The sequence below is a fragment of the Fulmarus glacialis genome, unplaced genomic scaffold (genome assembly GCF_000690835.1).
Source record: "Fulmarus glacialis isolate BGI_N327 unplaced genomic scaffold, ASM69083v1 scaffold7647, whole genome shotgun sequence".
Lineage (NCBI taxonomy): Eukaryota > Metazoa > Chordata > Aves > Procellariiformes > Procellariidae > Fulmarus > Fulmarus glacialis.
In genome coordinates, this window is record NW_009225024.1 from 1 (window position 1) to 52,957 (window position 52,957).

Below are 52,957 nucleotides of genomic sequence, written 5' to 3' on the forward strand. Positions count from 1 at the left end.
TCAGCTGTCCTGGCTATACTCCCTCCCAGTTTCTTGTGCACCTCCTTGTTGGCAGAGTATGGGAAGCTGAAAAGTCCTTGACTTAGTATAAACACTGCTTTGAAACAGCTAAAACATCAGAGTGTTATCACATTATTCTCATGCTAAATCAAAAACACAGCACTATACCAGCTACTAGGAAGAAAATTAACTCTATCCCAGCTGAAACCAGGACAATAATTTAAGTCAGAGAACAGATTAAAATGGAGAGCGACAATGCCATAAGTTTAACTGAATCTCTCTTTCCAAATTCTCCTTCAATTTTCCCAGTCCGGGGCTGAAGTGGGATATATATGTACTTTATCAGAATATTCTGGGTACTTACAGCAGATCAGACCTCTCATTGACTGTATCCTGGTTTTGTTGAAGAAAATGGGTCCATTACCTTTGGAATGTTAACTGCAGCAGATTTGGGTCTGCAAAAGACGAAAACCAGTATTTCCGATCTCTTCTTTTGGAGTTTCTCATTTTAGTTTTGCATTGTGGAAGCCAGTCTTGTCAAGCCTGTTGTTTAAGCCAGAGTTGAGGCAGATTTAATTGCTTCACGTGATTCTTTCTTGTATCTGTTTTACCTCAGGTATTTTCAAGGTAGCTACTTCTGTGGTATAAAGCACTGAATAAATTCTCACAGTGATTCATTTACCAGAAGAGTTCCATATAAAGCTCTTTTACAACAACGAGAAGAAACAAGTTCATGGAGATTTAAAAAAAAAAAAAATTAGTATTCATATGCACAAAAATATTACAAGTTGTAACAGGTTGCAGCAGTTCCTCTTTGAGGGGAATTTTAGTGAGTGAGCATGAATTGTTTAAACAGTGATTTACTATCATATTTTTGGATGGCCCATTTATGTAGCTTACGGTGGACAGTTCTGGAAGTTACTACAGGCAAAGCAAATGTTTAAATGTTGATAAATTGGAAAAGAAGCTATTTACCCAAAAGTGCATTAAATTAAATGCCATTTAACTTACATTCTTACACTTTATTGTTTGATATGTTAAAGTATGGATGGACTCTCTATGCATTAGGAAAAAATGGTCATACTTTGTAAAGCCATGGACAGTGGGAGACTCCATCAGCAATGCACTGAGAAATGTATAAGAAAGGTGGACTTTGCAGATATACCTTCTCAGGCCCTTTCCACGGGGCCAAAATAGCATCTTCCTTTCTGAAAGATGTCGAATAACCAGGCAGAAAAAGATGAATGCAGGTGACCAACAGAGGGTGGAGGAAGGGTAAACTGTACTTTGACTTCCTTCTGTTGGAGGAACTGTTTATAGGAAGATGAGATGCAGGCTCTTGGATGAGAGTTGTCAAATAGTATCACAGTTGGCAGTGCTTCAGAGCTTCCCTTTTCCCTTTAGCTTCAAGCTGTAGAAAGTTTGAGTTTAACCTTATTCTTAGAAGATTGAAATATTCACTTTGTGTATCTTTCCCTTGGGATAAGAGCAGAGTACAGAAGAGTTCTGCTCTTTGCTTCACATCCTTCCAGGATATCCACTCTGCTGTTTTGGGGGGACTTTGGGGTAAAGTCTGACCATGCCACTTTCACTTGGTTCTAGGGAAGCCATTGGGAAAGACAACCTACTCCTGTTTCCTTTCTTCTCCCAGTGAGATAAAAAAATTTCTAATGAAATGTTTCTTTCATAGGGTAATATAGAAAGAAATTTATTTTTCCCTGGCTCTGACCCTCTTTTTGATTACTATACAGACTTCATTCAGGGTTTAACTATAAAATACGAAGTTACTGAAAATCTTTCTCCGGGATAGTGTGCCAATTAGTTTGTGGTGTCAGAGTTGGTATTTGAGTACGTCTGATATGGATGATGCGCTGCACAGCCTAGGGTCGGACAGGAACATGAATGAACAGGTACACAGCCCAGTTCTAGTTTGTGTCTGTACGAAGTATCTTCTCAGTGATGTGAATATTAAAGATGTTCCCAGGAAAGGGAAGGAACATGCAAGTCATGCTTAAATAGCATCATGGTGAGAAGCGGGTACCAATTCAGCAATAAGCTGTACCCTGCTTGGGATTACTTCCAGTTAGTTGCAGTAGAGGGAATGGTATGAAACCTCCGTGAAGCTGTAAGGAAGAAATCTGGTGATGAAACCTGATGTCTCAGTGCACAGAGCCTGGAGAAGCAAGGGCTTGTTTTGCCTCTGCTGAATCTGGGGAGCGAGATGCTGAGGCAGGGCCCAAGTGCCTGGACGTACCCGGGGCTGGGGCTGTGGATCAGGCTGCTGGGAGAACGGGGCTGGTGGGCGGCTCGTGCCTGCTTTGCTGGACGAGGTCTGTGACAAGCCAAAGCCAAGTCTGACCGAGAGGCCTGTTAGAGCTGGGAGTTGCTTCTGACCTTGCTCTCTCCTTTCCTCCCCCATGTGCTATCACCTCCGACTCTCCGGGCATTCACAGGAAAACAATGTGAAACAATGCCCTTCTGTGCTCAGGCTGATAAAATAGCCATTTCTTTCCCAACTGCTGTAGAAGGGACCCTCCCTGCTCTTCCTGGGTGGTGGAGAGATGCAGATTTATCTGGGAAATTAATCTGGGAACAGAGACGGGGTTCAGCCTTCTTGTGCTACCACCGCCGGCAAAGAGGCACCACTGCGTTTTGTTCTGCCTGACCCTCTCTCCTAGTGCCCCGCATCCCTCCCGGCCCTGTCCACGGGGGCCACGGCCTGCCCCATCCATGGGACCCCGGCCTGCCCGGCGCAGGAAGGGATGGTGGGGCAGGCTGTTCCCCCCACCTCCCGTCCCCACAGCAGGGAGCACAGCGAGAGGTAGAGAATATAACGTTGAGAACCGGCACGACAGTGCCGGCATCCCTGATAGACTCCAGCCTGGCAGAGGCTGAAGAAAGCATTTGTTTTCTCCCTCTGGAGCCGAGGTTGCTCCAGCCCTTCACAGGGAAGCTGGTGGGGAAGGGGGTGGCTGCGGAGCCTGTCCCTGCTCCTCTGGGGCTCTGCGGGGGATAGCAGGATTGGGCCATCGGCCCTCCAGCCACGTCAGCCCAGGCACGGCCCTGCCGCTGGGCCGCCGTGTCCCTCCCTGCCCATGCTGGAGCATGCTGCCTCCCACCACCTTCAGTCAGACCGCCAGGTCTCCGAAAATCAGGTCGTTTTATTTAATGCCTAAAAGGCGCCTGCTTTCAGACACCTGTTTTTGAAATGTTTAGTGCTGATGGCCCTAATGAGTCTGGGTATTACAGCGAAACAATTACAGGAGAAATCCTGCCTTGTTTTTAACGGAGTAACTCCAGAGCACATGTAGATTCTTCACATTCTTAATGCTTTTACCATATGAAAAATAATGTGCTCTGTGCAATTGATTCCAGTATCTCATTCGTTTTTCATCATCTCCTATCTCTGGAACATCCTTCTCCCTCTTAACAACATATTTTCCTAGATTTCATGGCAAAGGACAAGATCAGCTTTGTGTTGCCATAATCTCTTTTGAAGCAGTAAATTGTTTCCAGATTATCATATGTGGGATGGAAGAAACATCATATTTATGAATTGGTAAAACAGATAGACTTCCAATTGAGTTTAGTTCCAGGAAGGGTTTGTGATGATTATCTGGGAAAAAAAAATGTTTTCATTATTAAGTGTCAAAAATGCTGCATTAAAGTTTGTTAGAATATATTTATCCCAGGCTTTTAGTACTTGTTTTTGTTCCAAAGGTTACTGTAGCCTGAACCAGTTTCTTATTTTAAAACTTATAATAGTGGAAATTCTGTAACATATTTCTTGGTTTGAAATGGATTAGGTCAGATTCTCTAGTCTTCTCATCCGTTCTCACCGTTCAAACTATCTTTCAACATGAAGACAGAAAAGTAAGACGCGCACGCTGTATTAAATCGCAGTAAGAACACGTCTGCCAGCTGGGGACTGACTGAGCATTCTCTTCTTCCCTCCTTGTGTCTGTTAGCATCTCGTTACTTGTTTTGCTGCCCTGTTTTCTTAATGTCTGGGTGTCTCAGAGTCTCTCCTGGCTGTGGTATCTGCATGCTATCCCAGCAAACCTCTATTTCATTCCCTGAGTGTGAATGAAATAATTAGCCTGGATAATCTGGCTGGCTACAAGCTGGGCTCGTTACTCGCTTTGTATCATGTCAGCTTGCTTTTGCCTGTTATTGGTACCTACATTTGGGTTGATATGGCCCTTATTGATTGGCATTATTGCTTTGGCCACCAAACGGCAACTGGAGCTGGGGGTGCCGGAGCTTGGCTGCTCCCACGTGCCCAGGACGCCGCAGCGGTGATGGATGGCCCCTGCAGCAGGCTGAGTCTGGGGCTGCGTGGGTCTGTCCCATCTTCTTTCATCAGTAATCGCTGCTGGTCTTAGTCACTTGCTTTTTGAGAAGTTTTGTTCCCGGTCATCTTCCAAATCACAGCCCGCTGTTAGCATTTGCTTTTGTGTGTCTCCCCAGTTACTTAACTGCTGGTATATAGGGACGCATTTTCAGAAGGTCCTGTCTGAGGTCCCATACTGATGTGTATCTATATTGTGGTGTGTCATTGACATACTGGCATGTGAAAGTAGGCACCTGTGTGAGCAAAAGGCTGTTTTGGACCCCACCAAGGAAGTCACCTGGTACCTGAATAATATATGCATTATGTAAACAGCTAAACACAGAAATATTAGCCTTCCTATCCAAAAAAGTCATTGTTGTTGTTCAGTGGCCTTTGATACCCATGGAAAACATTGACCATACTATTACAGTTCTTCTTCATCTCTTTTCTTCTGCTTTTTAGGAATTTCTCAGGATATGCACATGAAAGCAAATCTGTTTTATGATAATGTTGCTGTACACTCTGCATTTGGTGTCCTGTGCCTGGTCTGTCACATTGCTGTCGTTTCCAGAGCAGACAGTTGCGATGTCAGGTGCAAAGGATTTGGGCTGGGAAGTAGTCAGCTTGGGCAGATTAAATGCTTCACAGACAAAATTGCTGGGTTTGGGGAAAGTAAAAATAGTAACAAGAAGTAGTGTAAAGTCTTTAATTCTGAAACCTTATATACAGGCAAAACTACTGGCCCACTGTAGTTAAAAGAGAAAATATATGTAATGCTGAAAAAAATTATTTTCACTGGTTCCAAGAGGCATTAACTGGTTGTTTTAGGTGCCTGTCTCGTGAGATCATTAGAATTTTATTATCTGGGTGGTTGTTTGTTTTGTTCTTTTTTAACCAAGCAGATGTCTTTTTTATTGCCTGTTACCATGCAAAAGCTGTCCAAACCAAGATGCAGTGAGCTGCTGCAACAAGGTATATGCAAACTGGTACCCATGGGCCTTTGCACAAACTCTGTAGTATCTTTCCAATCCTGTGGTAATCATTCAGCTAGAAAAACAAGTCTGAAACCAAATATATCTGGCTTTAACAAACGGTTCTCTTGTCTTACAGAGAGAGGATACAAGCCATGGAGAAACAGATTGCCAGTTTAACTGGTCTTGTTCAGTCTGCGCTTTTTAAAGGGCCAAATACAAGTAATAGCAAAGATGCTTCTAGGTAAAAAAAGAATTCATTAAATCTGTTTCTCTGTAATGATTTTAGTAATCAATCAACAAAAATAATACTTGAATGTAATAGTAAAAAAACCCTGAATGCTCAATCATTTTAAAATATCTTTATCATCCCCATGAGAATGCTAGGCAGAGAGGAAGAATATGCCAAATGATAGATGGAGATTAACTGCATTACGCTTCTTTGTGTGAAAAAGAATTAATGTAGCTACATCTCTGTGGTTTCTACTGCTAATACTCCATTCCTTGCTTAATTTGTATTAAAAGCTGATTTAAAAAAAAACAACTGACAAGCTACTGGTGATTTAAATCAAAAATATATATGCTAGACAAGGCCGTTTAATTTGCTGATTATAAACTTCACTACAGTTTTATTGTTAGTAAGTTAAAATTATGATTTTTTTTTTATTATTTAGTGAGAAGATGATGTTGAAAGTTGTGTCCAGCAAGAGCAGCATTGACACTGCAGGTAAGATAATTCACTATTAATTTACAAACTATTCAGGTATATGAATAGCTCTATCATTACTACCATCCCAGCTTATGGAAATGTCGAATTTACCTAAATTCCCATAGCTGTACTGTCAGAACTGAAGTTTAAGTTCAGGATATGGGAGTCGATCACATCTTTGTTAAGAGAGGAATTTCAGACAGGTTGAGGTGATCTTTGGCATGAATTTCACACCTGCGCTGAATGGTTTAAATGAGATATAGAGTCTTTGCATATGGTGAATTTTCCAGTGATTCATCCTGTCTATAGTATATATCTGTCATTAACCCCAGATGTATCCAGATTGCTGTAGAAAGCTAAATATTTCATTCTTACCCTGGTCACCTGAACTTTTCTCTAAGGTTCTTCTGTCAGTAGGATGCTGTGGATGTAATGACACTAAGAAATTTAGCAGTCAGCAAGATAGCACTTTCCCTAATTAAGCTGTATTGATCTGTTACTAATTATTAGCGTGCGCCTAAACTGTTCTGAGCAAGCATCAATTATGAAGCCAATAAGAGCTGGTCTTATTTTAGCTTCCCACTTGGAGAGCTGTTAAGTGTTTAAAAGATGGAGTTAAGACTGTTGTGAAAGAAGATCTCCATGTGATTGGAGCTCTTTGTGTATGGGCTGCCGCTGGAGATGTCTGCAGGGTGTGCGTGTGTTTATATGCCTCCTCTTCACCCTTTGTGATGCACTGAATGCAAATAAAGGCAGTTCCCTCCTTCCTGGTAATGCTGTTCCCACAGGGAGGTCTGTGCTCTGGCAGGTAGTAAACCACACACATTTATTAGCAAATCTGTTATGCTCTTAACTAGCCTTTCTGTTGGAGCTGTTAGTTCACGTTCAGGATTCCTGTTTATCTGGAATTGCAGTATGTCCTCCTAACCGACAGAAATCAAACCACACCTGGAAACTATCAAGCATATGCAAGAGCGAGCAAGCTAAAGTCCTGGTGCTGGAGCTTTGCTCCCAAGCCACTCTCTGGTCCCCTTCCAACTCTTCTCTTCCCCCTGGCCCCTGGATGGGGAGAGCGATACTTCAGGCTGTGAAGAAATAAGTTGTAATTTATCAGTTTCAGACAACTTACTGAAAAGTCCATCATTTTTCAAAACAGCTGCAAAATGCTCGTAGACTTTTCCTTATTTCAGTGTCATTACACACTGAGAATTTATGGTATTTCCCACTTGCACAGGCCTCATCTCATACAAAGCACCTATGAAACCATCAAAATCTGCACACACATTGCCTTGTTTCCTCTTTGTATTCTGTTGCTGTTCGGCCTTTATGCTTTCCCTGTGTTTGTACTAATTCAGATAAGTACTTTGCGGGGGGCACTGAGTTGGAGATCTTGATCTAAGTGGGCCCTGCTTTGAGTGGGACTTTGGACCAGATGACCTCCAGAGGTCCCTTTCAACCTAAATTAATCAGTGATTCGTGTGTGCCTGTGTGAATGTGCTCTCAATGAAATGAGAAATGAAATAATATTCATTGGGAAAACGGCCCTACACAGAGCGAAGGTGGGGATTCCTCAGTGTGGAAGTCATGCCCAGCCCACCAGAACAGCATGGTTCATCTGACCAGCAGCCGTTTCCTGCCACTGTTGTTCCCAAAGACTCCTCACTACCTTGTCGTATGACTGAATGCATGTCCTTGAAATGGCGAAATTATGTATAACAGCTGCGTGTCCAAGCATGGGGGTGGGGGGAAGGGGACCATGTAATTTACTGTCAAAAGACCAGATAAGCATCTGTCACGTACTGACAGAGACATTGACTTTGTCACACAGCCATGCCCGTATCCAGCATGTAAGTAAGGATACCAGCATTCAGGTTGTGTAATAGATGCTTTTCTGATCACTTGAGAGACAGGGTTAGGACAGTGGGACCAGCCATGCAGCCAGCCATCTGCAGGGATCCCTATCAGTGCTATAAAGTACAGTTGTAACTCCAGCATCTGCATCCCTAAATCCTGTCCTCCCAGCATGACTCAGCCACAAAATTAAACTGTAGCAGGTAAGGGAAGCAAGGTGTGATGCTGACCGCAATATACTACAGTATTGTAACCCACATCAGCTATTACTAAAGACTGCTGTATAATAGAGTAGTCCTGTATAATAGAATATTTTGCTTTTGCACCTGCTTTTGAAATTGCATGTGACAGGGTCTAATAAGTCAATGCAGTCCCTGCTTACTTGAAAATTAGGCAATCTGCCAGAATATGCTACAGAATGTTTCTCCTTTTTGTAATTATGCTTGGGTTTAAATGTGCCAGCAGCATCTAGAAACACTTTTGCTGACCGCTGTTTTGTTCTTCAATTCACCCCAATCCTTATTAAGTATAGCCATTTAGACACTCGACTCTCTTAGGATACAATTCCACTTGACAACTGTGCACTGAGATACCAGTTGTAGCAATTTCAAAGTCTATTTGAAAGAAGTAGTAGTATAAAATGTTGATTGAGCAGTCCTTTCTAGAGCACTGGTAAGCAGAAACGTGAATTGCTTCCCATCCTGAACAATAAAACATCTGTGCAGGGTAAAACTGGCTCATCAATGTTGAACAAACATTGTATTTTATAGTATGTGTTCCTATGATAGGAGACTTTCATGCAAAAAAAATAGAGAACTAGTTCACTTGGGAAGAGAAAGAAACCAAATTTTCTAAATCGTAGGTAACTCTATATAGCTAGATTGTGAATATTCTGTTTGGTATTTCATATAAACGAAATTGTTGTATTTAACATGTTTTTGCTTTGCCAGTCTGTAGCAGATTCTTTAGCCTCAAATATTAAAGAGCCTAAATAAAAATGCTTTTTCACTGGGGAAAATGAGTCTGTAATGATCATGCTTGTCTGCATTTCTTACGTTTTATTGCTTTAGGCTCAGTTCTTTCATGGGGGGTGGGTTCAAAGAGCAGTAACCTTCCAGAGACTGGCTATGTCTCTCTACTAATGTTAGGAGAAATCCCATGACTGAATCCTTATAACCTTCTTCAGTTCATCAAAAGTGAATGGCATCAAGGGACTCTTCACTTAGGAACAGCATGTGACTCTCAAAACAAACCATACTAGGAGGAGTCTCCTTGGGATTACTAACAAATATGCTGAGAAATGCTCACCTACTCTCTTTTCTGTCATATTTTTGTTCATCAGTTGGTGAGATTGATAGATTAAATCCTGGATTCATTGATTAAATTGAGATCAGTTGTATCATGGATTACCAAAAAAAGTTCCAAATAGTTCTTTGCTAGTTGCGGCCTTGTTGGAAGAGGAAGAAGGACATTTCAGTATTTCGTGAAAAGAGATCAAGGAGTATGTCTTACTGCACTAACACCACCAGTGCAAACCAAGAGAGGGAGATGGCAGCAGGGAGAAGTATTACACATGTAGGGCTCGGATTTGATTCCTCACTCTTTGTGAACTGTCTTGTCATCTGTGCATATCTGTGTGCCTTTTTCATATGCATGACTCTTGCTGTGATGATCTGTGAATTAAAAACATTGTCCGTATCTGCTTGCTTATCTCAGATTCAAAGATAGATCATGCCAGTCTTTGAATTCTGTCAGCGTTTGCAGGTAAAACATGATCCTGAATTCATTCTGGATCAATGAGGTGAAGTTGCAGGCTAATATATATAGAATATTTTCTTCTTTTAAGGGTGCTTTAGTGACTGGCCATAACAGCTTGTTAATGATGGAATTGCAACCTTAACATTGCATTTGCCTATTTGTTTAGTGGATTCTAACTGGATGGAAAGAGAACTAAGTAACTGTCATGTATCTCCCCAAATGATGCTTGAAAATGTTGTGGCTCTTTAATAAAGAGATGAGTAATTTGTGAAGAAACATTGCTGGGTGTCATCTGATGTCCTTCTTTTCTAGCCTGCTTCAAAACAAAATCTTAGCATTTTAGAAAGAAAAATAAAATCTGGAAAACTGAAGGAGAGCAGTGTCTTTGCAACCAATAGCAAAGATCAAGTGTGGGGGAGTGGAAGTTGCGTTTCTTACCTTCCTGAGCCTGGGCAAACAGCAAACCTTTTCCCTTTCTGCACATCAGTTCTCTTTGTACTTTAAAAAAGGCAGCTTAGTTCATTGGCCTTTGTGAAAAAAGTAAACATTTGTTTTTTGTCCAGAGTATTAGGGAATTATGGAGGGGTTTTGCATTCAGGTCCCCTTACCTAGCTCCAGCAAGGGTTTATTTAAAAACCTGAGAGCCAGTGCTGTTTCTTCCTCTTCAATCCATCTGGCCGCGCATCTAATCACAAAGCTACAGCCTGGGACTATTTCCAAAAGTGAGCTATACTCCCTAGATGAAGCAGCCCCTCATTCAGCTGCCCTTTTATTCCTTTTTGATGAAAATATGTATCTCTGAGAAATCAGCTGCTGATCCTTACTGCGCTCCCATGCTCACTCGGTGTCTGTGGTTGTGTTTCACGCCCTCGGGAGTCCCATGTCCTGCTTCACAGGCTCTGAGAACACGCTGCAGCAGGGACACTGTGGCAGCTGAGAGTACCTAATGGTGAGAAGAGGTGGCAGAGGCAGCAGAGGAGGAGGAGAGCTGCTTTGTAGGGAGTTGGAGACATTTATTGTTTACAGAAGCGGATCACAGCCCATCTACATTAAAAGGAAAGCAGGCACCCCTTCCTGAGAAAATATGTGAATTGACTGGGGTCCAGCATGGGAGGAGAGACTGGCGGGGACTGATTCATGCCTTGGCTGCATCATTACAGGGTCGGGGGCTGAGGTTTTGGAACTTTTGCTTGAGGCAAAGAATAGCAGAAAGGTAGATGTGCTTTCAAAAATAGTCCAGATTTGTGGCTAGGGATCAGAACTCTTGGAGGCTTATCCACATTTTTCAGACTCTCTGGTGGTTTCTGTCTGTACGGTTTATGAACTAAATACCCTTTTCTTAAAAAAAATGCAGAAAATAGTGCATGTGGGAGGGAAATAGATGCTTGACTGTAGGAAAAACTGCAGTGTACATGTAGACAGATAAGTATTAGCCTGTATTAGACTGAAGCATGGAGTGGGCACAGAATGGCAGTGGACAAGGACCGTTTATTTCTTGAGTGTTGCTTTCTGTTAAGCAGCTCTTTGAAAGTCAAGAGAGCATTGAATCATACTGGAGTATAGCAAAAATGTGCAGCAGCTTGCTCAGCAGTGAAATGAAAAGTGCCGTTGTTGAAGCACCAAGCAGATCTAACTGGAGCACATTTGGGTAAGGTATAGCATTACAACGGCCAGCACTGGGCTAGAACAGTTTTTTTTTTTGAGCATGTCTCCGGAAGCCTATGGCATGGCACACTGTATATAGCACGGGTGCAGCCAGAGGAGCCTGTGCTTATTACTGACAGGAATTGCAAATGTAGGTAAAGCAAGAAACATGATTCTTCAGAAACCTTTTAGCCTAAAAATAGTCTGGCGTAATTTCCATCCTTCAAAAATGCTTCCCGCAGATGAATTTTGCAAAGGCTACGTTTGAGGTATCCACACCTGTTGGTAAAGGAATGTGGTGTTATGCTGATCTGTGCTCACTCAGGCTCATTTGGAGACATTACTGGTTGAAAAGACTACTACAGATGAGAGGGCGGGGATAAAACTTGCCACTCTTGGGTTCATACTCATTCCAGCCAGAAAAATGTGTCATGCCCTTTGGTGCCCTGAAAATTTGTCTTCAACAGGCAAAGAAAAGCTCGCAACACTAGTTTCTGTTTGATTTCATTGAACTGGATAGAATGTGTGCTTGTGGGAACAAATGATGACCGAAATCCCTGTGCAGATCCATTAATGGGTTATTTTCTGTTTCCTCCCATTTTTTGTTTTATTCATAGAGAAGGAAGAAAATTAAGTGGGGAATGACATAATCATAGAATATAATCATAGAATCATTTAGGTTGGAAAAGACCTTTAAGATCATCGAGTGCAATCGTAAACCTAACACTGCCAAGTCTGCCACTAAACCATGTCCCTAAGCACCATGTCTACACGTCTTTTAAATACCTCCAGGGATGGTGACTCAATCACTTCCCCGGGCAGCCTGTTCCAATGCTGGATAACCCTTTCAGTGAAGAAATTTTTCCTAATATCCAATCTAAACCTCCCCTGGCGCAACTTGAGGCTGATTCCTCTTGTCCTATCAGTTGTTACTTGGGAAAAGAGACCAACACCCACCTCACTACAACCTCCTTTCAGGTTGTTGTAGAGAGCGATAAGGTCTCCCCTCAGCCTCCTTTTCTCCAGACTGAACAACCCCAGTTCCCTCAGCCGCTCCTCATAAGACTTGTTCTCTAGACCCTTCACCAGCTTCGTTGCTCTTCTTGGGACATGCTCCAGCACTTCAATGTCTTTCTTGTAGTGAGGGACTGATAATACAATAGTTCAGGGAGCGGCAGCCATCTGAGCCATCTGAGCCCGAGGGACAAGGTAGATCTGGCACTGTGATCAGAAGAGTACGCAGGGCTACATAGTGCTGGACTTAGAAAATGAAGTGTCCCCTACTGACAGTTTGTCATTTTGCCTGTTGGTGGTGGGAAGGAGGAGGGACGCATTAGAAAGAAAATTTGAAGAATGTGGATGGTAGAAGAAGCTGTAACATGACTATTAGCTGATGAACTGGAATTTGCTTATACCCTGTAAATAAAGCTTCTTCCCAGTTACTTGAGACTGAAAAGAACAAGCTTGACATTGATGCTGTGTAGAGGAAGAGCACTGTTTAACAAAGAAAGTCTTGTGAGGATACTGACAGTTACTCTCAGAGTGTGGCTCAGCTCACTTCCTTGTATTATGCTGTATTCCCTTGTAAACACAGTCCTGAATAAATGACAGACTAAATGGGAGTGGGTAGATGCAACATGGCTGGAGAGCAGTTCTCTGCCACACTGTTGTTTCATTTCTTTTTTCCTGGTTTTATACAGTAGCTGTTGGAGACACCTGATAGAAATAATGTAATTGTACTTTAAGCAGCAAAGCAAGATTCTCTATAGGAGCCTTTTCCCCACACTTGGCAGTTTGACTGAATCTCTCTCCAGTGATAATTCATCAACACATACGCAGTTGAGGAGTTCTGTGAATTTGCATTGACTTGACCTCAGATGGCTCCTGGGAGGACAATCCCGAAGCTACTTTCAACACCAATTTGATCTGCTGCTGTTTTGTGTAATCTGCATTATTATCCCATCTCCACTACATGTGGTAGGAAGCAGTCTTGTAATGCAGTGCTCTGATATGGTTGAGGTTCCAGCACAGATACACTCTGATATTGTACAGTCTTCCCTCACTTGCCAGTCCCCTGTTAATACTAAGCATTGGCAGTTGTAATTTCTTTTTCTTGTCCATCTCTGTGAAATACGTGTGGATTCAGTGGGCAGAGGAAGGATCATGTTTGCACCTTCTCTGCTGGTGAGCTCAACCTGTGCTGCTGCTTATTGCAGGCGCTGCTAACGTATCTGGGGGGAAGAACACATTGGCAACTGTGGAGTCAGCTGTCATCCATCACCCTGCTGGAGCCCCATCAATGCAAGTCAGCCTGCATGGTATGAAACGCAACGTGTCAGATCTGCGGCTGCAGCTGCATCAGATGAAGCAGCTACAGGTATGCTTATCTGGGTAATGCCAGGAAAGTGGGTTGTCAGCAAATGTCAGCCCTTTTCTTTCTTTCTCTCTTTCTCTCTCTCTTTTACCTTTTGTACATGAGTGATTCTCAGTAGCAGAGTTCTAGCAAAGGGAAGACCCAAGTATTACAGACACAAAAGCATATTCTGTTTTAGCATACGCCACTTGCATAGTCCTAGAGGTATGAGAATTAGCTCAGTTTAACTACTGCTGCTCAGATATTGAGAAAAAACTTCATTTCTAACTTTGTTTTGATGGCTCTAGACATTAAAGCAGTATTTATATTACAATAATATCAAGTCTGTGATTACAGTTTGGACCCTGCTATGCTATGTGCTGTATAAACATGTCGGAAGAATTCCTGCTCCATACTGTTTACAATTGAGACAGTTTTTAAGTTCCTGAATAAACAACTTTGATGTCAGGAAACCCAAATGTAGCTGAGGATCAGTAGATATGCATTAAGCCAGAGTTTGAGTCCTGTATTTACAGAATCCAGAAGAATAGCCAACTTGAGCAGCAAGGAAAAAAGATATTTCAAAAGTTGCTGCAAAGGTTTGTTGTGCCCTACTTACATTCACATTATAGCAGTAACTTCTTAACACACATCAACACCTCAAAACCTGCAAGAAACAGTAAGAACAATGAAGAGTTAACCAAAATGTTCTGTTGACGCATACCATAATGCTGCAAATCTAAATATATGCTCTTCATCTCAGACACTGTGAAAATAGGCTTATGCAGCTGTACAGGTCTTCAGCCCTTCACTTAATTGGAAACTGAAGAGCACTGTATTGTCTCAGAAGCTGCAAAAGGAGGTAAAGCAATTTCTTGTAAGACAAAGTGGACAGCAGGGGAAACTTCAATACTCTGCCAGTCCTCCTTGCCTGGAAAGTGACATCACATGTTTGGTATTGTAGGACTGCAGCTACTGCTATTACAACCAGGGTGGTTTTGAATATGGGAATGGTACTATGTCAATCTCCTTTGATTTGCTGATTAATTTTAGAACAGAATAATGATAATACAATTCAGAATTCAGAGCGCATTTTTCCTTCACTTCCTTAATTAAAGGAAACTGAATTATGAACCAGTCATAGGGCAAGGGAGCAGAAGGGTGAGGTAAACATCAGGGTAAAGAAAATGTGACCAAGACTGAACATGCTGTGACAAGGTCCTGTGCTCAGTTTGCTGGTAATGAAGAGACGGCAGAAGGTATTTGGAACAGTTGTGTCAGCCAGGTGACCTCTGCCTGTGGTACAGCACACACGTATTTACGTTTTCAGTTTAGGATGAGTATGTTCCTATAGCAAATATATCTTTCAAAAGCTGTTCCCAGCAGTGCTGCCTACGTGCTGGTCATCATGGTCCCCATCTAATTTTAAGACTCTGGCTTGGGATCTCTGCCCTGGCACATTATGTATAAGTGTGTATTCTTCCACATTTGTGCCACAAACCACTGCAGCCCCTCTGTCCTTCTGTAACCCCATGTGCCAAATGCAGCTCTTGGCAAACGCCTGCGGTCTGGCCACCAGCTGTGCTTAGCATATGGCCTCGTAAAGTGGGATGGGGTTGCAGTGCTGCGCTGGAGGCAGTGAGCGCATTGTTCTCACAGGGCCTGCTCACTGAGGAGGTGGCATTTCCCCAGCTGTACCTTGTCTCAACGGCCCTGCCTGGGGCGGTAACCTTGCTTTTGATCAGATATGGCATTATTGCACACAGGAGTGAAGAAACTTGTACCATCTGCACAAATCAATGCTGCCAAGGAAGTCTTGAGAAGGAAGAAAGGACATATCCCGAGTGTGCTCATTAACTCTGGCTGGCTTCCCTTATTTCAGAAATGATAGCAAATATGGTGCATTGTGCCAGTAGGAAGTGGGCAAATTTGTGACAGTCGGATGGAAGAACCTGTAGCTCAAGGGAAACTACATATAAATTACATTCTTGAGAGTGAGTTTTTGTCATGGCTTTCCTGAATGGGTGGAATTATTTTGAAAAAGAGCTCACAGTTTGTAGGGCAGCAAGTGAAACAGGTAGTGTTTTAAACTGAAGACTGTTGAAATATCACACTTACAATGAAAAAAATTTGTGCTATGTTTTTTGGAAAATAATTCTAAGTAAAAGGGAAAAGTATTTTTCTGGTTTTCCAGGTTGTTTGCATAATATGTTTGACAGTACTTCATATTTTTCGCTTTCACTGTTTCTCCTAGACTAGCAGTCAGTTTGTTCCTGTTTGCATGAATTTTTCATACAGTGACGGACTAAAAGAAACACTTCCAAAGAACTGAAAAACATGATTGCACCCGCACAAGAGTTGGCAGGATAAGTAAGAAAAAGGATCAGGACATAAAACTATATTTAATACTGTCTGTGGTTCAATTTTCAATTGATGATACCACTGTAAGTTCTTACTCATTTGCTTAATAGAATCAGAGAAACACGTAATGGAAAAGACCCGTTCATTCATGTAGCCTTTGTCAGTGCTGTGATTTTTTTTTAAAAAATCCTCTTTTTAAAACATACCCAGCAGCAATTGATCCAGATGTATTGATTCATACACCAGTTAAATGTATATGTTACCAGATGCAACCAAAAAGTTAAGACTGTTTCAGTCTGTGGCTGGATTTTAACCAGAGATTCTTCAAATAAAGACATTTGCATCATGGCTGTTGCTAGAGGTTAGATACATTTCTTGCTATTCCACTAGCATCTTCCTTAAGCGCTCTGATTTTCAGAGATGCTCGAGAAAGAGCAATTTCATGGTGCCATGGAGTTTTCCTCATTGCCAGAGATAGGCTATAACCCAGCCTGTGTCCTGGATGCATTTGTTGTTGGTAAGACTGGAGCCCATGATGAGTTCAGTGGAGTTGTTCATTCTGCATTCCCAGATCATGAGAACTCTTAGTGGCAGATTTGAGCCAAGCCTTAGAGTTCATGTATATGTATACCTGCTCGTGGTATATATCATTAGTTTATATGTACATTGGATTTTTTTTGTCTATTCCTTCCTTTCTTTAATTGAACACATTTTAAGGGAAAGCAGTTAGATATGATTAAGCTTCAGCGTTAGGAATGTGTATGCATGCATGCTTTTCCTTCACTCAATGTATTATTTGCAGGGAAATGAGTGCTGCAGAAAGGATAGAAAATGTGATAATAATACTGTCATAAATGATATATGATACTTAGTCTCACAAGCGTAACTTTGAATTAGAAATTCAAATATGTTTTGAGCTGCATTATAGAATTGGTGAGACTATGTTTAATCTGTGTGTGGTAACAAACTTCAGGAGTTAGATAATTAGATTCTACAGAGATCCTGAGCTGCAGGCAGTCAGTCCCTGTTTGTGGCTGTGCACTCTAGTGTGTGGGGAGGTGGGTGGCCCAGAAGCCTCTCCCAGCAGGGCCTGGGAGGCTCCCATTGGACAGGTCATGCTTGTCTCCTAATGAGAAGCAGGGCTGTGAACTAATAGTTGGTTTTCCAGTTACCTCAAATGTCTCATAGTTAATAATTGGTTCAAAGTGAACTAAACCGGTTATCGTATTATTCTTGAAGTGGGTGCCAGAGGTGATGCTGGGGTACTTGTGAGAGAGCAGTGATAGATAATGGCTGGAGCAGTAGCCGAAGAAGAGGGACAAGGTAGGTATCTGGAGAGATTGGTGAGGCTGGGAGTGAGATCCAAGGGTAATGAATGTAGGAGAGGATGCTAGAATTCTAAAAAAGCGTGTTAAATTTCTTTCTGATTGATTGCTGCTTGCAGTTATAAGTCAAGTTAACTCTAATTAGCAAGAAATTGCCATTTGGTGGTGACAGGAAAGCCTGCATTGCTTTTCCTTACCTTTGGGCACTTGACTTTGGAACTTGAAAACTTTTCAAGTGTGAATGTCTAAGATTGTTTATTTGGCTTGTTTTCAAACAAACTTAAAGTACAAAAAGTTCTGCTCTGTGGAACCAGAATAACCCTGGCAGATCCCTAAAACTCCTTCTACTTGAGGTGGTGGAGTAACTGGCAGAGGTGGTCTGAGTGACAAATGGGGTGTGCACTTAGCCAGGGAGTCTCAGATCTGATACCTGCTGGCAGAAGAAAGGTAAGAATCAAGTTCATTTCCAGAACTGAGGTAAATGTGCTGTAGCGGCCAGGGACTGCCTCCTCTTCCTTACCCACAGCTCTTCCCCTCTGCTCCTGCTCACCCTGCCTCATGTTGTCCTTTGGCTGGTGACTCTGCCCTGCTTAAACCCACAATTACTCCTCTCTGCTGGTTCCTTCTCTTCTCTCTCTGCACCCATCTGTACCTCTCCCTTCTCATCTTCTGTCCCTGTTCCCCAAGCACGAACAAACTCAGGTTTTCCAGAACTAGCCAAGTGTTGCATGAATTTTCATAGAAATGGCAAAAACATCTCTTTGATACCAAGATGAGTCATTTCCCAGACTTCAAGAGCTCACTCTAAACATTGAGGTTTGGGAGTCCTCAACACACAAGCTTTTTGAAATATTACTGAGTTATATTTTTATTCCCTAATCTTGTTATCAGAAATGGATGAACTTTTATGACTGAAACTTTCTAATACTGTTCAAGCACTGCATAAATGGAAGTGACAAGCACCTTAGCTGTAGGTGTCACTACAATAAATATAGATCCCCTATATACTCCCATAATAGGAAGAAAAGTGTACCTGCCATTGCACAACCTCACACACGTACTCAATTTTGGTATTACCGGGAGTTGCTGTTACCAGCTGAGGAACATAGAGGACTTAAATTCTGGACACCTGAAACTTAAGTCCGACTCTGTTACTGATCTTCTCACTGACCTTGGATCCATTGTTTCACATTTCCCAAGTCACTTCCCTGTGTCAAATTTCCCCACTTTTTAAAGAGCTGTGAATAAACTGTATGACTGAAGTGTTACATGCTCATTCACTCATTTATTCATTCATTTATGTTTTCCTTCTTGAAAATATGACACAATGTAAGAGATGTGTGTCTCAGATAACTGTGCTGGCCTCGCTGTAAGAGGTTTTAATTTATCAAACCCAAACATAAATCCCGTAGTGGGAAAAAATACACATATGCACTGTCTTCAGAAGAATCCAGTCTGGTATAAAGCAGCTGACAATGTTTATAAATCTGTGCTGTTTCAAATGTTTTCCAGGTTCATTTTTTTCCCTAACTGCTAACACTTATCTTCAGATGAGTTTTGAGCTAACAACTCCTGCTTGTCATAGCTCAGACCTCCCTGTACACTTTCAGTGAAGTGTTACCCTCCCTCTCATCACAGTTGTGTCGCTGGAGAAGGCAGAGTCAGGCACAAGGACTGAAGAGTTGGGAGGGGAGAGTTGAGTTTGTTCCTCTAATTCCCGTACTGCTTGGAAAGAATGACCTGGGCAAAGGTGCTTTTTTCTCTGATTCCAATGAATTCTCTTAAATCAACTTAAAAAGAAGTCTTGTTGCATTGTACTGTCTTGTAGGTAACCCATTTTTGTGATTCTTCCTATTAGGCAGTGGTTTTACTTTGTATGTTAAATGTGGCTTGGCTGTTAAGCCTGAATGTTTAGAGGACAGTTGATGGTTCGATTGCTAGTTTTAAAACTGGAATTTCGTCTCCCAATTGACACAGGTGTTTTTTAAAATCTTACAGTATGAGAAGGCTGCTGGGCTAAGAGAGTTGTGTTCATGTTGCCTATATCCTAAAGCTGTGACTAGATGGAGCCCTGCTTATCACTTTAATCTTGTGATTTGCGTAAGAGACTTTAAACAGGTTTGGTTTGTGTGAGTGTGGGGCATAGCTGCTCTAGGACTACCCACAGAAGAGTACAGTCTAGTTTGCTTTCTTAGCTGTGTTTTGCTCTGCAAACTTAGTATCAGTAAGAAAATTAATACTTTAGATACTTAACATAAGGCTGAGACAAGAAGGTGTGACTTTTACAGTTCTCAGAAAATTACCGTATTATAAAGGGCTTTTTTTTGGTGGGTAAGGGAGGTTTTATGTACTGCAGATGAGCTGTATGTCTGTACCAAATTACACCGGATGGCACAATCCTTCCTCTGCCACTTGAGAGACTGAAAAATTCCATTCTGAGAACAGCAGTGCAAGTTCCAGCCTTGTCATTAATGTGTGGGATTATCCAGCAGGCATGTATGCGCAGTGCGATGCATAAGCTTACGAGATACGTGCAAAGTGGAAGTCAAGCTTCCGGCATTCTTGTGAGGCGTGATTAATTCTTGGTTCATGCTGGACTGAGCAGAATAAAGAGGCCACAATCCTTGCAGAAGTTATGCACTGGAGGTGGTGTACTGATCCCAACATCTTTTGTTCGTCAGCTCACAACTGGAAGTTAGATGTACACATTAGAAGTTAATCAGATTTAGGCTTTTCTCACTCCCAATTCTTCCTCACGGAATGTTTATAGGTAAAGTTAAAGAGGGAAAGAAGAAGGTAAAAACTCTCTCTTGCTGTAGGGCTGTGTTTATCCCAACCTATTTCTGAGCTCTGCAATGTATTCTGTTGCCAGGGATGTCAGTCAAGCAGGAAAAATTGAAGTTGATTTCTTTTGTGCAACAGCTGCAGAACCAGGAGATGCTGAGGGCAATGGTGAAGAAAGCGGAGCTGGAAATCAATGGCAAAATGCTTGAAACAGTGAAGAGGCTTGAAGATCCTGTGCAGCGACAGCGCAACCTGGTGGAACAAGAAAGGCAGAAATATCTCAACGAGGAAGAAAAGATTGTAAAGAAGTTATGGTGGGTTGAGAAACTTCTTAGAATTTGTTGCTTTTGCTTGGCTTTTTCTTCCATAAAGTAGTAGCTTTAGTGAAAAATTTAGTTTACTAAAACTTTAAACTTAAAACTAGTAAAACTTTAGTGAAACTGCACCTGTGTATGCTGTTTTAGCTGTGTTTCCTTGCACTCATATTGGCTGTAAAACTGTGTCTGTGTTGTACAAATCACTGGTGCTGACTGGGAGTCCTTCTAAGCACAGCCCACTGGGTAAGTCCCACTGGTACAAAGAGTTTCAACCTCTTCAGAAGTCCCCTGTAAAGGGACAGATGACTGTAAGGACCGTGACCACCTCCATCTTCTGAAAGCCTCCCCCTACCCTAGGTCTACCCTTCAGCTTTATGAATTACGCTTTAGGGAAGGAGGGAGGAATTTCCTCAAGAACAAGTGGATGCAAAGGAAGGTAATAAGTTTGGCTTTAAGTCTGAAAATCAGATTTCAATAGTAAGTGCTTTGGCTATTGTGTGGGAGAGGTAGGGGAACCTCGTAAATAGAGGATTGAAGTTTAATTGCAGTCAGCAATGCCAGTCTCTGTCTAAAATTTACTCACTGGGATTTCCATACACTTAACTGCAGATAAAAGTACTTTTCTTTTTTGTTGTTGTTGTATAAAGGGTCTTTGTAAGTCTCTTTTTTCCCCAAAAACTTTGGCCTACCAAGACTGGTGGGATCCTGTTGTTTGTTTTAGTCCATGTTCAGAGTCAGCAGGAGGCAAGATGAAGCTGAAATCAATAAACAATTTAACTAGTTCTAACACTCACATTTGTAAGATGCTATATAATTAATTATTTCTCATTACTATGTTTAGTTCACACCTGAAGAATTGTTCCATAATAGAGTGAAACTTCATAGTCAGCCTATCATTGGAAATTATGATTGAAGAGCCATACGAGTACAGTTGTTGACAGCTAAGGAGAGTAAATCTTTCCTGTTGATCAATGTGTTGTCAGATGAATAAGATTTGTAATAGGAATGGTGCATCTGTAAAGACAAAGTAGAATGTTACTAAGGGAGTGTATGTTTTCTGTGAAGAAAAGTTTAATGTGTAGTAATAGTCCATGCTGGTGTATATAATCCTCTCAGCTGGTTTGTGGTCTTAAATAACATTGTGTTGTAGCCTTAAGTAATTACCCTCCTGTTCGTCACTTTATTCCTGTGTACTTCATTGTCTAGTTTCTAGATTGTTTGTTCTCTGTGGAGGGAACCATTTGTGTGATGGCTGTTTATTGCATTGCCTCATAAAATGGATACTGAGTGAGGTCAAGTGCAAATGGCATTCGTTGTTACAGCTGTTCATTTAGGATACGACTTTGATTGCAGTATGGTTCTGTTTTATCAGTGTTTGAAATTTCTTCTGTTCACAGAGTTTCTGCTGCTTCTGTGCTACTTCGTTTGTTAATGTTACAGGAAAGTGTCTTTCTTAGATCATTCATAGGCTGTAAATGTTAGTTCAACCCTTTTAGAGACATGCTAGAAACAAACATTAAATCACAAACAATTATTTATCATCAGTTGTGTCCAATGAGATTTCTTTGTCATGTATTTGCACGTTTGCAGGATCAGAGCCCAAAAGAAAAAGCACATCTGACAACAATGCTTTAAGATCAACAGCTGATAGCTGTTAATAATGAAGAGCATACATCACAAAATTACACATCAAGTGTCACTGGCAGTATTCAGAAAAAGGTTAACATTCTATATAGGCACTTTCAATTAAGCTGATCCCAGTGCAGATGTATAAACAAATGCAAAGCAACAGGGCAAAAAAATTACCATTTCTTCGTCTTTCAACTGTTGCCCTCTTGACCTTTCCTAAATCATAGGACTAAATCAGTAGACTGGCTTCATGCAAGACAAGGGAGCTTAAGGATTTCTGCAAGACTTACGAAAGTGTATTGACTACTCTGAAGTGGTAAATCGCAGCTTAAAAAGCTCTCCTTTCTGCAATTCTTAAGATTATCGCTGGGAAATAAAAAAATAAAGATATTGGCGGTTTCATGTTGTAAACAGCAGAAATGTCGGTGTACATTTCAGAGCAAGTTTTCTGTTGAGCAGCTATTCGTGATGGTGCCTACAGAAGTGTGCCCATGTGTGTCACAGCTGTAGCAGGATTACAGTTCAGAGATATCTAATGAAATCTAAGGAACATTGTTAAACGTAGTGTTTATTCACACTTGTAACAGTGAAATACACACTCGGAATTAACTGGGTAGGTTTTTTTTCTATCTAATCTTTTGATTCAACATTAGAGATGTCATATATGACCAAAGACAAATTATGATGATACGACACATTGACTAATGAAGTATTTATGTTGTGAGGAGCATGTTACAAGTATGACTACTATATGTTGTAGATTATTGTAAGCATTTTAATAGAAGGGGGTTTATAAACACAGTATTTAAATTGTAGCCACATTCAAGCTGTCTAATTGGATATGATCCATAGTAAGTTACAATTTATATTTTTGTTAGGAAATACTTTTTTATAAGAATAACCGTGCTCAGCAAAAAGAAGACTCCACTTAGCAGTCTTGGAGAGCCACTGGTAGCAGATAATTGGGAAAGGATATAAGAACATGGCAAAATGCTCAGAGCTCATCTCCTTGCTTTTAATGACTTGTAGCTTAATTTTCCAAGTCAGAGATGGTATCTTCATATGCAAAATCTCTGCATGGATTGTTTACTTTTCATGAACTTAAGCATTTTTAAAGATTTATGTAAACTTGCTTGTGTACAGCATCTAGGCTCAATGAATTCTATAGGGTAATTCTTTTTTGGGTAGAAAGAACCTCTTTTTGTTTGTTTTTGAATCTTTCATCTGTCAATCGATCCCCAAACTCTTAAATTATGCACGGCAGAATATTCACCCTCTCCAGGCTAGTCACGATGTTACAGACGCTCCCCTACGCAGTTTTCTGATCATGCCTTTTCCAGCCTGAAAAGTCTTGGTCTGCTTAGTTATTCCTCCTGTAGAAGCCATTCTTACATTTCGTCATCCTGTTGCCTTTCTGTATGCCCTTTCTAACTCTAGTGTACATTTGTGAGGTGGGAATGGGGGGAGTGGAGAGCCCTGCAATGGCTATATCTGATATAGGCATGCCATGACTTCATGCGGTGGTGTGGTGATGGTCCCCCTGTCCCCATGTTCCACGTGAGCTTTCCATTACAAATCCAACATCTCACTCACAAGGAATGATTATCAGTTCGAAGTTCATTATTGTGTATAGAAACTTAGGTTTTTGGGAGGTTGTTGGGTTTAGGTGGGGTTGTTTTTGTTTTTATTTTTCCTCTTCTCATGAGCATTACTTTACATTCATTAGGAGTTAATTTAATCTTTGGTTTTTTCCTGGTCAATTAGTATCAGATAGTCCATCTGCAGCCCTCTGCAGTCACCTTTCATATTCATTCCCCTGAATAATTTAATATGCTTTTGAGATTTCTTTACTGTACTATTCATCCTCTTTTCTAAATAATTTATAATATGTTGAAAAGCACCAGCCCTAGGACCGATCCCTGTGGAACCCACCAGCAAACTACATTCATTGAGTAATCTGTTCATCGATCCCTTCCCTTTACTTCCAGTACTTTATCCATGAGAGAATTTCCTCTCTTGTCCATGGCCACTTTGCTTTTTTGAAAGCTTTTGCTCAAATACCTTGCTGAAAGCCTCTTGGGCTATAGCTTTTCCAACATGCTTTTGTTGTTTCCTTGTATTGTGAGACTTACCTTCTCTTTACACAAATCACATTAATTACTCCCTAACACAGCTTATTTATTCATTGGTCCACTAATTCTTTATTGTTTATTCTTATTTTGGTATCTATCAATTACACGAGTCTGGGTGTCAAGCTCACCAGAGTAAGAGTATCCAGTTCCCTGGATAGCCCCATCCCCTTTTAAAAAATTTGATTGTATCATCTATGACACTTTCCACTACTCTGGTGCCAAAGCAATTTTAATCAAGAAGTTAGATGCTTAGCATTAATAGTTCGACTGTTTCACCCTCAAGTTGCTATTGAACTCCAGGGCAAATACCATCTGGCCTGGGTGATTTGTTACTATTAATTTTGTCAGTTCATTTTGTAACCTGTTCTACTGATACTGCAATCTGAGACAGATCCTCTGATGCTTTTTTGCCTGAAGAAAGATCTCAGCATAACAGTTTGCCTCGGCTCCCCTGTGTAAAACAGATGCAGAAAAATAATTTATCTTGTATTAGCCTTCTGAAACTGCATTAAGGTGAGTGTCTTGTTAATTGGGTTTGCTCAGTCCAATCCATAAAGCCAGGTTGTTTCCCCAGTTACAGAAAAGAAATGATGGAGACTGCTGGATCTGTTTCAAACTTTGGCTCCTGAGGGCTGAAGTTTCTTTTCCCTTGTAGTTAGCAACATGAGGCAGTGTAATATGGTAAGCCGTGAGTAATTTCAGGATCAATTGTCTTGTTTGATAGTATCACTGTATGGAATCAAAGGGGTTTATGATGACCCTTCCATTTCTGCTCAAAGAACAAAGGGGAAAGAAAGCTATTGTCTGCTACCTGGAATTCTTTCCTTTATCCCTACATTTCCAACAATCATAAATCTACCAAAACATTTTAACATTGTTCTGTGTTTGTTCCTTTCTCTTCTTTCCACCCATGAACAAATTTAAGCTTCTGCCCTTATCTTCTTTGTTGCCTGGTGGATGCCAGCATCTGAGAAGCTGCTTTTCCAGTGCTGATCTACAAAAAGGGGGTGGAGGGGGAGGGTGATTCCCAAAGTAGCACTGCCTAGCCTGAGTGCCAGTATCAGGGCATTAAGAGTAGGGAGGATGCATGGCTGTAGAGCACCGTTCTGGAGGGCAGGAGCCTTTGAATTGTAGTGAGTGACAGAAAGCCGAATTCTTTTTCCAGCTCCTTCCTAGACTGTGCCCTTTATTGCAAAGGCAGACAGACAGAGACAGCTGCATTATCGGAGCCTCTTCCACTGGAAAAATACCCCGAGAAACGTTCCCTTGCTGCCATCGTGTGGTCCCTTGGACTGTTTCCTGCAAGTACGCTTGTGCTAGTGGAAATTGTGACTCCCCCAGTCTTTCTCAAGGCAGAGTCTTTGGGAGGAGTGGTCTTAAAAGGGGAACAGGATCATTTACCTCCACTTGTTTGTGATCTGTTCAGAAGTGACTTATGATTCTTAATTCAAAATTGTTTTGTAGTTTCTAAAGTTTTAGTCTTTGGATTGAAATGAACTCTTTGCTGTATGCACTTGATGTTCAGATTCTGATACTATTTCTGTTTCTCTGTATATCAGAAGTACTATTGTATTGCCATTTATTGTTCTGTGTGACTGTGCTTCCACTTCAAATTGACCTAAATGCGGAATTGTGCTCCAAGGGATTTTCTCCTTTTTATCCCATTACTGGCCACCTACTCCTCTCTTTTCGTCCTCATGTCACCTATCCACGGAGATGGAGCTAGGAAGTGACCTGGCTGAAAATAAGTAATTTTCTGCTGGATTTGCATGGCAGTGCTGGCACAAGGGAAATGTGTGGAAATGGAAGACCTGTGGCTGGTGCAGAAGGCAGTCTTCCCCTACCTCTTTTCAGGCAATCAGCCCATATCTTGGTTCTCTTGCAGCAATTGCAAAACTGCTACCTGAGTGGATGTGAGACATGAGGCCCAAAATTAGGTTAAAATGAGTAGCCAATTTGTCAGTTCAGAGTTTGCTTTGCATTGTTTTCAACCATACTTCAACCAATTAAACTGCTTCTCAGAATATTCCTGTTAGTAATTGGTATCTTAATAGAGGTGGATTTCTCTTGGAGTGAATATTCAAGAGATGATCCTTTTAAGGTATTCGCATGGGTGTTTGTATAGTTGTGCATAATGCATTTCAGGTTTTTTTGAGAAATTTTTAAGCTTCTGTGTGGACACTCCAGCTAAAGTAATGTGGTTTCAACCTTAAACGGAAAAAAAGTGGCTCTCCCCAAAACAAAAATAAAGTTTATGTGTCTGAAGGATTGTGAAAATTTATGTGAAGTATGGAAGCACTGGAAAAAATATTTGGAAACACGATGAGAAAGCACCAGATGGAGCCGGAGGAAGCACGGGACAGCACTGTTTGGAAAAAACATCTGAAGTGATTCATTCTTGAATCCAAATGCTGAACAAGAGCTGCACACTATGCATACTTGCTGTTTCAGTCTGGCTATTTGTGGAAACAGGACCCTGTATCCTGTCTAGCAGGACCCTGCAGATAAACAGGGTTGCATCAAGGGGCCATTAGTGCCAGTTTTTGGGTTGTTATTTCACTGTTGGGCATTCCTTTGCATGTCATCAGCAATGAGAAAATGCAAGGTGCAAACCAGTACTGGATGCAGTGGTACAGTGTGTCTGTACCCTTCTAGGATTTGCATCCCCAGAGGGCTGGCTGTTAGATGTGTTTCACCACCCCACCTGCCCTTTGTAGCACAGCTGCCCTGAGGGCAATATGCTCTGCACAGCTGCAGCCTGTCAGAGAAATCATTGACTTGGGCTAGTTACAAGCCTGTTCCTATGCTGTGAGCGTTGAACATCCTCACTTTCCCTCATGGTACCCTGCTGTTTTTTCAGCCCGTGGTGCCAGATTTAAAGATGCCACAACTGAGGTTTCTGGTTTAGTTTAGTCCATTCATTTACATATATTTGATTGTAATGTGAAAGTCCTGCTTACATTTTATGTCCACTTTTTTTGTTTTGCCAGTGAGCTGGAGGCATTTGTTGAAGACCTGAAGAGGGACTCCGCTGCTTCGAGTAAGACAGTTACACTGAAAGATGTTGAAGACGGAGCCTTTCTTTTGCGTCAAGTGGGAGAAGCTGTTGCCACCCTGAAAGGTATGTACTTTTCCTTTTTACTTTTGGTTCTTCTCTTTTAACCACAGCAGCTGAGAACAGTTTTGCCTTTGATCTGGAGGCATTAACTTTCACTTCCAAAAAGATTTAAAATTGGGATTAAGGAGCTTGTTGCATGGCCCCTGGACAGAGGTAGACACTCAACTATTTAACATTCACCCCATCATCCGTTTCTCCCCAGAGCTTTTATCATTTCCTCTTGAGCTTCACCGTTGTTGTCTTTGCAGGAGAGTTCCCGACATTGCAGAATAAAATGCGTGCGATCCTCCGGATTGAGGTAGAAGCTGTGAGGTTCCTAAAGGAAGAACCACACAAACTAGACAGCTTGCTGAAACGTGTGCGCAGCATGACTGATGTCCTTACCATGCTCAGGAGGTGATTTTTTTTTTTTTTTTTTTTTTTCCCTTCAAAACTAAAGGATTTCCTTAAGCAGGGCTGGAACAGCTTTCAGGTTTGGGTTCTCCCCCTCTCCCCAGGCAATTTTGAGAAAAGCAACTTGCTTGCAGTATTTTATAGATTCTTCCTAGAGTGCTCTCAAGGGAAATCAAATTAACCTTTCCTGTGCTCTGTGCGGTGGTTCTGTTCTGACCAATAGCCCCAGTCATCGAGATCTTATGATTGAAACTAGCTCCCTCTGAACTCAACACTTCCAGATTTGGGAAGTACCTGGATGAGAAAGCTTACAGAGCGGCATCAGTCCCATATCTGAGCTAATTAACTGTGGGCATTTACAGCAATGTAAGCTACTAGAAATATTCTCTGACACTGAAACGTGCATCCCCAAAAATGTAGCCGTAAGAAATAAAACAGGAAAAGATTCTAAATGAATAAAGATATCCTAAACCTTCTGAAAGAAAGAAATATTTTTCAATATGCTTGTGAATTCCTGCAAATTCTTTATTTGGTTCTTTGCAAGGAAGATGCGTTAGAGAAAGTTGAAATATTAGATAAAATTTGTGTCCACTAAGTGCCAGTGTTTAGCTATGTTTGTCAGAATATATGAGCAGCAAGTGACTGCTGATTTATATAAGGCAATAGGCATTGGATTTAATTCCTACTCAAAACCAGTGAATCAGGAAAAACTGTCAGTGGTGGTGGTCTCAATTTTAGTTCAATTACAAGAAAATGTAAGTAAGTCATAAGCCTATTGTTGCTACCATTATTCTAAGGAACGTAGGGTTGTCATTGTTTCCATATATCCTGCAGCATTTGTAAAATGGATTTGCCAGTATTGGCAGATGGATAAAATTTTTTATGTAACAGGTGTTCTAAGAGCCATCACTTATTTTTCCATGTAGATAAACATCTATATGCTTTCATATTAGTTTCCTTTTCTTAAAAATGACTACAGTTATTTCCTGTCTCACCCTGTTTGGGAAAAAACCCAATAAACTATGCATGCCAAAGTTTTACCAAAAGTAATTTTTTGCACCAAAATTGCATATTAAGCCTCATAAAGTCTCTTTCAGTAATGGAAAAACTGATGGCATTTGATGGCTAGGCATACTCCGAAGCTCAGCCATTTCACAGCTAGTGGCCAGAAATAGTTGGCTCTATACATCCTCAGCCCATTCTACCCCAAACTCTTGACAGACACAACCTTTGTGAAGTATCATTTGAAGGCTTTGTTTTGGCAATTTGCCAAACTGTTACCTCACATTCTTATGTAACTACCACTTTCTGTGCTAATAGTCCAGGAACATCTTGTTTAGCTAGATACAGTGTGTAAAATTTAAGTCAACTGATTTCCATTCTTCCTCTAAAATCAACCCACTGTAACTCATGGCTGGGTCAAAAAGTGCCAGTACATCCATAAAGGTTTGTAAACATTTTAAAAGGCAAAACCATCCTAATTAGAGTGGCCTCTTTAAAACTCTGAGTCTCTGACTCTGAGAGAAAGCTATAAAATCACACAACTGAGAGCATCAGGAGGAAAAAACACCATTTTGATGGTTTTGATATAGGTGCTTTTCCCTTGCAAAAGTTTATTGTTAAGTGTTGTTCATGACTGACCTGTATGCTAACCAAGTGCCACGCTGTTGTGTTCAATTTGGCTGGGCAGACATGTTACAGAAGGACTGCTGAGGGGTGTGGATCCATCCCAAGCCGTGCAATACTCTGCTATGGAAAAGGCCACTGCAGCTGATGCTCTGAAAAACCAGGAGGAGTTCAAGCATGCCCAGGGACCTGCACAGCAAAACCTCACAGCAATCACATCGGAGTCCCAGGTGTCATCAGTCAAGTCAGAAGTCGTCCCCTTCTCAACAATGACGGTCCATCATGTACAGAGCTCGCCTGTTGTCATCCATCAGTCTCAGCACTCATCGGCCCTGGTCAACCATGCCCAGGGTTCACCCACTGCAGCCAGCCACAGTGAAGGTGTGCCGGCGGGTGGCCATCTCTCGGCCACCTCACCAGCCCCCCCACAAGAGCCCGCAACAGGATCCCAGCCAACACAAGCCACGCCAGCACCACAGGTCTCTGTCAATGGCACCACCATGCAAAGTCTTTTCATTGAGGAAATTCACAGTGCAAGTACCAGAAACCGAGCTGTATCAATTGAGGTACGGTGTATTCTACTCAACCAGTTGTCCTCTCTTTGCGTCTGAGCTCCCAGTCTCGCTCTTGAGATGGCAGGTGGGATTTTTCAAATGCATTCTGGGGATTTATATGCTTAACCCCTAACTACACCGTGCACTTCTGAAGATACCCTCTGATTTTAAATGCAACAGGATAATAACATATAATCAAAATGAGTAACTGTGTTTTTTAAATAACCTTTATTAAAAAAAAAAATTCTTCTTTAGAATACCTTATTTTTGAGCAATAACGTATGATTCTCTGGCAACACTTGCATCAGTGGATTTCATTCATGCTTTAAATCTCCGTATCCCTCATTATGGAGAGGTAAAAGTGAAAGAGTTTCACTTCCAGTGGTTTCACACAGAGATACTGAGAAAACCCCCAAGTGAACTCTCACGTCTTATTACGGACATGCACTTTAATCACCAGTGTGATATAGTAAGGCAGTGACAAAAGATTTAAATTTTGCCTTTGTTCCTTTAGTGAGCAGTGGCCACTGTCAGTCTGTCATGTGTTTGTGCCATATCTAGCACAACGGAAGTCAGAACTAGTGTACAATTAGTGTTAATATATTTCCTCTAGTTGCTGACTAAAACCGAAAGAATCTATCCATATTCACCTATAATATTTACACATGGATTTTTTTTTTTTTAAAGTAAGTGATTGTAACAGAAATCAGGGAAATAAATAGGTGCTTTCTGTTTTTGTCTAGAAAGCTGAAAAGAAATGGGAAGAGAAAAGACAAAACCTCGATCACTATAATGGAAAGGAATTTGAAAAGCTCTTGGAAGAGGCCCAGGCCAATATAATGAAGTCAATTCCTAACCTGGAGATGCCTCCTCAGCCAGCAGCCCTGCCTAAAGGGGATGCAGTGGAAAAACTAGAAGTCTCAGGTAAGGTTTGGTAGAGTAAATGGTGCTACAGAATTGCAATCTGGAAAAGAGAGGTTATTTTTCCTACTTTCTGGGATGGTTTCAGTTTACAGATTTCTGTGTTCTTGATCATACCTATGAGTATGTCCCCAGTGAATAATGCAGGTCCTGTGGACAAGATGCAGTGATTTTGCAGATGCCAGTGTGGATAACCAGCTGAACACGAATTTCCCCATATTGCAACTGAGCGAGTGAGTTTGTCCTCTGGAAATAAAGACTCCTTACGAGCAGGAGAGTAAAAGTACACCTTGCTTTTGACAGAGATGAGAGTGTCTGTATACTATACTATATCTATATCTAGTATACTGTGTTCAGTTTAGCACTTAGAAGTTTAGCATTACAGAGAGCTCTGGAAAGAACCACAAAGAGTTTGAGCACAAATGATCGTACCATCAGAAACCTAAAAAGTTCTTTTTGTATACATATTTGTTATCAAAAGAAGATCAAGACATGCCTGAAGTTTCTGAGGGTAAGGAGGCCTTTTAACTTTGCAGAACATGTTCCGACAAGTTCCAGCAATTGGAAGCTGAAGCTAGAAAAAGCCACATTAAAAGTTAACTGTCAAATTTTAACATTTAGAGTAACTTAATCGCTGAAATTTAATTATGAACACTACAAACACTCTGCCACTTCAAATCTTTAGCAATACTATGCTGCTCAGGCACAAGCTCTGCATGATGCAAGACCTGCTTAAAGAAATCCTTGAACCTATGTTAAGTTGAAAGTCAGACTATTTGATTTTAATAATCCTTGCTAACTTCGTAATCTTAAACTATAAATACAACCAATGTTTTAGATGAGTCCCTCAGAGGTCTGAAAATGACCTGTGATTCTACATAACTGAGTTGTCTTGGAGAAGTGGATAGATATGTAGGAATGAATGAGTGTTTTTCACAGTAAGCATTCTGGCTGCCCACAGTTGTGGTATAGATATACCGAGTTTCAAGTTGAATGTGAGTCAGACTGCGACCCTGTAGCAAAAAAAGTCAAACATCATAATGAGATGAACAGGAATATCTACAAGACACATGAATCTGCTCAGCAGTGGTGAGCTTTTACACAGAAATTTTCAAACTCAATGTTTTGGACTTCAAGAAAGACTTAACAAGTAGGAGGGAGTCAAGAGGACAGCAATGATAATGACCAGAGCTCTAAAAAAAACATGATCTCTGGGGAACAAAAAGAAAGAATTGGTTTTGTTTAGCATGAGGAAGTGAAGGCTGAGGAAGGACAAAGCAATCTCTGAATACATCAAAATCTGCTTAAAAAAGAAAAGACCAACTTGCTTTGTGTGGGTAGAACAGCAGTAGAAGTTGGCAATTGCAACAGGAAGATCCAGTTCAGGTATTAGGGAAAAACCTTGTAATGATAAGCAAAGTGAAGCACTGAAGAAGGCTGTATGAGACAATGAGGAGGATGTAAGACCCCCATCATTGGAGAGAATGGCTTAGACTAGTATTGATCAAGTATTATATAGGTAGAGCTATTTTGTGGTAGCAGCATGATGGGGTGTCCTTCCAGTCCTATTTCTTTCATATGTCTGAATTTCTTCAAAGTTCAAGGAACAAAGAAGATGCCTCAGCCAAACCTTGGATTTACCTCATTAGCCAAACATGAGTCAGCTGCAAAATTTTTACCCAGCTACTTAAACTATAGTCCATCTGGCTCAGCGGTCTGTCTCTGGCAGAGGCAATGGGAGATACTGTCTGTGGGCAGCACAGAACCTGGCCATCTTTTGCAGTCTGCTAGCACTCCCTCAGCCCCTCCAATTGATATTAGAGAGAATATCCCAGCCTCCTCCTTTTCGTGTTCATTATGGACCTTTTATCCAGTAATTCCTCTATACCTGCTTATACCATTTGCTTCCCCACTGCTGTGGCAGCAAGCTCCAGGAGCTCACTCCCCATCCTGTGAAGGAGCTTTCCTTTATCTGTTTTAAAATGCTCTCGTACCGGCTTCACTGAGTTCCCCATAGTTGTAATATTCTTCAATTTGGCAAACAGCTCTGCATTCCCTTTATAAAATCATGAAGGCAGTGGATAGACCTTGATCATATCCTGGAGGTCTCAGCCTGCCCCGTGGGCTTCAAACTGCAAACTTGCAGCCTTTCTGGCCTCTCCATCTAGGCCAGCTGCTCCCTCCCCAGGCTCGTTTCAGTTACCCTTCTTTAACTCCACTGTGTCCTTCTGGAGCTGTGGAGACCAGAGCTGCATGCTGCACTCATGGCGTTGGCATGCCAAGGTTGTAAATAGCTGCAAAATGATGCCCTGGGGCTTGTGTACACAGATTCATATAGAATTTGGGAAGAGTGTTTTCAGATCCAGCGATTTGTTCTGGGGGCAACTTTAGCACTGACAAGTTGTGGCTCCTTGGATGTTTCACAACATACATGTTTAAAATAAATTCTGTTGAACCTCATAAAATAATTTTAGAATTCTGGCACCATTCAGTGAGGTTACTGGCTATCAACACAATTATCTTGTATAATGTGTGACATAAATAGAAAATGTCAGTGAAAATAAATACCATATGGGTGCAGTGAGCTGTGGCATCTTAAAAAGTGCAGAACACAATAACAGAGAAGTTTTGTAACTCGCATAGTTAACTAATCCACTTCTAGAATACAATTTTGCACAGTGTGTAGCCAGCAGATTTAAGGAGAAATTTGATGAGATTGAGACATTTGCCTTCTGTTGTGCATAATGAATCCTGTAATAGTAACATAAATAAGGGAACAGCTAAACTTTTCCTTAATATCTGATTAAGTATCTCACATGCCACCCAACTTTTCTATGATTCAATATGAAAATTTCAGTATCAGTCTGCTGTAAACTAGAAAACTGAGCAATATAAGGAAAGAGAGACCACCTACCTACTAATATAGTGCATAAGACTTTTTGGACATAAATTAGAGGAGTCCTCCGTTGGCTTTACTGCAGAAGCCAGATAGATCACGTTGCCAGAATATGTTGTCTCAGCCATTCTCCACACAGAACCCAATTAAGAAACTCTTTTTTTTTTTCCCCTGCAAAGCACAAAACAAAGTAAAATTACACTCTACACAATTTTGCAGATGACTCTCTAAATACTTCTTTAATGTCTTGACTCTAACTCATCTTTGTTACCAAGATTGTTCAGTGAAAAATAAGCATGTCTCTAGCATGTGCATTAGAAGGTGGGCTCCTTCATCTCTCTTTTTGCCTTCATATGTGAGAATGCCCTGATTTTTGCAAGTGCTGAGTGATCAGTAGCTTCCATTAAAGACAGTTTGCTTACTTGACTACAAAGGCTGCCTCAAGGCAGGCATTATTATTTTGACATCGTTTTAAGACATGTTGGATTTTTTTGGTGCAAGTAGAAATTTGTATGGTGGGGGAAATTAATTCCAGTCTGGCTGTGCCTGTTGAAGAATGTTTCAGTTCTGTGAAATGGCTGGCGGTGAACAACTCCCATTTTTTTCACAGAAGCGCTGAGCCCTTTGGCACCAAGGAAGGTACCATAAAGTAGCGGGTTTGATCATGGTTAGTCTCTAAGTGAATTGTACTTGTCCATTTACTCCTCCCTCTGTAAATATGCTAGAAGAACATAGCCATAAGAAAAAAAAAGTATTTGAATAAGGTCTTCTCAGTTTTTTTCCTCCAAAGTTTTTTTTCCCTTCCCATTTAGATTGGGGAAATAAAATTGTTTAGTAAAGAAAATAGAAATCCAGCTTTGAAGTTTTACGTCTTGCCTGGTGTTGTTGCATTGACTGTGAGCAAACCCCATCACAACCTCTCCTTAACGACCCCAGTTAAGGGATACGAGGGGATTAGCCTTCGAAAGCCTGTGCACCTGCCACTCACTGACAATTTCTCTTGCCTGTGTTTCTCATTTTTATTTCCCATTTTCAACACGGAGATGGATGAATGTCTCGCAGCTGTGAAAGAGATGGTAGGAATCATTCTGTCTTTGTGCCTTCCATGTCTCTCATCCAGCCTTGCTCTTATTAAGTGTGTGAAAAACTTTGGTGTTCTTGCAGTCAGAGCCAGTAGCAGTTTGAGGGTAATGGGTTGAGCCCATTAAAAGGAGTAGGGGTTTGCACAGGCCCCACATCATAGTTTGTTAAACGCCATCTTAGAGAATTACTCTGGTTTTACAGCAGCAGTAGTACATCTGATGTCACGAAGAACTTAGTGGTGCATATTGACCAAAGAAGTGGTCTAATGTAAAGTGCATCTGGAAATTCACTCTTGTTGCAATCCTGCGAGTGAGTGCCGGATAAGCAGGGAGGGAGATAATACAACAGAGCATTTCTTTAAGCTTAAGGAGTTTCAGAGAACATTTGGGCTAAGAAGGGAACAAAGATGAGGCCGGGTCAGACAAGGGCTCCGTCCAGCCCCAGGGGCCAGCCGGCGCGTTGGAAGAGCCTGACATAGCCCCGGGAGCAGGCAGTTATGCAATAACTTGCCCAGAGGGAATACTTAGGCCTAAACAGCTGGGTAATCCCAAAAGCAGGAGGTTTTATCTTTCTGGGTTATATTTATTCCAGCTATTTATATAACACTGAGAAGCTGCAGAAAGATTGTTCTCTCACTCTTGAAAACAAACCTTGTAAACAGCAGCGTGAACATGGTGGCTGTTGCCATGTATGATGCTTACTTAGCCTGTGACCAGAAACACATAGAGACAGGTCACGAGCAAGGTAATGCTTCTGGAAAAAATGCCATCCATTGATGGTGGGGAAGAGGAAGTGGCAGCTGGGTGGGGAAGCATTGTGGTGGGGAAATACCAGTTTGAGAAACTAGTCTTCTCTTGGAAGACTCTCCTTGGAAAGCAAGGGCTGGCTCTGCTCAGCTCTTGGATTTGGTATTTGAATCTTTGTGGGTTAGCAAAATATACATGTAGGGGTCTTATATATTAATTCAAAGGCAAACTTGTGCATTCCTGGAATAGTTAGTAGTAAGTAAAGTGAAAACAAATGCTGTCTTAGAAGAGAAGCAAGTGCAGTTGCCCTTGGTGCTCTCCTGCCCTGCTTAGGGGCGAGAGGACTCATTGAACTGGAGAGGTGGCATTTCCAGAGCAGTGTTTACATTTTCCCTCTCAGCCTTTGTCTGAACTTAGCTAGTTTTGTCCAACTATAAAATGGACAAAACTCTACAGCTTCTCTCCTAGCGCCAGCAGCACCTGCCAGGCAGAACAGAAATGTGTGCTGGTTGCTTCAGAATTGCTGAGAACAACAAGAAGCCTCCAGGTTTGGTGTCTTGCTAGTAGCCACATCAGTGGCCACACTTTCAAAGGAAGCTACAGGGCCACTATCTGTAACCAGGTACCTAGCTGAACCTGCACCTTACATGCTTCTTTACAAGTGATTGATTTGCAGAAGTGCGCTGTGCTGTCACACTTGTACACCAAGGGCTGAAACCCAGCCACAGTGACGTGGCGGACAAGAGTTTTGCTGAAAATTTCTGGGTAAAGTGACATGACAGTGCAAGTGCAGCACTGTCTGCTTTTGTTCAAGGCATTTTCACTTGAATCCCAAATGTGTTTCTATTCATATATATTTAGCAGCAGGACCTTTTAAGACATTTTTTTCCTTTCCAATTGAGGCAGGGATGCAAATACTTTATCCGTCCTTCACCTATGCTCACTTTGTGCTGCTCTGTTTACTTGCAGAAGAAGTTCCTGATGGAGAACAGGATAATGACAAACTGACCAAGTCTCCACCTCCTCCACCTCCGCGGCGCAGTTACCTGCCAGGTTCAGGACTAACCACAACGAGATCAGGAGATGTCGTCTATGCAGCCAGAAAAGAGGCTGCTGCTGTCAAGGTTTGATGATTCAGACTCTAGGCAATCAGACTGTTGATGAGTGCCTGGCACAGAGAAACATTCCCAGGCTTGGGCTGTGTCTATAAACCACAAAATAAGTTGAGACAGAGCTACGTCCTGGAGAGCTACTGAAACTGCTTCCCAGGAAACACTACTGTTAAGCCAAATGAACAAGTAAGGTTTGATCAGTTCTGTTTACAGGAGTCTTGCTGCTCTTATCTCCTAGCAATGTAGAAGGCAAGTCGCAGACTGCTTTCATTTAGAGTGGTAAGAAGATTAAAAATAAAAAAAGCACGCCTTACTTAGATGGGGAAGATCAGCTCAGATTTGAGAGTGTTTTTACAGAAATGTTGCAAATTAGTTTCTTTGGGCTTCCTTTCCCCATCTGTTCTGTTCCCTGAAGGAAGTGGAGGGAAGTCCAAGTTAGGAAGCTTTTTAATCTGTGAACATGCTATCACATCAGCAATATTGGTTGCTTTTGAACTGATGAAGTAGCAGTCTCCTTAAAAAGGAAGAGGGACCTTGCAACAGGGGAATTGCAGTAGTGTTGAATTTTCTGTGTTTGCTTTGCATCAGGAGGGCTCAACTATATTTTCTCTCTGTGCCTTCTCATCCCCTTGTAGGAATGCAGTGAAGATGCTGGGCAAATAGCACAACCCAAAGCCCCTAAAGAGGATCAGGCATTGTCTCGGAGCACAGGGCATGCTGTAGCATCAGCTGCAAAAGATGAAGAGGAAGAGGAAGGAGATAAAATAATGGCAGAATTACAGGTATGCCCTTTGGGTTGCACATGAAGACACCTGTGCCCAATATCACTTCTAGGGCCTCGGCACAATTTATAGCTCAGAACATGAAGGAAAGTAGGTCTGCCAGTCTCACTCGGTCCCACTTTATTGCGCTGGGTGGTACACGTTTTGTAAGCACCACCCAAATTTTGTGCAAGAGGTCTGGAGCTGAGAGAGTGGTCAAGAGTGCAGGGGTTACCACTGGAGAATCTTACACACATAGATGGGTCAAGTCAAATATTGGTGTGCATTAGGTGTGGTTGTCCCTGGCCTAGCATTTTCCACTTAGTACCAGACCGGCAAGGTGCTGAGAGCCCATCATTCGTGTTAACATTGGTGGGAACAGAAGATACGGGGTCTGCTCCTGGCAGGTTGTGCTTACTTGTTCTGTGCCATGGTCCAGTGTTTCCCGGAGTGTTTGAACATTGAAACATTTGCTGTTCCCTGTTGTGTAACTGGTACATTACTCTGCCATAGCAGAGTGGCATAGGAGTAGTGCTCTCTTGCTGGTCCTTCGCTTGATAGCACATAGGCCGGTTTAGTTCAGTTAGATGCTGCAGTAAAAGCCAACTATTCCAGCTACCATCAGCGAGCTCCAGCTTCCCAGGGGCACCCTCTGTCCTCTTCCATGCCCACGTGAGGAAAGGAGATGTGGATCAGCTTACCTGGCTGTAACTTCTGTTGTTGGGGTGTTTCAGAGCACTTGTCACAACATGAGATGATCCTGCTGTCCACCTGCCAAAAGGTGGGTTTGGTGCTGCCCAGGGAGTGTTTGCAGCACAGGAGACATGGATATTAAGCAGCAACTGTTACATGTGATGAGTGCACCCTGCTCAACTCTCACCCACCAGCGCTTCAAACTGCTGGTTTGCAAGTTTACCTGCAGTGGTTTACCCTTGTCCCCTGTTTGTGTGCTAATGGCTACTGTGGCAGGATAGCCGGGGACAGTGAAACTGTCATTGTCTCCTGTCTCCAGGAAAGCAACCCGGCTGCCTTGCAACTGGTGACAATGAAATGGAGGTTAAGGTCTGGAAAGGAGACTCAGGGGAGCTAAGGAGGACAAATAGACATGGTAGCTCAACAGGGAATGAGTGTTTGAGTGCTAGTTTTGGGGACAAGCAATGCTCATTTTAAACAAATACCAAAATATCAGGTACATTTTAAAAGGTTGACAGGGTACCATGTTTTAGAAAGGGCAAACTGCTTAATCCAGAAGCTACAGGCTCATTAGTGTGATATCAGTCATAGGCAGAATAATGGAAAATCAGGTACGGGATTCAATCAGTGAAGAACTAAAGAACAGATGTAAACAGTTATGCTAGTAAACACAGTAAAATGGCACACAGATCTGTCAAAGCAAACAACACTCTTTGATCAGGTAGCAGGTTTGACTGCTTGAACTGAATTGTATACGTATAAACATTTTTGTGAGTCATTTGATCAAACATCATACAACATTCTGATAAAAATCTGGCACCATCAAGTATATAAAAAAAAAAAAAAGGACAATTGAGAGCTGTATGGCTCTGAAAGTGTTGCCTTTGGTGCAGGTGTTTATAGTCAGGTCCCACAGACACCAGCTACAGGCCCAGTGCCACTCTGTATTTTCATCAATGGCCTGGAAATACATTTAAAATCCTTATTGTTTAAACCAGCTTAATTAAAACTAGTGAAGTATGAGAGCAGGGAGATGATAGCAATCATGTACTGGTCATAACACATTCACTGAAATATAAAGTCCACATGAAGAACATTAAATATAGGCCAAACCACAACTGTATGTCTTGGAAAGGAACAGGAGTTGCAGTAACAAGCTGACAGGAGGTCCCAGGTCAGTGCTGTTGCCACGAAGTTAGTGTCTGATTTGGGTGTAGACATGAGGACAGGGAGTGTTTTTATCTCTGTGTACAGGATCAGTGAGATCAGCACTGGGCTGCTGCATCCATGACTAAGTGTCCATGCATCCTCTATTTGAAAAGGCTGTTAAGAATATGAAGGTTCAGAAGAGACTTGAGTACAATGTGGAGGTACCTTCATGGCAAGTATCTTTTTAATCTAGGAGAAAAAGGCATACTAATATCAGTTGCTATAGCTCGAAATGTATTTGGACGCTATTATAGATATTTCGGACAAAAGTGATAAATAAACAAATTACAAAGGGAAATAATGGATTCTTCACCACTTAAAGTCTGAAGGACTTTGAGGATGCCTTTGTAGATGGTATGCCTAACTCAAAAACACATCACTAGTCTCACAAATGGGTAAGCTGGGGAAAGTCCATACCTGTATTATGAGGAGTGAGACTACTTTGTCTAATAGTTCTATGTCATCTTAGGTACTCTGGTCTATAAACACATACAAATAGGATGTAATGGAAAATCAGAAGAAACTCTACAGCCTGATTTTTGCTCTGGATTTTTTCATTATTGTTACTTTTCTGATTTTGCATAAACATGCAATACATATGAGGAGTACAATAGTTAAAGAACAGGCCTGATTCTAATCTGTAATCAGGGCTATTAATTTCATGAGAGTTGCCAGGAATTAAATAATTTCCCTAATACATAGTATACAAATACAATCTTACTGTGTGTCACAGTGCGTTTGAGTCCTGTAAGCACTCCTCCCTCATTCCCCTGGCTGACACAGATGTCGTGCCTGTACGTCTCACCAATGGCAGACTGTGCCATTAGAGGCCTGCAGAAATCCCAGTAATGCACACTTGGAGCCAGCTCTGCGCAGTGGTGGCAGTAATGGTTCTGCTCCTCTGGATCTGGGAGCCAGCTGGAGAGAGAAACCCAAGGGAAATGGAAAGACGATAGCGAGGCAAAGGGCTGAAAAGTCCAGGCCATGCCCTGGAGTACACATGGTGGGAGGCCAGTGGTTCGCAAGCCCATATATTGGGGTGTTTCCAGACCAGGAGGAACCTGAAGTGGACTGTCGCCATCTAGAGCATTAGTGAGAGCTGTGGCAAAGACACACACCACCAAGTTTTAATAAGTTTGTGTGGGGAGAAGTGGTGCATGCATGATGTGCCATGAGACAGACAAATCTGGGAGCTGAGTGGACAGCAAGGGGTGGGGAAGAGGTATTAGATGCCACCTTCTCTCATTTATTAAATGTGTAAGGCCTGCTGCTCCCACCTCTTCCTCACATTTCTGCAGGCAACATACAGATCACTTCCAGATGAGAACATCTGGGGAAGAAAATACGTATTTCCGCTCTGTTGTCCTATCCAGGGAAACAGCAAACCCCTGCTAATGGGAATGGAGGTGAGAAAGCATAAAAGAAGCACAAGAGAAGTGTTTGGGGATAGTAAATGGAGTAAAGAGAGCTGAGCTTTGGGATTCATTTATTTTAACTCATAAAACCTTAGGTTTAGTTATGAAGTGATGTGTGGTCGAGGCCAAAATATGTCTGATAGGGATTTTGAGGAGATACCAGACACTAGGAAGTAGGTAGTGTCGCAAGCCCAAAGTTTGTCATGGCCTTCCTACTTAAGTTTGGATAGTTTGCAGCACCTCTGTGTGCCTTCATCTCCCCATCTGTAAAAATAGAAATCAAGCTTGTCTCCCTGCAGGGGACATTGAGGTCAGCATCATGAGTTAGACTGCAGTCTCGGCAGATTCGAGGGTGTGCCCTCTTAGTCTGATAGTCTAAAATCTCTATTATCTCATGAGCTTGTAAATAATGTTGTTGAGCTGTGAATGTTAAAAACAAATGCTCTCTTGTAGTTGGTCATCTCCAGACATTTCTGTATAAAAGCTACTTGGTCTCCTGATAACCTGCAGTATTTATTTCCTAGGCTTTCCAGAAGTGCTCTTTTATGGATGTAAACTCAAACAGTCATGCTGAACAGTCCAGAAATGATACACATGTTAAAGACATAAGGCCTGGAACTTTAATGCATCACAAGGAAAAGAAGGTAACAAGTGGCATTTGTAAACATGCCACCCGGTCTTGGCATAACCTTCTTTCCTTCAAAACTAATCTTATATCTTGTGTCCTGTTCTCTCTAACCCCCACCCACCACTGCCCAGTGGTTTCCTTCCTTTTATCTCAGTATGGCTCAGAAACGCTCATATGAAACGTTGTATCAATCTATCTACATTATGTGTCTCATAAGCAATTATACAAGGGTTGCATGAAGTTTTATGATTCTGTGAAAGCAAAATTAAAAGAGGATCCATCAGTTTCTGCCAAAGAGATGCTCGTACTCCTCAGAACATCCTTCCAGTGCTGTTCTGGCAATGGATGGTGAAGCATCTCTCCTAAGTTTTGTACTTGTCTTGAGAAGAAACACTGGTTCTTCTCAGTCTCAAGAGCCACTTTAGAGAATTTCTGCTTTATTTTGGTTCATTTGTTGGTCCCAGAAATAGTTATTAGATATTCAGAAATCCATTCAGTTTATTGGAAGGTAGAGTCAAGGTGGATGGGCCGAATTTGCCCTTATTCTGAAAGTTAATGCCCAAGATTCACTCTTCGGTGATGGGACTTAGAAGAGGTGCCACATGTCTGGGGCCATAGCCAAGTTGGGGTGAATTTCATGGTTGTGTCTGGACTGGGGTTGCCATTTGAGCTGATTGGTCCTAGTGGGCAGCCAATGTGCAGGATGAAGAAAAGGACAAATATTTCTGCCTTTGCAGACCTGTTCTTTAAGTTTAAGAATAATGACTTGAATCGTTACTGGGTTTACGGAGTCGTACAGGCATGACAGCTTGTCAGCCAAATGCCAGTTTGCAATGAAGGGGGGTATGGTGGGGAAGAAAACACGGCTCTTCAGCACAGCATTTCAACTTTGTCATGCATTTTGTGTGTGTATGCGAATTGGAAATAGCAGTAATACCTTCTCTGGTGTAACATCATGAGTAGCTCCCCAAGGATTTTATGGGAGACATTGCACTTCAACTTCATTTGACAGAAACTGGCAGGGAGAGAGAAGATGACTGACAGGTCCTCAAGGCAGAGAAGAACCCAGCTGCCCTAACCACAGTGAGCTGCATCTGCATAGGGCACTGCAGCTGTAAAGCACAAGGTGGCAGCTAGATGGTGGTGTCTGATACATTATTAGCATCAAAATCCATACCTCCCCCAGAAGGTACTGCTGCCAGGTCAGGGCATTGCACACAAGGACTTGGCTTGGAGCTGTCTAAACAGCAGTTCTGGTTTAAAGCTGCAAACACCTGGCTGGGTGAGGGTACAAGTTCATGGGTATGAGTAAAAGGGAAAAACTGCTTTGTTGTGGAGTGTATGACAGTGTTACGGAGGGAAAAAAGTGTGAACATATCTCTATTTGTCCTCATTACTACTGGTGTCAGAATGAGAAGATCATATTGTTACACAAAAACCTGGGTCACCACTCAAGACGCTGCACATCCTGCAGCACAAATGTTTCTTTGAAAGGTGCTGCCAAGTAATTGCCATAAACTGCTATTTATTGGAATGACATAGAGTCCAGGAAATTAAGGTTAATGAGATCTGGTTTTGTCATCTGACATGACAGTATGTTTGTTGGCTTTAAATATGGAGCCTTATGGTCATGATAAACTCGTAGAGGAAATGAATTTTGTTGTGGTTTTAATTTTTAGTAGAAAGGCAGCAGTTCCTAACATGAGATATATTGTGCAATGACACCACGAGGTGTTGCACTGATGCTTGGAACAGGAAGTGGAACTTGCTAAAAAAGATATAGAGAAATGGGAACTCAGTCACTGAGTCAGCATATCCACAGGCAACAAGTGCCGTTAAATGGCCTGACCTAATTCTGGGAGCTCTGACATGTAATGGACTGGAAGGCGCCTACCACTTAGCAAGTCTGGGCCTGAGGTGACCATGAGCCCCGGCGTTTTGTTCTGATACCAGCTCTCAGCACAAAGTGCAGACAGCGTCAGCCTGCCCACTGATGCCTCGCTGGCTGTGGCTGGTTTGCATGATGGCTCCTCCTTATTTAGAAATATGAGAAATGTCAAGGTATCCGTGGAGCAGCTGCACAGCCTTGTTACTGCTAATAAGCCTTTGTAGAGATGAACTGTGACTCTAGTCTATTGCTGACTTTCTCGCTCCTGCATTTTGATTGTGTGTAAAGTTTTTCTGTGTAAAATCTTCAGACAGTATATAAGAAAATATCACACAAGATGTAGAAACTATAGCTTGTGAACTTCTGTATGCATGGGGAGTGCATGCAGTAGCCAACCTGTGGATTTCTGTACCATCACTCATTCTTCTCAGCTGAGAGAGAGATTCTCCTGACTGATCTGCACGCCTTGATGCTCGTATAAGTATAATCTGTCCTTCTGGTGTGTTAGGAGTCAGCTTCTAGTCTCAAGCCGTGTTAGCAGTAAGGCTTTTGGCTCACTGCCTTCAGGCACTTGAGGCCAGATTCATTTCCTTCTTGGCGAGCCGTCTTTTGACTGTAGATTTCTCTCTTGCTCGTTCATAGGCATGGTGTCTCTTCAGGTCATTCCCTCACCCTGATGATTGGTGTTTATCCTAAGCTAGCACTTAACAAACCAAGCCCCAAAGAAAACCCTGGTGTTATGAAACAGCATCTCCAGGGGACCTCGTTTGAAAATAAAGAAAAAAGTCCCCTTAAATTTGTATTGCTGGGAATATACTACTTTTGAGCTAGTGGATGACGTCTCTGTGTGCTTCTATAAATGAATGTTCGGAGTTGCTTCTATAAATGAATGTAGCTCAGTGTTTCATTCTGCACTTCCACGGGCGCTGCAGTGTGCTGCTGGTAATTTTGAAGGAGTACTTTTAAGCTGTGGCAAGGATTTAGAAATGCTCAGACTGTGATCATATTAACTGTGATGGAACAGCGGTTCGCAGGTGTGAGCAACATTAGAAGCAGCAAAATGTCGTAATTTTAAAATCAGCTTTTACAGGTACAAAACTTCCATTCAAAGTTAGCGAGACTCTTGCTTTTGGTACTCTGGAGAGCTAGCAAGCCGTAGCGCCCTGCTGTCAGCCCTTCTACGTCAGGCTCCCTTTGATGTGTCCCAGCAGAACTTAATCAGATACTGTGAATCTTTTCAACTTCAATCTTATACAAACTAGGGATTTTTTTTAACTGGAAAGTAAGCAGGTCAAGGTAGCACTGTGCTGGAAATAAGGTAACTAGTGTGCTTTTGCATATTCTGGAGGCCTTGTTAAGACAGGAGCCCTAGGTAGCAACCCAATGCTGGCCGCATGAATAGCACAGAGCAGTAACATTATGCGCTGTTCTGCCAGAATTTGGAATTTTGCCCCGAAGAAAGACAGGAATCCGATGACAACTTCAGACATGCCTCTGCAGCAGTAAACAGAGTGGTGAGTTCATGAGGTCTGCGCTTCCCCTGAAAATATGATGATTTATTTTGGGGGAAAAAAAGTCCTGTAAAGGTAACAGCCCTGAATAACTAAGTAATCCGACTTTCCCCCTTAGGTGTATGGGGCTACAACAGGATCTCTCACAGATAGTGACCATCCTAAAGAGAAGAGGGAAGGGAAAACTGAAGAAGAATTGGGTTCTGATTCATCCAGCACAGCTGACAGTAAAATTGGCTTTTCAATGAATGACAGTCCTACATTTAGCAAGGGGTTGTTTGTAGACAGTAGAGACTATTCTAAGAAAAACCTCCAGAATATGAGCACAAACCTGTCTGGTGTCAGTTTGCCAGAGGATGACAAACAAAGAGGGGCTCAAGATATTTTAGGATCCCATTTTCCAGCCATTGAAACTGGAAAACAAAAGCCAAACTATGGACTCTCACGAGATGCGCGCCAGGGCCTGCTGCAGGGTGAAGCCATGCAGAGCGCGGGCAAGCATATCTCCATCAGCAGTGTTGCCCCTCTCATGATGCACACACAGGAGACTGTGGGGCCTCAACCTTCCTCGCAGGAGCAAGAAACTTCTGCAGTCAACTACAATCAGGTTGTGCTAAGACCCAGAGCGTCCAGAAGTAACAGTGTGAGCAGCATTGAAGAGACAGACTTTCCAGCTAACTCTCCAAGTGAAGACAACCCACCCACAGAAAACATCGCCTTCATGATTACTAAAACAGCTGTCCAGGTCCTCTCAAGCGGGGAAGTTCACGATATAGTCAGCCGAAAAGGTGGAGATGTGCAAACAGTAAACATTGATGTGAGGAAGGACGTGGCGTCAGAGAAGGGTATCCCAGAAAACACAGACAGCGAAGACCCAGTGGTGTGTCTGGACAAAAAACCTGTCATCATCATTTTTGATGAACCGATGGATATTAGGTCAGCTTATAAGCGGCTTTCTACAATTTTTGAGGAATGTGATGAGGAGTTGGAGAAAATGATGACAGAGGAAAAGATAGAAGAGGAAGAGGAGGAGGAAGAAAATGAAGCACATGAGATCTCTGAGAGCCAGAAGGAAGAGGCACCAGTAGTTAATGACAGAAGAGCAATCGCAGAGTATTCAGCAGCTCACAGTCTCAACGAGCAGTACGTATTTAACCTTCAGTCTTCCTGTGACCCTGGAGAAACCAGACCTCCTCCACAGGAGGAAAGCACAAAGACAAATATTAACAAATACCGTCAGATCTATGGGCTAAACACAGAAGCAAACTTGGACTCTGCCAATCAGTTTGGAAGCAGGCAGGATTCTAAGAAAAAATTTAAGTTCAAATTCCCTAAAAAGCAGCTGGCTGCTCTGACGCAGGCAATACGGACAGGAACCAAGACCGGGAAGAAGACCTTGCAGGTTGTGGTCTATGAAGAAGAGGAGGAAGATGGGACCCTGAAGCAGCACAAGGAAGCAAAGAGATTTGAAATCACCAGGTCTCAGCCTGAGGACAGTGACAAAAGTCCTTCTGGGAAGCAAGAGGGACCCCCCGGAGCTGCAGTGTCCCTGTCTAGGACTGACGAAATTCGACAGAGTACATACCGAACGCTAGACAGCCTTGAGCAGACTATAAAGCAGCTGGAAAACACCATCAGTGAAATGAGTCCAAAATCTATCCCTGAAAGCACATACAGCTCTGAGGGAAGCACTGTCCCCTTCTCTGCCCAGATAGTACCAGAGACCCCACCCCGAGAGCTTTTAGTGCTGGATGAGAGCCTTGCTGGCATAGAGCCCCCTCCGTCAATCCCAGCCACTTCACGTAAGGTACCTTAGTCCGAGAAATCAAACCTCCAGCTGCTTTCTAAAATCTGCAATAATCACCATTAAACAAGAGGGTCTTGTGATTTGTTTGCTTCCTTTCAGGTGGCTTGTTTGGGCTCCCCACGAGGTGTCTAACAGCTAATAGACCGTTGGTTTTTTTTTTTTTTTTAATCTTTGCTGCTGATTGGTGATGGGCAAATGCAGGGGAGCTGGGTCGAATAATCCGCTGTGTGAAATGACAAGCGTCACTGACATAAAATCCAGGCTGATCAGTAGCTGAGCAGTTTTCTCCATTTGATTCTGGAAATTAACACCTGCGGTGTGAAGCTCCTGAACTTTCCCTGCATGTAGAACTGTGGCTTCTTTTTTGGCGCATGGTGTGCAGTCTCCTCTTCAAGCACACTGGTACTGATCATGCCTTCTTGTCTCCCTCCCTGCCCCTCCACTCGTTTCCGCAGGGCTCCAGCGCTGCCTCCCAGACAAGCCGGATGCCGGTCCCCATGGCCTCAAAAACTAGACAAGGAAGCATGGAGAAAGCAGGCAAACAGCACAAGCTGCAGGATCCACGCCAATACAGACAGGTAGTTTTACCCTAAACCCAGTGTTTGGATGGACATTTCATGTTGTTTGTTTATTTAAAAACTCCGGTAACTGACTGAGATTATACCAAATAACGGATGCCTGTCTTTCGAGTGAGGTCTAACTGGACGTCTTGGATCCTGGGGGCATGACAGTGTCTACTGATCTTTTCACCATGCTTGTGCATGCATGTCTGCAATAAAACACCTGCTGCTTTTTTTTTGTTTTTTTGTTGGGGTTTTTTTTTTAACTGTGGTATTCAGCTGTCAGCTGAATGATGTCAACTACCTGTTTACTTTCCCTTTGGTAAATGTGGCGGTTCCTTAGGAGAGCTAGGAATGCTTGTGTTCAGAGAGTCTTTACAGGAAGCCTTGGACACTAACCTGTCGGTGTAATAGATGGCAGTAGCTGCACATTAACTCTCTGGCCGGACATGTCTATTCACGTGTTAATAACCCAGGAGCATGGCCAATGTAGTGACTGGTCTGTAATCCATAGATCGCACCTTCTCGCGAAAGCTTTGTTGGCTCTTTCTCTGTCTCTATGCGCTCTTTGTTGGGCACTTTGGGTTTTCTACCAGGTCCAGTCCACAGCTGCAAGACTTAGCTCAGGCCTCGAACTGTTAATTCTTATTGTCCGTAGGGCTATTTTCCCAGGTCCTGTTGGTTTATCATGTTACTGGCTTTCTGACAAACTGTCTCCTGCCATCTTTGTTTGCAGGCTAATGGAAGTGCTAAGAAAGCTGGTGGGGACTATAAGGCTACTTCCCCTACCCTACCTGCTTCTAAGATCCCAGCCTTTTCTCCCACTTCTGGGAAAAGCAGCTCAGCACCTGCTTCTAGCGGTGACAGCTCTAACCCTCTTAATCCACCTACTAAAACCTCCATTCCTTCCTCTAACCTTCTCGGTCCTCAGACAGGTCGCATAACCTACTCTACCTCCCTCATCCCCTCTGTCTCTAACGGCTCCTCCAAGTTTCAGAGCCCCACTTACCCAGGGAAAGGTCACCATCTCTCCTTCTCACTACAGACTCAAAATGGCCGGCCACCCCCTCCTTCCTCCTCTACCTCCCCCCCCTCCTCTACCTCTCCCACTTCACTGAACCAAGGTATGAAGAGCATCAGGACAATCCACACACCTAGCTTCACCAGCTACAAGGCACAGAACGGAAATGCCGGCAAGTCCACCCCATCCACGGCCAAGGAGCCATCCTAAAGGCTAAGCACAGCACGCGCCCAAGTTCACCAAGGCTTTTTGTTCATTTTCAAAGAATCCGCAGCCAATATTTTAACCAGGGAATGTAACCATTTTGCTGTATTGCTGGAGGCTTAATACTAATCACGTGCTAAATACTGAATTACTACACTAGATTAGAGTGAAGCTTTTTTGTAAAACTGTTGCTGTTGTAATGATAAAAGAGCGTTTTCTTCCTTTAGGCAGCACCTCTTACAAAAAAGTGTGAAGGTGTGTGAGTGAACGTGAGTGCGTGTGCACAGCGGTGTACTGAGCATGGGAAAATGTGTGGTTAAAAATTTAGTAAGTTGTTTTGTATAAAGCTATTTTTCATTATGGGGACTCGAAGTGAACAGAGATATACTAAAGTGTGATTATACACAACTGTAAAACTGAAACTAAAATATTTTTCTTTTATTTTGGTGTTATTTAGCTTTGTTACAGATTTCTATTTTTGTCAACAAATGTCATGGTTTCTTTCGAGATCTTTTTGCCAAAACATTTTGATACTATTGTAATGTACATTTGAAAGTAGTATGCTGGACAGTAAACCTCTACACAAGAAACAGAACAAGACTGGTCTAAGTGTGTATGAGGTAACTCAACCTATTGCACTGCCATTCAGATCATATTTAAGAATTTGCCAAGCCAAGGAAGAAAAAAAAAAATTGTTTTACACATATAGGTAGTTGCTGATTACTTTTTTTCTTAGCTAAATCCACCCTTTTCCTTCAGTTTTATTTTACTGAGACCTGGTAACCCATTAATGTATTGCATTGTGGATTTTAAAATGTATACTTCTGTACTGTTCTGTATACTGGCAAACTTTTGTACATATCTATAAATATATATAAATAAATAAATACTGTATGTGGCTGGGCAGCACATAGAGTAGTTTTACCACACCAAAGTTAATTTTTATGCATGCTTAAAAATATATATGGAGAAGGGTTGAAAAAGATGGATATCAGTCAAATAGGAAAAAAAGCAAGAAGCTTGCATAGCTCATGGTTTTGTAAATAAATTTATTTGTATAACACCATAATGTAATATACAGAACTATGATAAGCAAAGATCTTTACAAAAATAAAGGGCTGCATGCTTATATATTTGTATTTTGTCACTAATAACTTTTATAATGGTTTCAATTAGCTGCTAAGCTGTTTGCCTGAGAGCATTAAACCGTCAGGAGAAAAATCGACTTTATTTTCCCCAGATTAAAGCCACACGTAAGTAGTAATTTCAAAATGGGGTCTTTCAAATTTACCTGGACAAAAGCTAATTGCTGGAACTAGCAAGAAAAAAAAAGCACCCAACCTTTGACTGATTGAACAAGGCATCATCTTTTCCACCTTTAAGTAATATTTTTATTCCTCCTTGTGAAACAGGAAGTTTCTGAAAAGTGTCAAAGAGCCCTCAGATGGTGCATCCCTTGCAGTGAGAGTAAATAAAGAATGTAAATGTTAACTCACACCTCACGAGCAGGACACACAGCCCAGTTCCAGCAGCGCTCATGCTGCATGCCATCCCCTCCGCTGGCGTGGCAGGAAAGGCCCCAGGCGCATGCGGAACACAGGAGCATCAGCGTCAGGCTGAGCGCCGAGCCCAGGGCAGGCTGGGGGGCTCCGGAGCCAAGGCGCAATTCAGCGTGCGCACACTGAACCACCGGCGTGAAGCCAGCTCCCTTCCAGCCGGGACAGGAAAGTGGTGGCTCCGAAGCCTGTTCCGGGACCAGCTGATTCCAGTGGGAAGAACCTCTCAAAAAAACTTCTGTCACGCTGCACACTCTGGACCACGCGCTTTCCAAGGGTGCCTTTTACCTCGTCAAGCATTGGGTACATTACTCCCTTGCTCTGAAGGGAACAAGCCTGATTTAATGCCTTATCTTGCTCCTGGGTAGGGCTAGTGCATGCCCCCACACAACAGACAGCAAATACAGAGAGCACCAGGGGGCTGGGTACCGCGCTTCTCCTTTATGGTACACAGCAAGAATACAAGTTCAAGCTAAATGATGGACATACTAGGTTTTGTTCTTAAGCTGTTGGTCTGATATCCCCCCAGGGAGCCAATACTTATTGAAAGATAGTAACTTGTCAATACCTGATCCTCCATGAGAGCAGTCCCCCGTGAGCCATTGTGCAGCCAGGCAGGGTCCCGATGGCAGACCTTGGCCCTCCTCTGCCCCTCAGCGTGCGCCTGGGGGCAGCGGCTCTGGCACTGCTCCAGCTGCTTCTCATGGCCTCTTCGGGCGAGGGGCTACAGCAGCACATTCTCTGTATCTGCCTGAATTTAGATGCTGACAGTAGTTGTATAAATAACCAAGGGTCCTGCACAGTCACTGGGCACGCAGCGGGCAGTAAGGCATAGTACGCCATAGGTAATTATTGCTTGTGGTGGTGAATGTGGAAATTGCCATCAGGGAGTGAACACAACACCCACTTGTGGCCTCAGCTACACTGCGACATACACACCTTCCAGCACCCGCCACGTTTTGTGCACCTCTGTGCCTCACCCTTGGTGCTGGGGTGCAGCACCCGCCAGGAAACCAACCCCAGCCTCAGACAGCACATAACCCACTGCACAGGTACCGCTGCCGGGACCATCAGGAGTCAGGCAGCACCTCTTCCCTCCCCATCCTACACAGCAATGAAGTTGTCGGGCATCCACGAACGCAGGCAGGGAAGTGCTGCAGCTCAGCACCAGGAATGCTTTTGAACACTGGGCAGAGTATTCAGAAAAATCAGCAAGTCTGTAAATAAATCGCTTGAGCACAGAAGGAAACAGCACAGGCTAGTGATTAAAAAGCCAAGTTTCTCACTGCAAATCACTTACGAAAGGCAGTTTTGGTGGAGGCAAGAGAGCCAGTTTTGGTGACTGCAGGCAGTTAGGGACAAGAGCCACTGGGCAGCTACCACTGCAGCAGGAGCTCAGCACTCACAGAGCAGCCCTCAGCCCCCAGCACGTGAGAGGCTGCGCTCCCCCCAGCTAGCTGGTGTTCAAAAAGAGAAAAAACATGCAAAAAAGCAGCCCATCCTCCCTGCTGTCGCCAGGGTGCTCTGGCACACACAATTCCAGGTCAAGCTCTCACCTGCTCTTGGGCAGTTTAAAGATGACAGGGGCTCTTCAGAAAAAAATACCCCGGCAGGGGTACTGCATCTCCAGGGTACCAGACCTGCTAGCAGTTGCATTTGCAGCACATGTCTCTGTGAGCAGCCATGGAGTTTCTTTAGTTTGCAACGATCCCGTGAGTTCAGATGCAATGGGACCCCACTGCTCTGAAAAATCAGAACTGAAGCTGCTCACCACTCCCTTTCGAGGCGGAAGGAGCTGGAAGGTGAGCATGACCTTCCTGCTGCCTGTTGTAGTCTGAGCCAGCCCAGGACTTCCCAGCAAAGTAAGCGCCATCCCTGCATGCCTGCTGACTGTACCTATGGGGACTGCAGCAAAACCAAAGCAACACTGCACCCAGCCCCTGCAATAGGCAGGCCACAGTGGTGGGAAGGCAAAGCAGAAGAGGATGCATAGGGCAGGGAAGAGGAAGGATGTGGACATTTCTGCCTAGAAACGTACAGGGCCAAAATCCATCTGATCCCTGCTAAGAGGCGGCTCTTCCTGCATGCTTAAAAACTCATAGGTTCGATAACAGACAATTAAGGCAGATTTTTACAGTCTCATGACTGTGAGCCACAGGTACATGCACCACTTCAACGATGGCAGGTCTGTTCTAAGTCATTTGCCCTCCCAGCCATGCATCAAACTACACCCTTCTTTCTGCGGGCTGGCACAATTAATTGCTTGATTACTATCTAAATGGGGACAGTGTAATGACCTGGCTTGAAAATCAAGAACACAGCTTTTTATAGCAGATAAGGCCACACTTTACACTCTTAAACAAAGTGGAGATAGATTTTCCTCAGATTGCTGCAGACAGAAGAGCCCCTTACGTGCAGCTCAGCAAAGGATTTTCCTTCAGCTCTGCAGCAGCGTGAAAGAAGTTAAGAAACCGTCTGGACTGTGCCCATGTCTTAATTCCACATTATCAGTGCTGTGAACGATACTAACGGGGACTGTAACAAGCTCTTCAGAGAGGCTTAAAAAGCTGGAAGGTGCTGTATGACTGCTACCAAATCCCAGAAAAAGGATTTCAAACTAAACCACTGATCCCCGCTGAAACAGGAATCGCTGTTTGGAACCATTTTAAAAATTATTACTACCACCACAGTTAATCCTTTGTTACTTCCCCATCAGATCTCAGCTTAGACCTGTTCCTAACGACTTGCAGCTACACAGCTCCAAGCAGTCCTCAGACCAAAAGCACTTTCCAAGCCAGGTTGAATCCTTCTGATGATGACGAGTATAAAAACAAAAAAAAGGCACAAACTGAAATACAAGAAATTCTGCTTAAACAAAAAAAAAAAGCGCCCCTTTTTACTGTAAGTGCGATCAAGCACTGGCCCAGGCTGCCCAGGGAGGTTGTGGAGTCTCCATCCTTGGAGATATTCAAAACCCGACCAGCCCCAGCCCTGGGCAACCTGCTCTGGCTGCGCCTGCCTGAGCCGGGGCAGGGCCGGGCGATCCCCCAAGGTCCCTGCCCATCTCAACGGCTCTGCCACCCCATGG

The 52,957-nt window shown here is 42.6% G+C and overlaps 1 protein-coding gene across 1 annotated transcript; it reads left to right on the forward strand.

Annotated features, from left to right (window-relative positions):
* Positions 1–5,443: 5,443 nt before the first annotated feature.
* On the forward strand, positions 5,444–48,319 carry KIAA1217 (KIAA1217 ortholog; the record flags this gene model as incomplete). The annotated part of the gene is made up of 14 exons (XM_009582339.1): positions 5,444–5,548; positions 5,979–6,031; positions 13,483–13,643; positions 20,228–20,403; positions 27,158–27,288; positions 27,534–27,681; positions 29,369–29,870; positions 30,602–30,782; positions 36,474–36,628; positions 37,252–37,398; positions 41,219–41,338; positions 44,840–46,528; positions 46,984–47,106; positions 47,825–48,319. Coding segments are annotated over 14 exons (4,186 nt in total), but the record flags the coding sequence as incomplete, so codon positions are not given.
* Between the last annotated feature and the right edge of the window lie 4,638 nt (positions 48,320–52,957).